This window comes from Ranitomeya variabilis, chromosome 8 (genome assembly GCF_051348905.1).
Source record: "Ranitomeya variabilis isolate aRanVar5 chromosome 8, aRanVar5.hap1, whole genome shotgun sequence".
NCBI lineage: Eukaryota > Metazoa > Chordata > Amphibia > Anura > Dendrobatidae > Ranitomeya > Ranitomeya variabilis.
Window position 1 is genome coordinate 64,174,285 of NC_135239.1, and position 72,089 is coordinate 64,246,373.

The 72,089-nt window shown below is 45.4% G+C and overlaps 1 protein-coding gene across 1 annotated transcript; it reads left to right on the forward strand.

Annotated features, from left to right (window-relative positions):
* The first annotated feature begins 9,630 nt into the window (after positions 1-9,630).
* Positions 9,631-43,426, forward strand: TADA1 (transcriptional adaptor 1). The gene is made up of 8 exons (XM_077276934.1): positions 9,631-9,847; positions 13,063-13,154; positions 16,364-16,429; positions 16,512-16,594; positions 21,037-21,246; positions 24,752-24,903; positions 39,387-39,549; positions 43,107-43,426. The coding sequence occupies exons 1-8, from the start codon at positions 9,774-9,776 to the stop codon at positions 43,254-43,256; spliced, it is 990 nt and encodes a 329-aa protein (XP_077133049.1). The 5' UTR covers positions 9,631-9,773; the 3' UTR covers positions 43,257-43,426.
* The last annotated feature ends 28,663 nt before the right edge of the window (positions 43,427-72,089 follow it).

Genomic DNA, 72,089 nt, shown 5'->3' on the forward strand with positions numbered 1-72,089 from the left:
CCTCTGCGCTGCTCCATGAAACACTGGAGCCTTGGACAGGCCACAAACTGCAGGAGCCGGAGCCGAGCGTAGACTAAAACAGATGAAAACGCCAGAAGGTGAGTATCAGACAGAGGGCAGGGGACGTGGATTTTCAGCACCGCTCCAGCAATGAAATAAAAAATAATGCTGGAGTGGTGCTGTAAATGTGATGCAGCTCTTGGTTACTGTATGGGCGCTCCTTATACTAATACTCATAAAAGGCCCAGGTGGTACGTATCAAAAGCCCCCGACCCCCCCATCTCCAGCCTCCCCAGACAGCAAATATTATGTGATGGAGCACATATAATATCATAACTAAACATTATAATATTCAGCCCCCAGTGACCTGTCCCCTTTCCCCCACTTCAGTCCCAATACCCCCATCATCTCACATCCACCCCCTCAGTGCCCTGTCCCACCTCACCCACCTTCTGCCCCGACAATACCCCCATGGTCTCACATTCACCCATCAGTACCCTGTCCCCCATCACTCACTTTCAGCCCCCACAATACCCCAACGGTCTCAGTGACATACCTAAATTTAATAAACCTAAAATGTTCCATCCCCACTTACTGATAACGTTTGCACTGCAGGCAGGACCAGGAAGTGTGAGTGAAATGCAACGTGTGGGCACTAGGACCCAGCGTGCCTGAGCCAATCCCAGCGTGCACAGAGTGAAGAAAACTGCAGCCAGGAAAAGCTTCATGATCAGGTCAGACGGGAGAAACCATTCACTGCAGGGGGGAGACTCTGCAGGCAGCCACTGTGCTAGCAGCATGCAGAGTCTCCGTCAGACGGGAGCAGACATTATACTGCTCTGCTCCTATGCTGTGTTCTGCCCTGGCTCCCAGTGGGCCCCTTCATGTGACAGGGCCCGGGGCGATGGCCCCCTCTGCCCCCCCAGTAGCTACGCTAACAGCACCAATGGCAGGTTACATACAGATGGTGTTCCACCAGTTCATAGAGTAACAGCTCTCCATTTGCATCACAATTATTTATAATCTGAGTGCTCACCCCTCTCTTTAGTTTTTAATGGTTACATACAGGAGGGCCACTCGCTTGGACTTTGCCTGTGCGGCAGTGGGTCCCTTCTTCCTCAGCATGGTCACAGTATCCCAGTCACTCTCAGCCACGACTCTTCCTCCGCTCACAAAACTGACTTAGGTGATCAGCAGCCACGCGAGCCGCAGATGTACAAAACTCACGATCAGCTTTTCCGGATCTTCATTCATTGGCCTATATCCCTGCATATGACCTGCTTACGTGATCAGCAGCTGACCAAAGTACACGTGTCATGGATTGACACGGAGCTAGTTGGTCGGCTGCTGATCACGTAAGCAGGTCATATGCAGGGATATAGGCCAATGAATGAAGATCCGGAAAAGCTGATCGTGAGTTTTGTACATCTGCGGCCCGCACAAAAGTCTCAAACTTTGTGTTTAGAGACAAAGTTTGAGACTTTTGTGAGGGCCGCAGATATGCCTGTGAAGGGCCGCATGCGGCCCTCGGGATGCGTGTTTGACATGCCTGATGTAATGTGTCTGACTGACAGCCATGTAATGTGTCTGACTGACAGCCATGTAATGTGTATGGCAGACAGCCATGTAATGTGTGTGACTGACAACCATGTAATGTGTTATGACCCCAATGGCAGAGGGTCTCAGGAATAATGCTAAGTCAGTAAATACAGAAAACCAGCTCATAGGGCAGTGGTAACTGGGCTGACCATATAACTAATCCTAGCACCACAAATACCAGCAGCCGGGGAACGTTCCTACGTTGATCCTAGACGTCTCGCACCAGCCGGAGAGCTAACTACCCCTAGAAGGGAAAAGAAAGACCTTTCTTGCCTCCAGAGGAAATACCCCAAAAAGTTGGATAGAAGCCCCCCACAAATAATAACGGTAAGGTAAGAGGAAAAGACAAACATAAGAATGAGCTAGGAATTTAGCAAAGAGAGGCCCAATAGCTAATAGCAGAATATAGAAAGATAACTTATATGGTCAGCAAAAAATCCTATCAAAAATATCCACACTGGAAATTCAAGAACCCCCGAACCGTCTAACGGCCTGGGGGGAGAACACCAGCCCCCTAGAGCTTCCAGCAAGGTCAGGAATCACATTTAGTACAAGCTGGACAAAAATGATAGCAAACAAATAACCCAAAAAACAAAGAAGCAAGACTTAGCTTAATTTAGCACGAACCAGGACCAGCAAACAGGAGCAAACAGAATGTGTCTGATAACACCGATGCCAGGCACTAGACTAAGGTTCCAGGAGGTTTATATAGCAACACCCCTGAAGTAACGACCCAGCTGGGTGCAAACAGAGGGAAGGAAATCCCAGAGTCATATCACTAGTAACCACTAGAGGGAGCCAAAAAAGTCTAATTCACAACAGTACCCCCTCCTTAAGGAGGGGTCACCGAACCCTCACCAAGACCACCAGGGCGATCAGGATGAGCAGCGTGAAAGGCACGAACCAAATCGGCCGCATGCACATCAGAGGCAACCACCCAGGAATTATCCTCCTGACCATAACCCTTCCACTTGACCAAATACTGAAGCCTCCGCCTGGAGAGACGAGAATCCAAGATCTTCTCCACCACGTACTCCAACTCGCCCTCAACCAACACCGGAGCAGGAGGCTCAGCAGAAGGAACCACAGGCACAACGTAGCGTCGTAACAAAGACCTATGGAACACGTTGTGAATGGCAAACGAAACCGGAAGATCCAAGCGAAAGGACACAGGATTAAGGATTTCCAATATCTTGTAAGGACCGATGAAGCGAGGCTTAAATTTAGGAGAGGAGACCTTCATAGGAACAAATCGAGAAGACAGCCACACCAAATCCCCAACACGAAGTCGGGGACCCACACCGCGGCGGCGGTTGGCAAAACGCTGAGCCTTCTCCTGTGACAACTTCAAGTTGTCCACCACATGATTCCAGATCTGCTGCAACCTATCCACCACAGAATCTACTCCAGGACAGTCAGAAGGCTCCACATGTCCCAAGGAAAAACGAGGATGGAAACCAGAGTTGCAGAAAAATGGCGAAACCAAAGTAGCGGAACTAGCCCGATTATTTAGGGCAAACTCAGCCAACGGCAAGAAGGTCACCCAATCATCCTGATCTGCCGAAACAAAACACCTCAAGTAAGCTTCCAGAGTCTGATTAGTTCGCTCAGTTTGTCCATTAGTCTGAGGATGAAAGGCAGACGAGAACGATAAATCAATGCCCATCCTAGCACAAAAGGATCGCCAGAACCTGGAAACAAACTGGGATCCTCTGTCAGACACAATATTCTCAGGAATGCCGTGTAAACGAACCACATTCTGAAGGAACACAGGAACCAGATCGGAAGAGGAAGGCAGCTTAGGCAAAGGCACCAAATGGACCATTTTTGAAAAGCGATCACATACCACCCAGATGACAGACATACCCCGAGACACCGGGAGATCAGAAATGAAATCCATGGAAATATGTGTCCAAGGCCTCTTCGGGACAGGCAAGGGCAAGAGCAACCCGCTGGCACGGGAACAGCAAGGCTTAGCTCGAGCACAAGTCCCACAGGACTGCACAAATGACCGTACATCCCGTGACAAGGAAGGCCACCAAAATGACCTAGCCACCAGATCTCTGGTGCCAAAAATTCCCGGATGACCTGCCAACACCGAGGAATGAACCTCAGAAATGACTCTGCTGGTCCACTTATCAGGAACAAACAGTCTGTCAGGTGGACAAGAGTCAGGTCTACCAGCTTGAAATCTCTGCAACACACGTCGCAAATCAGGAGAAATGGCTGACAAAATAACTCCTTCTTTAAGAATACCAACAGGTTCTGTGACTCCAGGAGAGTCAGGCACAAAGCTCCTTGAAAGAGCATCAGCTTTCACATTCTTTGAACCTGGTAAATACGAGACCACAAAGTCAAAACGGGAGAAAAACAATGACCAGCGGGCCTGTCTAGGATTCAAGCGTTTAGCAGACTCGAGATACATCAAATTTTTGTGATCAGTCAAGACCACCACACGATGCTTAGCACCCTCGAGCCAATGACGCCACTCCTCAAATGCCCACTTCATGGCCAGTAATTCCCGATTGCCCACATCATAATTCCGCTCAGCAGGCGAAAACTTCCTAGAGAAGAAAGCACATGGTCTCATTACCGAGCAACCAGGGCCTCTCTGTGACAAAACGGCCCCTGCCCCAATCTCAGAAGCATCCACCTCGACCTGAAAGGGAAGTGAGACATCAGGCTGGCACAAAACAGGCGCCGAAGTAAACCGGCCCTTCAACTCCTGGAACGCCTCCACGGCTGCAGGAGCCCAGTTAGCAACATCAGAACCTTTCTTGGTCATATCCGTCAAAGGTTTAACAACGCTAGAAAAATTAGCGATAAAACGACGGTAGAAGTTAGCAAAACCCAAGAACTTCTGAAGACTCTTAACTGACGAGGGCTGAGTCCAATCAAGAATAGCTCGGACCTTGACTGGGTCCATCTCCACAGCAGAAGGGGAAAAAATAAACCCCAAAAAGGGAACTTTCTGTACTCCAAAGAGACACTTTGAGCCTTTAACAAACAAGGCATTCTCACGCAAAACCTGAAACACCATCCTGACCTGCTCCACATGTGAGTCCCAATCTTCAGAGAAAACCAGAATATCGTCCAGATAGACAATCATAAATTTATCCAGATACTTCCGGAAAATATCATGCATAAAGGACTGAAATACTGAGGGAGCATTAGAAAGCCCAAAAGGCATCACCAAGTACTCAAAATGACCTTCGGGCGTATTAAATGCAGTCTTCCATTCATCACCTTGCTTAATGCGCACAAGGTTGTATGCACCACGAAGATCTATCTTGGTGAACCACTTGGCACCCTTAATCCGGGCAAACAAGTCCGACAAGAGAGGCAAAGGATACTGAAATTTTACAGTGATTTTATTCAGTAGCCGATAGTCAATACAAGGTCTCAAAGATCCGTCCTTCTTAGCCACAAAAAAGAATCCCGCACCAAGAGGGGAAGAGGATGGACGGATATGCCCCTTCTCCAGAGACTCCTTGATATATGAACGCATTGCGGCATGCTCAGGTACTGACAGATTAAATAATCTTCCCTTAGGAAATTTACTACCTGGAATCAAATCTATGGCGCAGTCACAGTCCCTATGAGGAGACAGAGCACTGGATCTAGACTCACTGAATACATCCTGATAATCAGACAAATACTCAGGAACTTCCGAAGGAGTAGAGGAAGCAATAGACACCGGCGGGGAATCAGCATGAATTCCCTGACAGCCCCAACTTGACACAGACATTGCCTTCCAATCCAGGACTGGATTGTGGGTCTGTAACCATGGCAGACCCAAAACGACCAAATCATGCATTTTATGCAGAACAAGAAAACGAATCACCTCCCGATGTTCAGGAGTCATGCACATGGTCACCTGCGTCCAAAACTGCGGTTTATTTTCCGCCAATGGCGTAGCATCAATACCTCTAAGAGGGATAGGATTTACTAACGGTTCAAGAACAAAACCACAGCGCTTGGCAAATGACAGATCCATAAGACTCAGGGCGGCACCTGAATCCACAAACGCCATAACAGGGTAAGAAGACAAAGAGCAAATTAAAGTCACAGACAAAATAAATTTAGGTTGCAAATTACCAATGGCGACAGGACAAACAACCCTTGTTAGGCGTTTAGAGCATGCTAATATAACATGTGTAGAATCACCACAGTAAAAACACAACCCATTCTGACGTCTATGATTTTTCCGTTCATTTCTAGTCTGAATTCTATCACATTGCATTAAATCAGGTGTTTGTTCAGACAACACCACCAGAGGATTAGCGGTTTTGCGCTCCCGCAAACGCCGGTCAATTTGAATAGCAATCATTCAGACTTGTAGGAATGGGGAAACCCACCATCACATTCTTAATGGCTTCAGAAAGGCCATTTCTGAAATTTGCGGCCAGAGCACACTCATTCCACTGAGTAAGCACGGACCATTTCCGAAATTTTTGGCAATACACTTCAGCTTCATCCTGACCCTGAGAAATAGCCAGCAAGGCTTTTTCTGCCTGAATTTCAAGATTGGGTTCCTCGTAAAGCAATCCGAGCGCCAGAAAAAACGCATCAATATTCGCCAATGCCGGATCTCCTGGCGCTAGCGAGAAAGCCCAATCCTGAGGGTCGCCCCGCAAAAAAGAAATAACAACTTTAACTTGCTGAGCAGAATCTCCAGATGAACGGGGTCTCAGAGAAAGAAACAATTTACAATTATTCTTGAAATTCCTAAACCTAAATCGATCTCCAGAAAACAATTCCGGAATAGGTATTTTAGGTTCAGACATAGGACTACTGGTAACAAAATCTTGTATGCCCTGCACACGAGCTGCCAGCTGGTTTACACTTGTAATCAAGGTCTGCACATTCATGTCTGCAGCAAGCACACGCCACTCAAAGGTAAAGGGGAGGAAGAGAAGGAAGGAAAAAAAAAAACAAACTCAGAATTTCCTTTCTTATTATCCCACTTCTGCAATGCTTTAAACATTCAATATTGGCCTGGCATACTGTTATGACCCCAATGGCAGAGGGTCTCAGGAATAATGCTAACTCAGTAAATACAGAAAACCAGCTCATAGGGCAGTGGTAACTGGGCTGACCATATAACTAATCCTAGCACCACAAATACCAGCAGCCGGGGAACGTTCCTACGTTGATCCTAGACGTCTCGCGCCAGCCGGAGAACTAACTAACCCTAGAAGGGAAAAGAAAGACCTTTCTTGCCTCCAGAGGAAATACCCCAAAAAGTTGGATAGAAGCCCCCCACAAATAATAACGGTGAGGTAAGAGGAAAAGACAAACATAACAATGAGCTAGGAATTTAGCAAAGAGAGGCCCAATAGCTAATAGCAGAATATAGAAAGATAACTTATATGGTCAGCAAAAAATCCTATCAAAAATATCCACACTGGAAATTCAAGAACCCCCGAACCGTCTAACGGCCCGGGGGGAGAACACCAGCCCCCTAGAGCTTCCAGCAAGGTCAGGAATCACATTTAGTACAAGCTGGACAAAAATGATAGCAAACAAATAACCAAAAAAACAAAGAAGCAAGACTTAGCTTAATTTAGCACGAACCAGGACCAGCAAACAGGAGCAAACAGAATGTGTCTGATAACACCGATGCCAGGCACTAGACTAAGGTTCCAGGAGGTTTATATAGCAACACCCCTGAAGTAACGACCCAGCTGGGTGCAAACAGAGGGAAGGAAATCCCAGAGTCATATCACTAGTAACCACTAGAGGGAGCCAAAAAAGTCTAATTCACAACAGTAATGTGTCTGACAGCCATGTAATGTGTCTGACTGACAGCCATGTAATGTGTCTGACTGACAGCCATGTAATGTGTCTGACTGACAACCATGTAATGTGTATGGCAGACAGCCATGTAATGTGTCTCACTGACAGCCATGTAATGTGTTGTGAACTCTGTTTTTGGGCTCCCTCTTGTGGTCACAACTGGTACTGTGTGAGTGCTGTCTTTGGGCTCCCTCTGATGGTTCTTTGTGTCATTCTGCAGGTCTGAGGCAGGATCAGCTGTCTCGTTATCTCTTAGCTGGTTTCCTATTTAGTTCACCTAGACTCTCAGTTGTTGCCTGCTGTCAATGTCTTCAGTGCTGTTTTGGAGCTCTCCTGCAGTCCTTCGTTATCAGTCTCTTCAAGAGAAGCTAAGTTTTGCTTGGTTCATTTTTTTGACCATCACTGGTCACATGTTTCTTGGTTTATTTATGTCCAGCTTGCTAGTATGTGATTTCCTTGCTTGCTGGTAGCTCTAGGGGGCTGAGTTTCTCCCCTCACACCATTAGTTGGTGTGGGGGTTCTTGAATTCTCAGCGTGGATATTTTGTATAGGGTTTTTTACTGACCGCACAGTTCCCTGCCTGTCTTCTGCTATCTAGTATTAGCGGGCCTCATTTGCTTAATCTGTTTTCAGTTCTACGTTTGTGTTTTCCCCTTACCTCACCGTTATTATTTGTTGGGGGCTTCCTATGTCTTTGGGGTGATTTCTCTTGAGGCAAGTGAGGTCTTACTTTCCCTCCAGGAGTAGATAGTTTCTCAGGCTGCGTCGAGACGTCCAGGATTTTAGGCACGTTCACCGGCTTCCTTTAGTGTGTTGGTTAGGATCAGGTTTGCGGTCAGTCCAGTTGCCACCTCCCTAGAGCTCGTGTCTATGTTCATGAACTTAGCTAGTCCGTTTTGTGATCCTCAGCCACTAGGATCATAACAGTAATGCGTCTGACTGACAGCCATGTAATGTGTCTGACAGCCATGTAATGTGTATGACTGACAGCCATGTAATGTGTGTGGCCGACGGCCATGTAATGTGCATGACTGACAGCCATGTAATGTGTATGACTGACAGCCATGTAGTGTGTATGACTGACAGCCATGTAATGTGTATGACTGACAGCCATGTAATGTGTGTGGCCGACGGCCATGTAAAGTGTATGACTGACAGCTATGTAATGTGTCTCACTGACAGCCATGTAATGTGTCTGACTGACAGCCATGTAATGTGTCTGACTGACAGCCATGTAATGTGTATGGCAGACAGCCATGTAATGTGTCTGACTGACAGCCATGTAATGTGTGTGGCCGACGGCCATGTAATGTGTCTGACTGACAGCCATGTAATGTGCCTCACTGACAGCCATGTAATGTGTATGGCAGACAGCCATGTAATGTGTCTGACTGACAGCCATATAATGTGTCTGACTGACAGCCATGTAATGTGTATGGCCGACGGCCATGTAATGTGTCTGACTGACAGCCATGTAATGTGTCTGACTGACAGCCATGTAATGTGTCTGACTGACAGCCATGTAATGTGTGTGGCCGACGGCCATGTAATGTGTCTGACTGACAGCCATGTAATGTGTATGGCAGACAGCCATGTAATGTGTGTGCACTTCACCTGAAAAAGATGTTGGGTGCACAAAGTTTAAGGGTAAAAAAATTCAAAGGGTTTTCGCAATGTGCAACAAAATTGCTAATATTTTAAAATGAATGAGCCTAAAGTGGCTATGAAATAACGGCGGAGGACCGTGACCACACACAGACCTGCGAAGAGACAGACGTCCTCCAAACCAGAAAGTGCCGTCACAACGTGCGATTTTACTGACACAAAATAAGTTGTTAAAAACGTATTTGCACCTTATTTTCAACTTTATGTGTTTATTTACTTTTTGATGAAAAGCTGACTTGCAAGGTTCCGATGTTGTCCTGTCCCTGTGGCGGAGAGGGGACAGAAAATCACCTGACAATGAACCTGATAATGAACCAGTCATTATTTTTTTTCATTTATTTCTGTTTTAACATTACACAATTTTTCGAAACTCTCAAAACCCCTCGGGATCCCGTGATACCATGTGACTTGTACAGAACCTCTAGGGGAAAAAAAAAATCATTGTTGATTTTGTGTGATCCCGACATCACGATGTGTGACACGATTCCATGCACTCCAGTGACAGTTTTCATTGTTCATTTTAATAAAGCTTTTTCATAAAAAAAAAAAAAGTCATCTTCGTAACATGTGTATGTGGGGCGCCCTCTCGTGGCTGTTGTCGGTATAGGCGGGACTCTGAATGGCGGCTCCTGTAGTGGTGGTGAGCCCGCACAGATGATGTCCTGAGCCGCCGGCCGGCAGCCTGCTCCCTGCTCCATAGAGCCACCGCAATGGCGACGTTTGTCAGCGAACTGGAAGCGGCGAAGAAAAGCCTGAGCGAGGCGCTGGGAGAGAACGTGAAGCAGTGAGTGCAGTGTGTCACCCAACAGTCCGAGAACCGGAGGCCTGCACATCCCCGGGCTAAAGTTACCGGCCACCCCGGGGTAGTGAGGGCGAGCTGGGCAGCCACTGACTGTGCGATATGTGAAGTAATGGGGAGAAGTGGCGAGTTATCTCCTGCTGTATAGTGATCACATCCTGGACTGTGTGTGTGTATATATATCTAATATATGTACTGTATGTGTGTGGTCATATAACTATGCGAGTACTCGCTGCCTTCCGGTGCGGCCCCATGTGAGGGGGCAGCCACCTCCGCCTTCCCGTGCGGCCCCATGTGACGGGGCAGCCACCTCCGCCTTCCCGTGCGGCCCCATGTGAAAGGGCAGCCACCTCCGCCTTCCCGTGCGGCCCCATGTGACGGGGCAGCCACCTCCGCCTTCCCGTGCGGCCCCATGTGACGGGGCAGCCACCTCCGCCTTCCCGTGCGGCCCCATGTGAAAGGGCAGCCACCTCCGCCTTCCCGTGCGGCCCCATGTGACAGGGCAGCCACCTCCGCCTTCCCGTGCGGCCCCATGTGACGGGGCAGCCACCTCCGCCTTCCCGTGCGGCCCCATGTGAAAGGGCAGCCACCTCCGCCTTCCCGTGCGGCCCCATGTGACAGGGCAGCCACCTCCGCCTTCCCGTGCAGCCCCATGTGACGGGGCAGCCACCTCCGCCTTCCCGTGCGGCCCCATGTGACGGGGGCAGCCACCTCCGCCTTCCCGTGCGGCCCCATGTGACAGGGCAGCCACCTCCGCCTTCCCGTGCGGCCCCATGTGAAAGGGCAGTCACCTCCGCCTTCCCGTGCGGCCCCATGTGACAGGGCAGCCACCTCCGCCTTCCCGTGCGGCCCCATGTGACGGGGCAGTCACCTCCGCCTTCCCGTGCGGCCCCATGTGACGGGGCAGCCAACTCTGCCTTCCAGTGCGGCCCCATGTGACAGGGCAGCCACCTCCGCCTTCCAGTGCGGCCCCATGTGACAGGGCAGTCACCTCCGCCTTCCCGTGCGGCCCCATGTGACGGGGCAGTCACCTCCGCCTTCCCGTGCGGCCCCATGTGACAGGGCAGCCACCTCCGCCTTCCCGTGCGGCCCCATGTGACGGGGCAGTCACCTCCGCCTTCCCGTGCGGCCCCATGTGACAGGGCAGCCAACTCTGCCTTCCAGTGCGGCCCCATATGACAGGGCAGCTGCCTCCGCCTTCCCGTGCGGCCCCATATGACAGGGCAGCCGCCTTCCCGTGCGGCCCCATGTGACAGGGCAGCCAACTCTGCCTTCCCGTGCGGCCCCATATGACAGGGCAGCCGCCTCCGCCTTCCCGTGCGGCCCCATATGACAGGGCAGCCGCCTCCGCCTTCCCGTGCGGCCCCATATGACAGGGCAGCCGCCTCCGCCTTCCCGTGCGGCCCCATATGACAGGGCAGCCGCCTCCGCCTTCCCGTGCGGCCCCATATGACAGGGCAGCCGCCTCCGCCTTCCAGTGCGGCCCCATGTGACAGGGCAGTCACCTCCGCCTTCCCGTGCGGCCCCATATGACAGGGCAGCCGCCTCCGCCTTCCCGTGCGGCCCCATGTGACAGGGCAGCCGCTTCTGCGTACAGCAGTATGTGATGGGGAGGACTATTATCATCTCTGAGTCTTATTCTGGGTCACTTACTGGATTTCAGCTCCATAATCCTCACTATTCATGGGCTCAGGCTAGTTCTGCTACCCACTTATTACTTACGGCTTTCTGCCTATGCGCATGGGGCAGAACAAGACGAAGCCCATGAGTACTGAGGAGTACAGAACAAGAAGTGACGGAGCGTTAGTCAGAGGTTCTGTCTCTACTCTCTGCTGCTCTCAGGTTAAACAAAAAAACTGGTGACTGCGATTCCCTTCAATAAAAGTAGACCATGGTTAGACGTGGGGTGGATTTCCCCTGTAATATAAGACCACTACCCTATGAAGTCCTTTCTTAGCAGTCAGTCCAGCTTTAATTGAAGAATGATGCAATGAGGTCCTTCTGGGCTCTGAGTTAGTGAGGTTCTTTGTTACCTTGGGGTCCTGCAGCATCTGGCAGAGTCCTCTGTGTGATGGGCCCCGCGGCCTCTGGCAGCGTCCTCTGTGTGACGGGCCCCGCGGCCTCTGGCAGCGTCCTCTGTGTGACGGGCCCCCTCGGCCTCTGGCAGCGTCCTCTGTGTGACGGGCCCCCTCGGCCTCTGGCAGCGTCCTCTGTGTGACGGGCCCCCTCGGCCTCTGGCAGCGTCCTCTGTGTGACGGGCCCCCTCGGCCTCTGGCAGCGTCCTCTGTGTGACGGGCCCCCTCGGCCTCTGGCAGCGTCCTCTGTGTGACGGGCCCCCTCGGCCTCTGGCAGCGTCCTCTGTGTGACGGGCCCCCTCGGCCTCTGGCAGCGTCCTCTGTGTGACGGGCCCCCTCGGCCTCTGGCAGCGTCCTCTGTGTGACGGGCCCCCTCGGCCTCTGGCAGCGTCCTCTGTGTGACGGGCCCCCTCGGCCTCTGGCAGCGTCCTCTGTGTGACGGGCCCCCTCGGCCTCTGGCAGCGTCCTCTGTGTGACGGGCCCCCTCGGCCTCTGGCAGCGTCCTCTGTGTGACGGGCCCCCTCGGCCTCTGGCAGCGTCCTCTGTGTGACGGGCCCCCTCGGCCTCTGGCAGCGTCCTCTGTGTGACGGGCCCCCTCGGCCTCTGGCAGCGTCCTCTGTGTGACGGGCCCCCTCGGCCTCTGGCAGCGTCCTCTGTGTGACGGGCCCCCTCGGCCTCTGGCAGCGTCCTCTGTGTGACGGGTCCCCCGGCCTCTGGCAGCGTCCTCTGTGTGACGGGCCCCGCGGCCTCTGGCAGCGTCCTCTGTGTGATGGGCCCCGCGGCCTCTGGCAGCGTCCTCTGTGTGATGGACCCAGCTCTGTGCTGTGGTTTTCATTATAAACAGACCAAGTGGTCTCAATGCTGGAGAATCTGTTCACTGTCCTGTGTGGGTCTAGGTCAGCAACATATGGATATGTGTCCGAATTCACACATGATGGATTCAATGTGGCCCAAGTTACAAATCTACGACTTTTTAAATTTCTGCTTTCACATTAATGGGCATGTTGGGAGTTGTAGTTTCAAACTATTTATATTGGAAACAATTATAGCCTTCTATCTTGTGGTCATAGATCTTAATATGGAATTTTACAGAAAAAACTGTTCATTGATTTACTTGTGTTTCAGATATTGGGCAAATCTAAAACTGTGGTTCAAGCAGAAGATAAGCAAGGAAGAGTTTGACGTTGAAGCTCGGCGGCTTCTCTCACAGGAAAACGGTGAGACTGAGTCTGCTCATTTATTACCTGAAGCCATATTGGATTATGTGCGAGTGCTCACTCACCTTGTACCCGGGGAACAGAAGGTTCAGCCTTTACATCCACTCTGTTTACTTGCTTCATGTGATCGGAATATTGGATCAAATCCAGGCATGCAGCGATTTTTGACGTGTGCACAGCCCTATAGAATAATGTTGGTCCGAGTGCGATCCGGTGTTTTGTTGAATCTCACTCTGATCGAAAATACAGCCATGTGCACAAGCCCTGATTATAGGTAATAACATGCTCAGATAGGAATAACCCTTTTAAAGGAAGGTGAAATAGAGAGGCAGTCGTGAATGCACCCTGCTGCGTCCGGGCTCTATGGGAAGGAAACGGATGACTTCTGCTCCAGTTAAGGAGATTCCTTCATAAGATTTTACAATACACCTCTTAGCTGTGGCTTTGGGGTATGAAGGGATTTTGATGTCTTCATTTGTAGTTATTGGTGGGGGCTCTGTAATCAAATCCATACTGATCTAAGATCACTATCCAGTGGCTAGTATACGTCTTTAAGAGTGATGAGCGAATGTGCTGGGACAAGGCGTTATTAGAACATGCTCGGGTGCTAACCGAGTGTCTGCGGCGTGCTCTGATAATATGTGCGAGACCCCGCAGCTGCGTGTCTCCTTGGATATGCAAGGATTTCCTGATTGTTAGACAATCTCTGCATGTGTTGCTGCTGTTGTACAGCCTTGAGACATGCAGCCATGGGGACTCACACATATTATTAGAGCACGCTGCAGACAGTCTGTTAGCACCTGAGCATGGTCTGATATCGCCTTATCCCAGCACATTTGCTCATCACTAGTCTTTAACACTTAGATTTTAGACTTTACCATAAAGGAACAATAAACAGGTGTCTGAAGCAATGACGCACCTACCGGCTGGGGGTCTTCAGGCACTGCATTGATAGCATCCAGTCTTGGTCCTACTTGCTCAGGTCAAACCTCACGCTTGTGCAGACTTATACAAAGAAGGCTGTCAGTCATTGATAGGCCTGCTCACTGGACTGAAAAGCCCAGAACTAGCAGAGGATTAACCCCTTAATGACCACCAAAATGACTTACAACTGACCCGCGATATAAGAGAATGACATCCTCTGACGGGTGACAATCTAGCTGCTGTACGCTATAGCTGACAACTTGCTGCATCAGCCATGATCAGTGCTGGCACCGACCATGGCCGTTTAACTTCTTAAATACTGCTGTAAATAGTGACTGCAGAATCTAGATGGTTAATGGAGTGTGCGGGCTTTCTCTTTCACCCCATCAGCACCCTGAGGTCTTGTGGTTGTGATGTTTGCGATGGCATTTCATGACCAAATAACAACCTTAATGTCTTCCAGTTATAGTGACCTGTTCCGCAGTTAGTGACATTTAGGTGGTAAAAAAAAAAAGTTCCCCGGTGATTAAGAGGTTAAAGGGAATTTATCAGCAGGTTTTCACTATGAAATCCAAGAGCACTATAATACAGGGCAAGGAATTCTGATTCCAGGGATGTATCACTTACTGGTCTGCTTGGTGCAGTTTTCATAGAATCTGTTTTGTCTGCTGTAGATGTAGCAGTGGTCAGAAGCTGAGTTGTGTGTAACCCGGCCCAGACCCCTGACTGGCTGGTTTCTGTGCATTGTCAGCAAACTGCGACTCTGTGGTGGGGGCGGGGTTACACAGATGAGCTGGACTGCTGGTCACGTGAGCTGTAGTCGTGGCATTTTTAATCTGCTGATAAAACACTAATTGTATTGAAACGGCGACACACAACTTACTAAGTGGCACATCCTTGGAATCAGGGTCTCTTGCCCAATGTTATGCTGCTCTCAGATTAAATATCAAAGATTCACATTAAATGATGAAAACACTGGTTAAACTTCATCTCTCCCTGCTCTATAGCATGCTGCCGGCAGATTGTGCTGCATTTTCCTGGTGACAGGTTCCTTCTACTATATAATTGTCTAAGGGTCACTTCCGTCTGTCTGTCTGTCTTTCTGTCTGTCTGTCACAGATATTCATTGGTCGCGGCCCCTGTCTATCATGGAAATCCAAGTCGCTGATTGGTCGCGGCAAAACGGCCACGACCAATCAGCGACGGGCACAGTCCGGTGGCAAATAGCCGCTCCTTACTCCCCGCAGTCAGTGCCCGCTCCATAATCCTCTCCAGTGAACACTCACACAGGGTTAATTGCAGCGGTAATGGACCGCGTTATGCCGCGGGTAACGCACTCCGTTACCGCTGCTATTAACCCTGTGTGACCAACTTTTAACTATTGATGCTGCCTATGCGGCATCAATAGTTAAAAGATCTAATGTTAAAAATAATAATAAAAATAAAAAATCGTTAAATACTCACTGTCCGTCAGCCCCTCAGGAACAGGCCTTCCCCGCTCCTCGCGACGCTCCGGTGACCACTCCATGCATTGCGGTCTCGCGAGATGATGACGTAGCGGTCTCGCGAGACTGCTACGTCATCATCTCGCGAGACCGCAATACACTCGGGTCCGGAGCGCCCGAGGAGCGTCGGTAACCGCTTCGCTTGGATCCGAGGCCAACGGAAGGTGAGTATATAACTATTTTTTATTTTAATTCTTTTTTTTTAACAGGGATATGATGATGCCCACATTGCTATATACTACGTGGGCTGTGCAATGTACTACGTGGGCTGTGCAATGTACTACGTGGGCTGTGCAATGTACTACGTGGGCTGTGCAATGTACTACGTGGGCTGTGCAATGTACTACGTGGGCTGTGCAATGTACTACGTGGGCTGTGCAATGTACTACGTGGGCTGTGCAATGTACTACGTGGGCTGTGCAATGTACTACGTGGGCTGTGCAATGTACTACGTGGGCTGTGCAATGTACTACGTGGGCTGTGCAATGTACTACGTGCGTGGGCTGTTATATGCTATGTGGGCTGGTATACACTCCGTGGGCTGTGTTATATACTACGTGGCTGTGCAATATACTACGTGGCTGTGCTATTTACTACGTGGGCTGTTATATACTACATGGCCGGCCGCGAACAATCAGCGACAGGCGCAGTCCGAATCCTGTGTATTCAATGTATTATTCTAAAATCTTCATAAATAAACTACATACATATTCTAGAATACCAGATGCGTTAGAATCGGGCTACCATCTAGTTTAATATAAGTGTGTATTTTTGTTGCAGTTCACTCCCACAATGACTTCCTTCTGGCTATTCTTACTCGATGCCAAATTCTTATTTCTTCTCCTGGTAAGTAACTGGATGAAAAAGTTGAGTTGCTGATGTGGATCATGTGCAGTGTTGTAACCACACAATATTTTGCTTGATTTAGAGGGAGCTGGCGTATTACCCTGCACCACCAAAACTAAGCCCAAGGGAAAGAAGAAAATCACATCTGTTCGCCAGAAGTTTGATGTAAGCCCATGTGCACACTAGGAAACGATGTGTTCTCTAATGGTATTGTAAACCAAGGTCCGGCCATTGCTGCACATCCGTCTCGCCTTGGATTATACTGTACCCCTATTATTGTGAGCGATCAGTCAGGTAGTGATGCCAATGTAAGATGGCAGGTCCTGGACAGATTTCCCTCTAAGGCCGGCCTCACACTAGCGAGTTTTACGGACGTAAGAGCGCAGAAATTACGTCCGTAAAACTCGCAAAATAAACGGCACAATTATTCTCAATGGGGCTGCTCCTATTAGCCGTATATTACGGTTCAGTATTATACGGCTTTCTACGGCCGTACAAAATCGCAGCATGCTGCGTTTGTCAGCGTATTGCGCAAAAAATTCGCCAATGAAAGTCTATGGGGGCGAGAAAAATACGGATTCCACACGGACCAGCAGTGTGACTTGCGAGAAATACGCAGCGGTGTTAGTGAAAAGTCGGTAATTCAATTGCCGGCTTTTCATTTCTCCTGCACAAACCCGACAGGATATGAGACATGGTTTACATATAGTAAACCATCTCATATCCCCCTTTTGTTTGCATATTCCACACTACTAATTTTAGTAGTGTGTATGTGCAAAATTTCAGCGCTGTAGCTGCTAAAATAAAGGGTTAAATGGCGGAAAAAATTGGCGTGGGCTCCCGCGCAATTTTCTCCGCCAGAATGGGAAAAAGCCAGTGACTGACGGCAGATATTAATAGCCAGGAGAGGGTCCATGGTTATTGGCCCCCCCGTGGCTAAAAACATCTGCCCCCAGCCACCCCAGAAAAGGCACATCTGGAAGATGCGCCTATTCTGGCACTTGGCCACTCTCTTCCCACTCCCTGTAGCGGTGGGATATGGGGTAATGAAGGGTTAATGCCACCTTGCTATTGTAAGGTGACATTAAGCCAGATTAATAATGGAGAGGCGTCAATTATGACACCTATCCATTATTAATCCAATTGTATGAAAGGGTTAAAAAACACACACACACATGATTTAAAAGTATTTTAATGAAATAAACACACAGGTTGTTTTAATAATTTATTGCTCTCTCAATCCATTTCCAGGCCCTCACTTGGCAAAATAATAAACACACAAGATACATACCCTCAGCTGAACCGTCACGTCCCACGATGTAATCCATCTGAAGGGGTTAAAATAATTTACAAGCCGGAGCCCTGCTAATGCAGCGGTGTGCTCCTGCTTGTAATTCCCCGGCGAATGAATGAAATGTAGGTCATTAACCTACATTTCCTTCAGTCGCGGTGATGCGCCCCCTGGTGGATGTCCTCATATGACCTGGAGCGTGGGAAAAAGTTCCCAGGCTGCAGTTCATGAGAACATCCAGCAGGGGCGCATCACCGCGACTCAATGTAAGTACAGATCCAGCTTTCCTTTCAGCACCCGGGGGATTACAGGCATGAGCGAGTGGTTTATCGCAGCTCGTGCCTGTAATATTAGTTAACCCCTTCAGATGGATTACATCGTGGGACGTGATCGGACATCAGAAGGTATGTATCTTGTGCGTTTATTATTTTGCCAAGCGAGGGCCTGGAAATGGATTGAGAGAGCAATAAATTATTAAAACAACCGCTGTGTTTATTTCATTAAAATACTTTTAAATCATGTGTGTGTGTGTGTTTTTAACCCTTTCATACAATTGGATTAATAATGGATAGGTGTCATAATTGACGCCTCTCCATTATTAATCTGGCTTAATGTCACCTTACAATAGCAAGGTGACATTAACCCTTCATTACCCCATATCCCACCGCTACAGGGAGTGGGAAGAGAGTGGCCAAGTGCCAGAATAGGGGCATCTTCCAGATGTGCCTTTTCTGGGGTGGCTGGGGGCAGATGTTTGTAGCCACGGGGGGGCCAATAACCATGGACCCTCTCCTGGCTATTAATATCTGCCGTCAGTCACTGTCTTTACCATTCTGGCGGAGAAAATTGCGCGGGAGCCCACGCCAATTTTTTCCGCCATTTAACCCTTTATTTTAGCAGCTACAGCGCTGAAATTTTGCACATACACACTACTAACATTAGTAGTGTGGAATATGCAAAAAAAAGGAGGATATGAGATGGTTTACTGTATGTAAACCATGTCTCATATCCTGTCGGGTTTGTGCAGGAGAAATGAAAAGCCGGCAATTGAATTACCGGCTTTTCACAGATATCACGCTGAATGAAATCTAAATACAGAATATATATATATATATATATATATGTTTTCCCGAACATTTGAGCACATAAATCCATTAGATGTCGGTTTTGCAAGCCTGCGCGAAAATCTCGCAGTACGGATGCCATACGGATTACATACGGAGGATGCCATGCGCAAAATACGCTGACACACCCTGACTACGGATCAATATTTTGGGGACATTTCTCCGTATTACAGCCGTAGTACGGACGTATAATACGTGGCGTATTGTCTTACGCCCAGTGTGAGGCCGGCCTAATGGCGTTCCTGACCTTGACTCATGTCCCCAGAAACACTAATTATTAGCATCAATACAGTCTAAGTGCAAAGCCGTTTTTCCAGTTTGCTTATGGTTGGCCACTTGAGAAAGAAACAACGATTTGCTTATCTTTCTACTTGTTTTCATTAAAGGGAGTCTGTTAACAGGTTTTTGCTACTCCATCTGAGAGCAGCATGATGTAGGTAAAGGGTGCAGCCGTGCTGACACAATCAGAGCTTTTAGATTTAGAATGAAGCAGAGCTGAGAAAGCTAACCCCGCCCACACCACAGCTAACTCCGCCCCCACCAGGCTCTCACTGTACAAAGCCCATAGACAGTGAGGTGCTTATCACAGGAAGGGGGTTAACAAGTGACACATCCCTGGATTCTGTTTCAGCCTCTATCTCCTGCTGTCTTCAAAGGATTTCGGTCACCGGGTCTTTGCTACACCATCTGAGAGCAGCAGGATTACACCTCTTTCCTCTGCAGCTTATTTTCATTTTTGCATATTTTTTTTTGTTTTCTTTCCTCCCCTTTTCTTACTTTTTTCCAAAACCTATCAAGTATAGTGAAATTGGAGAAAAAAAATGCATTTCCACCATTTGTTTTTTGTTGTGCTTTGTTCTTACGGCGCACATTCTTTCGTAAAAGTTATGATTCTCCAGGTCACTACATTTACGCGACACCAAACTTGTATACATTTTATTTTTTTTAGTGTAGAAAAATCAGGAATTTAACAAAGCAAACGAACCTTTTTTTCATTTCCGTCACCATATTCCGAGACCCGTACTATTTTTGTTTTCCCATCGGGTGAGCTGGGTGAGGACTTGCTTTTTGCGTGATGATTGATGCCATTGTTTTACTATACAACATTATTGATGTATTTTTTTTTTTTTTTGCATTTCTTTAGGGTGTACTAGAAACCACAAAAACCTCGTTATGGTGTTCACCAATCAGGCTAATTAATTTTTAATCAGACTTTTATGAACATGGCGATACCAAATATGTTTTTATTTGTTTATATTTTTTTCCTTTGAATGTTGGAAAAAGTGATCTTAATTTTTTTTTTTTTTTCAGATTTTTTTTTTAATTTATTTTTCACTTTGTCAGTCTAGAAACTGTGATCATCTGATCGCTTATACTATATACTGCAATTTCACAGACTATAGAGTAAGCCTCGGTCTTCTTTGAAGTGAATTTCAGAGAAGCAACAATATGGCGTCAGCGGGGGTCTTCAGCAGGCTCCTGGCTGGCATAGTAACCCGATGCTAATTATTTAACATAGCGAGTATCTGCCACATGGTGAGAGCTCAGTTCCTGAGCGCTCTCAACACACGATTGCCCGTGCAATCACATAAAAGTATGTGACTTTGGGCTAAGGCCAGAGACCTTGAATACAGATCTATCAGTTCTCTGAATTCTGAGCAGTGTATAACCCAACCCCCACCTCTGGCTGCTTTTTGTGTTCACTGTGCAAAGGCAGAAAGCTGCTAATCGGTGGTGTGGGCTGGTTATACAGAGCTCCTGAATTTGGAGGACTACCTGGCAAGCAGGGTTACTAGTCCTCTAGTGATCTCCTACTGATAAAACAGTGATTTATCAAAACTATAGCAAGCAGCCCTGTAAATCATACATCACTGGAATCTGGGTTTGTGTCTCAACATTGTATTGCTCTAATTAGGTGACAGAAGCCTGGTAATCGTTTCTCTTTAATGGGGCTGAGTCTGGAATAGCCTCCTGTTTTAAGACTTTCCAGATTTTGACTTGCTCCTTTCAGTTCTCCTAAGCCCTGCTACCTCCTGTCATAGGTGATCTACGGTGAGTAGCAGTGCTTTGTGGTGAGCATTGATCCCACCTTATTCCCACGGTTCTTACCCCCAGCGTATTCGCCTTCACTACTTCTTTATAGGGAGTCGCCCCTGAACGCTGTAAGACACTTTATTACCTTTCTTTTCCAGCATCGTTTCCAGCCTCAGAATCCTCTTGCAGGAGCTCAGCAGTTTGTGAGCCGGGACCCTCAGGAGGACGATGAGCTCAAGCTGTGCTCGCACACTATGACATTGCCCAGCAGGGGGCAGCTGGAGGCGCGGATGATTGTTACGGCTTTTGAACATGGCTTGGACAATGTAACAGAGGACGCAGTGACCATTGTTATCCATGCACTAGAGGTAGGGTGGTCTTGTATGGGTTTATCTAAAAGTTACAAAAGTAGCTCAGGCATGATAAATCACATTGCGCACTGCTTCCGTGCTGTCAGCAGGCTATAGGGCAGGGGTTTCAAACTCTGCTAGGTATATGGGCCGCACATAGAAAAAAAAATGCATTTTGGGGGCCGCATTCTTTGCAGGATGAAGTGCCATTTTTAGTGGAAGCGTTTTTTTTTTCTATACACCACTTGATAATTTTTTTTGGAACATTTTTGGCATATTTAATTTTATTTAAATGACATTAATCGTTTGGATTATGGTACAGTTTTATAGCTTGGGTCATTGTGGATGTGGTGATAACAAACCTGCACTTTTTTGTTTACTTTAGTTTATATATAAAACCGCATTTAGTGGCAAAATATTTTTTCATGCTTTTATTTTGTTTCCCCCAATTGGCCACATACAGTAATGTTGTCTTATAATTAGCCTCATATAGTAATTCTGGCAAACATCTTGTACTAATGTGCCCCATCTAGTTCCCCATATTGTAGTAATGTCCCATATCCCTCGTCTTGTAGTAATGCCCCATCCCAGCCCTTGTCTTGTAGTGATGTCCCATCCTAGCCCTCGTCTTGTAGTGATGCCCCATACCGGTCCTCGTCTTGTAGTAATGTCACATCCCGGCCCTCGTCTTGTAGTAATGCCCCATCCCGGCCCTCGTCTTGTAGTGATGCCCCATCCCGGCCCTCGTCTTGTAGTGATATCCCATCCCGGCCCTCGTCTTGTAGTAATGTCACATCCCGGCCCTCGTCTTGTAGTAATGCCCCATCCCGGCCCTCGTCTTGTAGTAATGTCACATCCCGGCCCTCGTCTTGTAGTAATGCCCCATCCCGGCCCTCGTCTTGTAGTGATGCCCCATCCCGGCCCTCGTCTTGTAGTGATGCCCCATCCCGGCCCTCGTCTTGTAGTGATGTCCCATCCCGGCCCTCGTCTTGTAGTAATGCCCCATCCCGGCCCTCGTGTTGTAGTAATGCCCCATCCCGGCCCTCGTCTTGTAGTAATGCCCCATCCCGGCCCTCGTCTTGTAGTAATGCCCCATCCCGGCCCTCGTTTTGTAGTGATGTCCCATCCCGGCCCTCGTCTTGTAGTAATGCCCCATCCCGGCCCTCGTCTTGTAGTAATGCCCCATCCCGGCCCTCGTTTTGTAGTGATGTCCCATCCCGGCCCTCGTCTTGTAGTAATGTCACATCCCGGCCCTCGTCTTGTAGTAATGCCCCATCCCGGCCCTCGTCTTGTAGTAATGTCACATCCCGGCCCTCGTCTTGTAGTAATGCCCCATCCCGGCCCTCGTCTTGTATTAATGCCCCATCCCGGCCCTCGTCTTGTAGTAATGCCCCATCCCGGCCCTCGTTTTGTAGTGATGTCCCATCCCGGCCCTCGTCTTGTAGTAATGTCACATCCCGGCCCTCGTCTTGTAGTAATGCCCCATCCCAGCCCTTGTCTTGTAGTAATGCCCCATCCCAGCCCTCGTCTTGTAGTGATGTCCCATCCCGGCCCTCGTCTTGTAGTAATGCCCCATCCCGGTCCTCGTCTTGTAGTAATGCCCCATCCCGGCCCTCGTCTTGTAGTAATGTCCCATCCCGGCCCTCGTCTTGTAGTAATGTCCCATCCCGGCCCTCGTCTTGTAGTAATGGCCCATCCCGGCCCTCGTCTTGTAGTAATGGCCCATCCTGGTCCTCGTCTTGTAGCAGTGTCCCCGTGCCCGGTCCTAGTCTTGTATGCCAGCTGTAGGTATGCGCATGTATTCCCCTCCCTTGCCTTTGTACTTGTTCTATTTTTATATTTGAATAATAAAGATTTTCATAGTCATTTATTTAGTTGGACTTCACGACTGTGTTTCCTTTGGTCCTGGTATTAGTATATGCAGTTGGTTCAGATACAGTCCTAATATATATTATGGATGGTGTATGACATTTTGTTAGGTTCATCATTATGTGTAACTAGTTTCACCCTTGTATATACCATGCTTGCCACCATTTTCTTTTACCATTGCTCGTCTTGTAGCTGTGGCCCCGTGCCCTGTCCTTATCTTGTAGTAATGCGCTGTCCCGGTCCTTATCTTGTAGCAGTGGCTCCGTGCCCGGTCAGGCAGACTATAGCATTTCATATATTTCATTTATTTCAATAGTCTCTTGACAAATGCTTAGGGCAGATGTGGGGAATTTACTATTTTCACAGCCTGTTCTGCATATTTTTTTTCTCCTGCTGATAACTGAAATAATTTTAATAGGCAATGGAGTAGGCTATAGATAAGTGATAAGTGGGGGCACAGTCGCAGGACCTCTGCCATCAAAATGGAGTTCTTGGCCCTCACCTCATGCCACTCCTTTCCATAATACAACCCAAATAGAGAAGCATCTGCCACTCTGCATCTTCCTTGGCAATAAACAAATACTAATGATCTGGAGGCAGCGTGACATAACTAGCCACGCTCCTCAGTTTGCAGCCATAATATGGAAAAGAACAGCCTGTGTTCAAGAAGATAGGCCTCGTAACCAGGTAGCTGAGGCGTCTGATGGAAAGAAAACTGCACAGGAGCGCTTATAAAGATATATTACTCAGTGTATTTAATTCTAATTGATTGAGATTTTCCTTCATTGGCCATTCCCTTCTTAAGACCTATTATTTAATGGAAAAACTATCACTTTGTTCCAAAGTTGCCCACTTCACTCATAAAAAAAAAAGCAGATGACTAGGGCTGGGTTCACATTAATGTGTATACATTTTGGTTTTCCCTTCTTTTTCAGACGCTGCATGCGTAGTCTGCATAGAATGGGGCCACCCTTACCTGTGGGTAGTTGGTGTAGCACATGTCCTGTGCCTCTAACAAGGCCCTAATGCCCTCTGCGATGTGATGCTGATTAAGGCTATGTTCACACAATGAGCTTTTTTTAGTGGGGTTTTTGACGCTGCAGAATTTTTGCACCATTTCTCCACTCATTAAATAAAATGGATTACGTGCATTTTTTTTCTAAAATATGCAGCGTAATAAACTCACCTTGTGACATAGCCTAAGAAGCAGCTTACCAATGAGAGATACACACCAATTAGCTGCAGGTCAGCACGGTCTGGGGCTTGTATAATGAAAATACATGAGGCCAATTATGGGGCGACTACGTGAGAACAAGAAAAATATCTTTGTACTGTGTTAGCCAGTAGATTTAAAAAAAAAAAAAAATAAAATAAAATTTGAGAATCCTCAGTGACTGATACCTTTTTAGTGCCTAACTGAAAAGATGATAATAAATAGCTTTCGAGGCTACTTCAGTCTCCATCAGGCATAGTAATAGTACTATTTAAGAACAAAGCATTTTTATATATGTATATTACCCCCCCAAAAAAGCCAGGGGGTTTAGGCAAGACTGTCGGTAGCAGAAATGTTGCATCACGGCAAATAAAATCAATCTGACGTTTGATCAGCAGTCCTTCCTTACTTCATAAAAAACTGTAATTTTGTGTTTTATAGAAACATTTAAAGAATCTGTTGACCTCCGTTGTGTCGCGGAGACAAGCATATCGCCTTAAAGATGGACACTTCAGATACGCCTTCGGCTGCAATATCAATCCCCAGCCATACCTAAGAAACAGCGTGGCAACCTACAATCAACTTCTTGACTGGTAAGTGCTGCCGTTCTGGTCTGCCGAATTGTTCTGTAAGTTTTAGGCCACCATCGTGTGCGTGCGTGTGCGCGGTTAAATGCCATAAGTTCAAGTTGTTTTTTTTCTTCTTTTCACTTTTTTTTTCTTTAAAGGGTATCTTGTCACCTCATTTTTCATCTATAAGCTGCGGCCACCGCCATTAGGGGCTTATCTACAGCACTCTGTAATGCTTTAGATAAGCCCCCGATGTATCCTGAAAGATGAGAAAAAGAGGTTAGATTATACTCACCCAGGGGCAGTCCCGGTGCGGTCCGGGTCCGATGGGCGTCGCAGGTCCAGGTCCGGCGCCTCCCATCTTCATGCGATGACGTCCTCCTCCATGCTTCTGTCGTGGCTCCTGTGCAGGTGTACTGATTTGCCCTGTAGCAGAGTAAAGTACTGCAGTGCGCAGGCATCGGGCCTCTGACCTTCTCCGGCACCTGCAGTACTTTGCTCTGCCCTCAACAGGGCAAATCAGTATGCCTGCGCAGGAGCCACGAGAGAAGCAAGGAAGAGGACGTCATCGTATGAAGATGGGAAGCGCCGGACCCGGACCGCCCCTGGGTGAGTATAATCTAATTTGTTTCTCTTTCAGGATACATCGGGGGCTTATCTACAGCATTACAGAATACTGTAGTTAAGCCCCTAATGGCGTTGGCTGCAGCTTATATCCGAAAAATGAGGTGACAGATTCCCTTTAAATCTGTAAGTTGTAATCTCCCCACCTCTACCCAAGTCATAAAAAAAAAAAAAAAACATTTTAGAAAAATGGTAGGAAAGAAGCTGATAAAATATAATGAAAAATAAACACTCCACTTTTCCATCAATCCTTCATCAGTCCTAAACAAAAACCAGTTTTGCAAAAACCATTGAAGCTCACACTGATGAATTTGGTGAGTCATTCAGGTTGGCCATGGGCCAAATTCAGAAATCTGCGGCAGTCTGAGTTTGTTTTGTGATTTACATATTCATTGCACAAATTCTAGTGAATTTGTCTGGCAGCTCCTCGCTAAGAATCTGCGGCTGGAGTAAAAATGCCAAAGTTGTAAAACTTTTCCATAACTAAGCTTTGCAACTTTTATAATCTAGTTTTCTTGTGTGAACTATTTGATGAATTATTCCCCCACTGTGTGTGAAACCATTCTTCTAGTTTCTGTCACAAGCTACATATACCAGAGGTCTTAACCATCATGGAGTATTTGTTTTCTACATTTACAATGAAAATGACTAAAATACCGCATCAGTAAGGACTTTTGTCCTTGTTCGCTGCACAGCATATGTTGGGGAAGTACATTGAAAGCCAGTGGAAAATACACTGATAAAAAGGAACTATCGCTGCCTGATAAAAAGACTTTACTCTTATTACAGGGGAACTCCACTCCAGATGTCTAACCATGGTCTGCTTTTATTAAAGGGAATCTGTCACCAGTGTTTTGCTGCCTGATCTGAGGGCAGCATGAAGTTGAGGCGTAGACCCCGAGTCTAAGGACTCGCTCGCACCACCGTATTATCTGTCCGAGTGCGATCCTACAAAGCTTCGGCTCACATACTGACCAATGATAGTCCATGGACTGCACACATGTCCGTTTTTCTCCTACGTCTCATTGGGGGACACAGGACCATGGGATCTTAATTTGGTCCTCGGAGTTTTACAAGAGGTCCCTTTCGAACCGCTGCAGGATGAATCACTAACTTTCCTGTCCTGGAAAGTAGCTTTCCTAGTTGCGGTCACGTCAATCTGGCAGGTCTCGGAGTTGGCGGTCCTGTCCTGCCGATCTCCGTTCCTGAATTTCCATCAAGACAAGGTGGTTCTGAGAACGTCCCCGTCTTTTCTGCCGAAAGTTGTCTCTTCTTTCCATCTGAAGGAGGATATTGTTTTGCCCTCACTCTGTCCGGCACCAGTACATCGTATCGAGAAGGCTCTTCACACTCTGGATCTGGTGAGAGCCCTGAAGAGGTATGTCTCGTGGACGGCGTCTTTTCACGGGTCAGATGCCCTATTCGTGCTTCCGGAGGGGCATAGGAAGGGCCTAGCTTCAAAGGCCACAATAGCCAAGTGGATTCGCTCGGCTATTCAGGAGTCTTACCGTGTCAGGGGCGAACCTGTCCCAGCATGGATTAAGGCACACTCCACTCGGTCCATTGGGCACCTCTTGGGCCATTCGGCACCAGGCGTCAGCAGAACAAGTCTGCAGAGCTACGACCTGGTCCAGCTTGCATACTTTCACAAAACACTACAGTATTCATTCTCAGGCCTCTGCAGATGCGGCCCTCGGCAGACGGATTCTGCAGGCGGCAGTACCACACATCTGTAACTCATTGGTACATGGGGTAATAACAGTTGTGTTCCCCGCCCAGGGACTGCTTTAGTACGTCCCATGGTCCTGTGTCCCCCAATGAGGTGTAGGAGAAATAGGGATTTTTGTGTACTCACCGTAAAATCCTTTTCTCCGAGCCACTCATTGGGGACACAGCACCCACCCTGTTAGTCTAATGACTTGTGTTTGTTTCTTGATTTTGACATGGTTTATTCTTGTTAATATTTACAAGCTCCTACTTCTTTGTTACTGAAGTGGTTCAATTAGAGCCAGCAGGAGGGTGTATACTGCAGAGGAGGAGTTAATCTTTCTATGTTCACTTAGTGTCCTCCTAGTGGCAGCAGCGTAGCACCCATGGTCCTGTGTCCCCAATGGTACTGTGTTGGCTCGGAGAAAAGGATTTTATGGTGAGTGCACAAAAATCCCTTTTTTTTTATTTTTTGTTTGTTTTTGTTTCACCTCTCGGCCGAGACAGTCTGGGGAAACAAAAAGTCACAGCATGTCTGAGTTTGATTCGAATCGCACTCGGCCATGCAAGTCAATGAGCACGTGGAAAACATCTGACTTCACTGGTTGACGTCCGAGTGCAATCAGATTTCCGCTCACCAACGCAATAGAGAACATGGAGATATTTTGTTCTCCATGTTCTCACACTGTGCTCCGATTCTCTCATCCGAGAGACTTGTACCACACTATGATGACACTGATCAAAGTTTGATCAGAGTGCAATTAGCATAGTCAACCCTATTCTCTTGAGTTAGAGAACGTACGGTCGTGTGACCCTCCCCTTACAATGGTCACTTACTGGCTTCTTGCTGTGCAATCCTTTGTATTCATGGGATTGGTCTTGTTCTACCCCCCCTGTGCATAGGCAGAAAGCTGTAAGAATCAGGACAGAACGAACCAGTGCTGATGTATACAGAGGATTACACAGCAAGAATCTGGTAAGTGCCGCAGCATTAGGATCATGTTCTCTGTCCCTATGTTCTGCTGCCCACAGAGTATTATACTTGGTTACAGATTCCCAAGTGTTTCCATCATGGTCTTATGGCAAGTCCTCAGCAGCTCCTGAAAGCACCGAGCTATTGCATGCAGATATTGATAGCAGGTAGGAAACAGGACGGAATTCCCTAGAGGCTGTTGTAGCCTGTGTCCAGGATATGACAGCCCTGTCCAGGAGCCTGACGCTGGGTCAGCTGTGCCTGCTGTGCAAACTACCCTGTGCCTGGGTAAAATCTGAACAGAGGTCCTTTGTTACGTAGGGAAAAATACAGGTTTATCAAATCCATCTTGCGATCCGCTTATGATGTGGTAACCAACTGACTGCAAATATAGAAATCAGAAAAAAATCCCTTTATAGTAAACCTGGGCAAAGGGCGGCCCACATGCCACGTCTGGCCCTCTGGTTGTTCAGTCCAGCCTGCAGACCAAGACAGCCGAATGGCTGAAAACAGTGGCCTATGGGTTACACCATGCCCTCGCACACAGGATGTAGACAGCAGTGAATGCATTGGGGAGAATGTGCGACTGCAGACGTGATGGCGTCATTACACTGCATCTGCTGTGCAGACAGTCAGTGCATCCGAGACCTGAGCAGGGGGATGGGGAACGAGGCGTCCTTGTGTTTTGGTATGCGTACTATCTTACTGAGTGAGTCAGACCTACAAACTGATGCCATAGAGTCGGGCGAGCCTAACTGAACCCTGCAAACAAGATGCTGCTTTTTCTAGTCCTGAAAGAAAGACTGTCCAGCTGAGACCTTCCTTTTGGGTGAATCCTACTGGTGACCCCGCAATGCAGAGGTTATTCTGAACACCTTTTATAGAGTGAATCAGACCTACCAGGTGAGGCCTTACAGCTTGGCAAATCCCACAGAGAACCCTGCAAACCCAGAGGTTATTCAGACCACCTTTCTGAGAGAGTCAAACTCTCAAGATGAGACCTCACAGCTATGCAGATTCCACAGGTGAACAACTCTTGGATTAGGTGGACCACCTTCCACAGCAGGTAAGGGGGTCGTGTCGCAAAGGTGATTTAGATAGCACGCTACATCTTTCCTTGGTGTGTCAATCTCGCTGGAGGTTCTCTGTAAAACGCACCTCATATTTAGAAATCTACAGGTGCTCTAACCTTCTTCCTCAGTGGCTCTCAACCTCCAGCAGAGACTTCATGAAAGAAAAAGGTGGTGCAGACGACCCAGACGGTGCGAGTGGTAGTTTAGGCTACTTTCACACATCAGGTTTTCAGTGTCAGGCTAAATCCGGCGAATGTTGGAAAAACAGGATCCGGCGCAGATTTTGAAAAACTGATGCGACGGATCCGTTTTTTTGACAGATCCGGCTAGCCTATCTAGATTATTGGATAAAATAAAATTTGGAGCATGCTTAGTTTAAAAAGCCGGATCAGGCCGCCGGAGCCACCTTTTTTTTTTACGGATCCGGCAACTTCCGGCTCCCATAGGCTTTCATTGTAGCAAACAGCCGGAAGCGCCGGATCCGGCGCTTCAGGCTTTTCGCCGGAGACAAAAAACGTTGCAATGGACATTTTTTCAAGAAACCGGAAGCGGCAGATTTGCCGGATCCGGCGAAAACCGGACGAAACACAATGTCATCCGGTGCAATCCGGCACGAATGCAAGTCTCTGGGAAAAAAACGGATCCGGTGGCAACATTCGCCTGATCTGGTTTTTTGAAAATTAGCCGGAATTGACACTGAAAACCTGATGTGTGAAAGTAGCCTTATTACTGTGCTCTAACAAGTTTCCATGGTTCGTCAGACCTACAACCAGCTTGTGCCCAGAGGGGTGTACTGTTCAGGTGAGTCAGCGTATCCTGTCTAGGCCTCCAGGTGGAGGGCAGCTGTGCTGTATGCTCCCTTTGGAGCAATTTCGGGTACCATGCCAGATGATGATCTGAATACGTCACTAGTGTTGGACTGTTAGTTCCACTTTGGCCCTGTCAGATCACTCTGAGTACTTTATCTGCGTTCTCCCAGACGGTCGAATTATCAGGCAGAGCTCTGCAAGCGAACCTGACTGCACTCAGGGTGAGTCTGACCATTAACCAGTGTCTTCTCCCACTTGTAGGTCTTAACGCAGGGTAAATGCCTCGTCACAGAGGAGTCAATCAAACTAACTGAGACTGTCAGTTTGGCGTTTTGCACAGGCAGATTGGTGTGTCGCACAGGCATTATCCTGACCATTTTTTCCTCTCAGCAGGCCATCACCTCAAGCGAGGCCTGTGGCTGATTATGTAGGTAATCCAGTTGGCACACGGACCACTACCCAGTCTCCACCTCATCCTAGTCCATTTCACCTACAGTCCTTGAGGTCTGGGTTGCATAGTCTAGTGGTGCTTCCATCCTTTCACCTCCTATGGGAGCATTGGCCAAGTCCTTCTTATTTGAGGGTTAAAGCAGATCGTTCAAATGATCGATTTCTGATATTTCCTGGACCTCCAGGATATGTGGAGATCTTGGGTCTCTAAGGGTCTTTCAAGTAGCCTGCTACCTGCAATAGATCTTCCCCTGGTAGGTGATGGGTCAGTGATGGATTAGGTCAGACATCTAGTCTCTTCCACAACCCAGAGATATCTTGTCCTTTCCTTAATAGGGCAGGATTCTCCTTTTCCAGCTTGGACGGAGTATTTTGAATACCGGTTTGCTTAGGATTCTCTAGTTTGAGTCCAGATGTCCCGTTCTTTGTGGTAGATGTCAGACAGCTCCTATATTATCCAGACAAACCTTTCCCAGAATTGTCCTCTTCTACCCAATTTCTTTTTGGTCAGGGCTGTCCGTTCCACAATTTGAAAGGTTCCTCTCTTTTCTTATTAGGGTTGCCTGACTAGGTTTAAGGAGCAAGGACCATTTAACTTGGCATCTGTTTCATAGGTGAGAACCTATGGGCAGCGTTCATAGGGAAATATCCTTCTTTTTACTCCTTGCAGGTCTAGATTGAACTAGGCAGACTCCCAAAAGCTAAGTTCCTGCGTTGACTGTCCTGGTCCAGCAGAATGTATCTTTTAGGCTAGAGGTCAGAACTGCCTTCCCGGGCAGAGAGAACTCGCGGCCACCATATTATTCCCTAGGAGCTGGGGGACCTCTGCGCTGATCAGAGAGATCTCTCCACTTTTTTGTGTGATTTTTCTCTCTCCTCCAGGACAGAGTATGCGTGTGTTCGGCTCCCTCTTTTCACCTTAGCAGAACTCCCTGCTCTTTCACTTTAATGAGGAGATTACTTTCCCTTCTTTAGGTACTTCGTCTCCCTGAGAGGTTCTTATTCCTGTGGGTGCATTAGGGTCATCCCGGTATGCTCTGGCAGAGGTCCGACCGCCTCTAGTGTGATCTTTGCTGATTAGATCAGATATTAGTGAGGCTTTTAGGGCAGGTGCCAGTGCTTCCCCCTTTCATGGTTAGACTGCACTCGGCGTGGACTGCAAGAGCTTTCTGCTCAGTTCCTCACCAGGGATCGACATTGTAGCTCTTAAAGCAGATACTTGCGCACCAATGTTTTTCCTTTTCCAAGTTTTACAGGGTCCATCCACACTTTTGCTTCGGCAGGTGCAAATCTGGGGAGAAAGATCCTGCAGTCAGCAATTGCTCAGGCAAATACTTTAGGAATGGTGGAAGACGTTCTCTTGTAACTGTATAATGTTTACGTTTTTCCCACCCCTAGGACAGCTTTGGGACGTCAAACGGTTACTGTGTCCCCCAATAAGACAAATGAGAAATAAGGATTTTTTGTTACTCGCTGTAAAATCCCTTTCTCATGGTCTACATTGGGGGACAAAGCTCACACCCTTATTTGCCCGGTTGGGCATGCACTTTGCCTATAGAGCAGGGTTAGGCCGCAGTCTCTGAGCCTGCCACCAGATGGCAGTATTTGTCTATTGAGTAGAGCAGCTGTCTGGAGACCTTTTACAATAACATATTAAAGGATTATTACCATCTTCATAGATGAGTATTGTCAGTGCCTCTAAAAATAAGCGCTTTAACTATTTTACTGGTTAATACAATTCCCTTTCCTACTTCAGATGAGGACAATTTTCTTTTGTTTACAAATTGTTGCCTAAGGGAATGACCACCGCTGCTGTCTAGCTTGTAAGCACTGCACTGAAGCTGGCCAGGACTAGAAGGTAACAGGCACGATCCTGGCCAGCTTCAAAATAGTGCTGAACAGCAGAGCGTGTTTGATCTCTGCACCTGTTCTGTTGTGTAGAAGCAGTGGTCGGTCTCCTAGGCAACGAGCTGCATAAAAAACAAACCAAAATGTTAATATCTAAAGAAAACCTGAAACTGTAAAACAGAAAAGTTCAAAATTTCTCATTTTTACAGGCAGTATCCGACAATACCAATGTATGATGATGGGAGTAATCCTTTATCAAGACTGTCATAATATACCATAGCTTCCAAGCATTTTAACTTCATCTTGTAGTTTTTATTGTGTTTTTTTTGTCAACTCATTTTGGATGGAAGTAATTTGAGTACATAGATGTGTATATGATTTTTGTCATACACATACTAACGTGACCAACACATCCGACAGATTTTGGTCTGTTTTCATATGAAGGAGGCAGAAGATGATTTCTGGACCAGTCTGAGATAGCATGTCCCCTGTAACATGGCGTACTATCCAATATACAAAAGAAGTTGCACTTTATCATTCTAAAGCATGTACACATGGAATATATGAAATATGAATAGCAATACTGCTCTCGATGATGATGATGATAATAATAATAATAATAATAATAATAATAATAATAATAAAAAAAAAAAGATGCTTACACATATGGCCAATTCATGCATTCCCAGCAAGCAACGACAAGGTGGTCTCACGCTGCTGGGACCCTACGTGTCTAGTGTGAATACCTCATAGGCTGAAGTCTGAATTGAATTCCTGGGTAAACTCACACTAGATGCGTAGGGTCCCAGCAGCGTGAGACCACCTTGTCGTTGCTTGCTGGGCATGCATGAATTGGCCATTTTTTTTTCTTATTATCCAGAGCAGTATTGCTATGCATAGTTCATATATTCCATGTTTACATGCTTTAGCACTCATTGTGTACTAGAAATGGGCCCGATGCAGTGAAATTAACATCTGTGTGCTTAGTGGTGCTGACAGGAGCAGCGGACATGTCTCACACCATTTGCGCTTTCCAACATATCTGTTCTATATCATCCCCTTTTTGTATTGTATGTGTGGGATCATTTGACCTCTTTCACCCCCTGTGCACGGTTTCTTCGTTAGCATGTGCGGGTATACCGCTCAGTTATGGCTGTTACTGGGAATAGCGGTGACGTATATCTGTCACTTGCGCAGGCACAGTTTGTGGCCGTAAGGCTGTTACTGTGGCTGCACAAGTAAAACAGACGTCACCGCTATTCCCCACGCAGGCGCAGTAACAGCCGCGTCGTTGCCATGCATGAGCGGGTAGAGTGGGTAGAACCACTTGAGGCTTCGAACTGCGCCTGCGCAGGTGACACTGCCGCGGTGCCTTATGAGATTCGGGGACAGCGTCCGGAAGTCCCAACTGGTGATTAGATAGATATAGCTATATAGTTAGATATAGATAGATATATTACAGCTAGGTGTACGCGTTTTGAATAATTTGTGCGCTTGCTAAGTTTAATTGTTCTTTGAATTATTAATGCGTCTTGCGTTATTCCCCATGCAGGCGCAGTAACAGCCGCGTCGTTACCGCACATGCGCGGGTAGAGCGTGCAGTTGTGGCTGTTACTGCGGATGTGCGGGAATAGCAGTGACGTGAATGTCACTTGCGCAGGCGCAGTTAGTGGCCTTGCGCCCACGAACTGTGCCTGCGCAAGTGACACTGCCACGGTGCCTTATGGGATTCGGGGACAGAGTCCGGAAGTCTCAACTGGCGATTAGATATTGTATACGGAGGTGGCAGCTCCTGGTATGCACCTGTGCACATTTGCTTGGAAGTGCCAGTCCGTTTTTGTTATTTGAATGGCATACTATCCAGCTAACCATTAGCTAATTGGAAGATTTTTTCTAGAGGGATCCATATCAGCAGGAACAACACTCAGGCCGGGCTCAGATACTTCATTGTTGCTCCACATGTTAAGACATTTATCTGTGTGTGCTAAGAATACGTCTCCCGTAATATTACATCATGGACACCAGATAGGGTGGATCCACAAACTTGTGGTTTATGACAGTCTGACATTTCTATTGTCTGGCTACAGAAAATATGACAATGATCTCTCAGATGAGATGTATTTAGATGTAATTTTGAAGAAATTCTTTTTTTATAACTAGCTGACCAGTCTTAATAAGTCTGTTCCTAGTCAAGCCTTCATTTCTAGCCGTGTAGTTGTTAGGGTGCTTTTGACATTGCGTTTTGGGCCCTCGTTCAGTGGCCCCATCAGGGCGTACGTCTAAACCTCCTTCCCCTGCAAAACGAGATTCGGACATATTCTCCGACGGGGCCATAGACTGTAGTGGTGCTGACAGATCGAACATGTGCTCTGCTGTGCATCATATTTGGACGTGTGTGTACTAGCGGTGGACACTCCATTGCAGTCTACAACGTCTGGGTGACTGCCTCCAGTAAGCGTACATGCCTGCAAATGACGCACGTTTCCTCTGTCAGCACCATTATAGTCTACTAACTATTGAACCTGTTCTAAGCACTGGTGGCAAACCTTTTTATTGGTAGATTTAGACAGCGTCTTCAATAAAATGGCGCTGGAGATGGCGGTATGCGCACACGCTGACTACAGCGCCATTTTATTGAAGTAGTGTAGCAGTGCACACAGGCTAGCCATAGGGATAATGGCGATGGTCGGCGCGGGTGCACTGCTATGCTGACATTGTAGTAATAAATAACACGTATCTCCTCCTCCTCCTATTTTTTTAACATTTTCTAATGTTCTAACAAAATATAGAACAGTAATAGTTCTATGTTTCTTTTTGCTTTTTTTTTTTTAATGGAATGTGCAAAATTTTATTTTTGAGTTACCTATTTAGCTTTGAAGTAATTTTGTGGGTCCTATATATTGGAAAGCCCCCAAAAGTGATACCATTACAAAATCTCCTCCCTCAACATATTCTCAACTGTTGTCAGGTAGTTTATTAACCCTTGAGCTGCTTCACAGGAATTAATGCAACGTGTTGTGACAGAGAAGAAAAATGTTGTTTTTACCACCAAAATGTTCATAGCTTCTGAACAGGCCACTGTAGCCGGCAGACTGGCCGTTATTTGGCCAAGAATTACCACGGTAACTATCAGGACCACATGTTCAAGATCTCAGGGTGCCGGTGGGGTTTTAGAGGGAGCCCCCTCATGCTCTTTTAACCATCTATAGTCACTATTGGCAGCATCTGACGGGTTAAAGGGCCAAGGTTGATGCTAAAGGGGCAGACGGACGTCCATATTTGTCGTGCCTGACCTGAGCGTGTCTGCTGCATAGAAACACATCACGGTGTGAAGCCCTGGTCAGGAGAGATGCCGGGCCAGTCCATGCACTGCAATGCGATCCCCGCATGAGAAGTGTGGCCGCCTGTCTGCACCCTAACAGTGTTCGTGGCCGATGCAGCAGGGTGTCAGCTATAGTGTGCAGCCAATAGCTGATGCCATTCTGTTATCAGGTTAGTTAAAAGATGTATTGCTGGTCACTAAGGGGTTAATGCTATTTTACTTGTCACTGCCTAGGTTTCTGACCACCTCTGTAGTCTTTCAGAAGAGGCCAAGCTCCTAGGCAAGAAGCAGTGTTTGCAAGCTCTTTCCTCAAAATCTTGCATGCGCTGGTCAAATCGCTGGACCCGTCTGGCATCCAATTCTACGCGCCCCCCAATGCTGCAGAGGTAAAGCTGCTGCCTACACTATCAGCATTGGAGAGCATGCAGTTCAGGACAGCGGCTCAGCCATGCCACTGGCCCCAGCTGTCTTCAGGAGCGAACCACTGCCAGACAACAGAAAGCCAGGTGTCAGCAGTGTACTGTGCTCCCAAAGATTAAATTTGAAACCATTTCATTATTATCCATTTATCCTCCCACCCCTGCCACCTGTAGGCCACGTTCACACATTCAGGATTTGAACAGTATTTTACATCACCATTTGTAAACTTCAACCAGGAGTGGAACAGTCAGAGGAAAAGTATATTAGAAACACATCACCTCTTCTGTATTTATCACCCACTCCTGGTTTTGGCTCACAAATACTGATGTTAAATACTGACTAAATACTGAACATGTGAACATGGCCTTAATTGGGTATTCTCACATTATTAAATTGCCTTAGTTAGACAGCATGAAAATCAGCATGTTTGCAATAGGCTTGTGTTTTTTATCTGCTGTCATTCTCCTACTATGAGAGCTTTTATCTTCTATAGTGTACAGCTGGTTTCCATGGAACTCTGCCACCAGAGCCATATAGTTACATGTCAGAGGAGGGGCTAACTTCCAATATTCCAGCCACCCATTTTCTGCCGTTGATTTCCATACAGTAGTTATTGGCTTTCCTCCCTCACCCTCCCTATCAGCTCCTGACAAACTGCTGTCATAAATTTTGTAAAATCACCTGCCCCCACCATTGGCAGCTTTTACAGCAGGTTTGCTAATCACAGCTCTCACTTTCATTGGTCATGCCTTGTTAAAATGCCCTGTTAACTACTATTCTTACATACAGAGCTATTGGTGTAGACCCCAAAATAAAACACTGCTAGCTGAACTGTAAGCTGTGTTACAGCAGAACTTGTGCTGAGCCTTATAGCTCTATTAATTCTACAGCTCTGCTTCTCACCAGAGCTGTCAATCTAGGAAGTAAGCCCGCCCTGCTAGAAACCAGGAAGTAAGGAGACTTAGGGTCGTGAGCTGCTCAAGAGACAACTTGAGAATACCCCTTTACTTGTACTTATGCAAAGATTGAAAAACTAATTAAGAAATGATAAGACTTAAAAAAAAATCTAAGATTAATTATCCAATGAATCCTGGCTTTTCAGCATCAATACCCAATTGGTCTTGCTGATCTTTGTATTTTCCCGGAGGAGTAACATGTGGACGTCCGCATGACTGCTGCAGCCAATCACTGGCCTCAGAGGTTCCATGGTGTGATTAGCTATAGTGATTACGTGGCTGTGCTGCATGACATCGCATCATGAAATAAATGGGGCATGATGGGGACGATGGGAGCTTCTGCAGTGGAGCAGCACTCTCAGATTCTGTTGGGTGTATGCAGGAAAGCATGGCTGGATCTGATCTTATTTTTCACTCTAAATATTTGTTTTCCATATAAAACTATATTACAGCAGGATGAATGTAGTCCTACGCAGCCATACACAATAATACACAGACACTAGTCATCGGAGAATGTTCCTGTAGTGGACATTTACAGTAAGAGCTGACCAAGTAAATTTTTCCGACCTTTACATACACTTGATAGAGTAATCGCATCTGCAGTAACAGTCATATGTTACTTTTAGCCAAGTCCAGGCCTGGCCATCCCCTTACTGAGCGGTGATAATAGAGCAGGGACTGTCCACTTGTTCTTGTTTCACCTGTTTTTTTGTTGTTCGGTGGGGAAAGGATTACTCATGTGTGCTGATTTCGCTGTTACACTAAAAGATGTTATCGCTCTGTGGTAATGATGATGCTGCTTACAAAGAGGAAGTCTTACCAATCTGCAATGAGTGTACTTACTAGGTGCTTTACCTAGATACATTTTTTTCCCTTATAGGTTTTCCATGAGCTTTCTATTAACCAACTAATATGACTTAGATCAGAGAAAGTGAAAATTCTTTTTTACATTATTTTTTGGGATTTTGAGACGATCAGAAAGCACAATACTTCTCATAGCCAACCAATATTCAGCATTATTTCCCTACCGAAAAAATAAACTTAAAGAAAATCTGTCCGTAGGATCTACCATCCTGAGCCGTTTATAGGGACACGCAGGTCATAGGAAGTTTAATAAAATGATGCTTTGATATCTGCGATCCGATGTCTTATACCATAGAAATCCATGTTTTTCTTAATATGTAAATGAGCTGTTAAGATCTATGGGCCGGACATAGATCTCCCCAAGAATCTGCCTCCAGCGCTTATTGTAAATGAAAGGGGGTGTTATCAATGTGAGATATGTAATGACTGACAGAATGCCCTTCTGATCTCACTGCAAAGCATTGTGATTATGGCTAACGTAGTTTATCAGAGCTGAACTGTCTCATTACCAAGGCATCTGCAGTTGTAGCTCTCTTCTTGTGCTGACAGCTCAGCTGTACTCCACCCGCACTAGCTGACTGTGAGATGGAAGCTAAAGAAGTATTCGATGTTAGTGATGAACGATCGTGCTGGGATAAGGTGTTATTCGAGTATGCCCGGGTGCTAACGAAGTGACTTAGACGCGCTCGAATAATGTGTTCAAATCGCCGCGCCTGCATGTCTCATGACTGTTTGACAGCCGCAACACAGTCAGGGATTATTGCCTAACAAACTAACATATTTTTCGAGCACGCCAAAGACACTGTTAGAACACCAGCATGCTCGGATAACACTTTATCTGAGCACGATTACTCATCACTATTAGTTGTCATCAGTTACAGCTCAGCAGCAGAGCTGACTGCACTATGAGAGGGGAGCTGCAGCTGCACAGGTGCTTGTAGTGAGCCATAGTTCAGCTCTGCTGTACTGAATTAGTCTTTTCTCCTGATCTCGCTGCAGATCTCTCATTACAACTGTCAGTTATTACATGTCTCACAATGTTAACACCCCCTTTCATTTCTAATAATCTGCGGAGACAGATTCTCAAGGAGATCTATGTACGGCTCATAGATCTTAACAGCTTATTTACATGTTAAGAAAAACCTGGATTTCTCTGGAATAAGACATCAGATTGCAGATGTCAAAGGTATCATGTTATTCCGCTTCCTATGACCTGCATGTCCATACAGATGGCTTGGGAGGGTTGATTCTTCTAACAGATTCCCTTTAAGACACAGTATCACAGTCATACAAAACAACAATACATAATTTGTTAGTTTTTGGGGTTTTTTTTTTTAGAGGGAATGCTTCTGAATTAATTGTTGGCCATATTTTCAGCAGTTTTTCTTTCAACATCACATACCTTACTGGAAATTTGAATTTGTTCCCTTTTTGATAAAATTGTGTCTTCTGTGTTTTCAGTCCACCCATGATCCCTGCTCACAATGGAAACCAGAATCCTGGAACAAGTCTACATCCGGATGACGCCGAACAACAAGCTGCCCTCTTATTAGCCTGTTCTGGGGACAACCTTCCGCCCAGCCTGCCTCCCGTTAACATGTATGATCTTTTAGAAACCTTGAAGGTAATGCCAGTGCATAATTTCACGGCCTTTTAAAATATCTGTGCCATATCCTGAAAACATTATCGTCTCAGAAAATAGATTATAGAGTCATGGATCCAAGCTCACCGTACCGGCTTAATGCGGCCTACGCTCTTCTGTCTGGAGTCTGATAGACGATTCTGGGTTTGGTGAATGCCAGGAGAACATTACTTGCCTGGAAAGTTTTGTGGCGAATGGGTAATTCTTCAGGAATATCTTTCAGGGGGTCTCTACCTCTGCCCTCTTGTTCCATTGAAGGGAAATTTTTAATTTTAATGCTTCAGTACATTTAAGACGACCGTTTACCAATTTTTTTTGCGTTGAACTGGACCCACCATGTAATAATGGCTGTAGAGCAGAATAAACTTATATTTTTTTTGTTTGTTTTATAGTTTCATTTTCCATTGTGGAGATATTAGCAAATTATTTGACTCCTATGAGTTAACTGTAGCTATGTCCGAGTGGGTGATTTCACTGGTGGTGTGGACTTCTCCCTGTATGAGTTGCTATCTGATAACACCCACTTGGACTTAAAAGATCAGACCACCCATGAGGCCTATTCCCACCAAAGTGGTTATGACAGTCACCAATTATTTTTCTGGGATGACGTAATTGATAAAAGGCTAAAACTGACACGCGCTCAGCAGATCACCCACTTGGGTTTTCCTGCAGTTGAATCACTTCCAGTTGCGAATAGGTGACAGAACATTATGGTAGGAGAGCGCTGGTAGACTGCTGGTCAGTGGGTGTGAGTGCAGCTCCAGCTCACTGTTAGTAGGTACTTTTAGCTCTTCCTCGCTGGGCCATATTCAGTTTTGTTTTTGTTTTTTTCTCCCATTATAAAGCAAACCATAATAAAAGAAAAAAAAAAAAAAAAAATATATATATATATATATATATATATATATATATATATATATATATATATATATATATATTTTAGTTTTCTGTCGACATAGTTATTCTAGGGCTTATTTTATTGTGGGACGAGTTCTAGTTTTGAACGACACCGTTTTTTTTTAATATAGTGTACAGGAAAATACAGTTGGTCTGCTTCTAATCACACGATGTAATAGACCTAGAGGCAAAGAGAAGAAAACCGTATTTTCTTTTTACACACTCCCCACCCCCTCCCACCGCCATTTTCCTGAAACCCACCAACGGGAGATCAATGGCTCCTGCCTTGCACTGCCGAGACTCCTCCTCCACCCAGCCCAGAGACCGCAGCTTTCCCCCCTCCCTGGGAAGCTAAATTCGGACTATAGGGGTATGTTTCCATGTTCAGGAAACGCTGCGTTTTTGACGCAGCGTTGAGCCGCAGTGTCCAGATGTTACAGCATAATGGAGGGAATTTAATGAAATCCCGTCTCCACTATGCAGTAAAAGACGCATGCGGCACACCCGCGAAAACGCACATGCGGCGCGTCTTTTAAGAATGCAGTATGTCCTTACATTGCAGAAAAAACGCAAGGACAACGCAGGTGACCTGCCAGTGACCTCAGGTGCAGATTTGGTCAGGATTTTACCTGCATAAAATCCTGACCAAATCCTGATGCAATCCTGAACGTGGACACATACCCTTAGACGAACACAACGTTTTCAAATTTAATTTTTTTTTTTTACTATTTGCCTACTTTAAATTTGGGGTGCATCTTAAAATAAGAGTAGAAACTGGACACTCTTATCCTCGTGAACCGTTCTCTTGACTTTCCTGACATATGACGTACTAATATGTCATATGTCTGATCCCTGTGTTTGGTGGCTGAACCTGCATCATACCTGACACAGCTCCTCTCACTGCTGGTTATGTAACTGCTCAAGTCTGCAAGGTGTAAGCTGCAGGATCAGCTCCTGAACCCGCATTATACACAGGTATCAGACATAGCAAGTGCTAGTCCTTCCAGTGTTGGGAAGTGGTTAAAGGGGCTATCCATAATGGTACATACTTTTTCAGAAATCCTCACCATGTTGTAAAATAAAAGATAAACCAAACTCTCCTTCATGTCTTCTGCCACATTACATTGAACGCTGCCTGGATCCTCCATCATTCTTTGTACTTCCCCCTACTTGATGGGCATTTGATGGGGTGAGAAAATAAAAAGTACAGGAACTGTTGGAAGGGAAGCATCCGGGAATATGAAGGGTGCATATACTTAATTCGTTTTTTTATATATATTTTTTCTTTATTTTACAACATGTCGGAAAGTTTCTGAAAAACATTTTATTAGGTGTGAACAGCCTTTCTAAGGCTGGTTTCACACTTGCGTTTTGATCTGCAGCGTTTTAACGCTAAAAAACGCATGCGTTTTTTTTCTATACTTAACATTAAAAAACGCATGCGTTTTTTAGCATGCGTTTTGACGCGTGCGTTTAGTTGCAGAAATGCAACCTGTAGTAATTTCTAGTGGCGTTTTTTTGCCGCAAAAAAAGGCATGCGTTTTTTCGTGGCAAAAAAATGTATTGCTGTCTATGTAAACGCATGCGTTTTTATAGAAAAACACAAGAAAAAACAAGAAAACCCTAACCCTAAACACAAGAAAACCCTAACCCTAGGGTTACTAGGGATCCTAACCCTAACCCTAAGGTTAGGATCCCTAGTAACCCTAGGGATCCTAACCCTAACCCTTAGGGTTAGGATCCTAACCCTTAAGGTTAGGGTTAGGATCCCTAGGGTTAGGGCTAGGGTTAGGGTTAGGATCCCTAGGGTTTCTAGGGATCCTAACCCTAACCCTAGCTATTTCTGTTTATAGTGGGTTTTCTAGTTGATTTTGATGATTGGCAGCTGTCACACACTTCTCAGCATGCGTTTAAAAAACGCAAACGCAGGGAAAAACGCCGCGGTTTTTTTTCTGCATGCAAAAACGCGGCGTTTTGCCGCGTTTACATGCGTTTTTTCACCACATGCGTTTTTTTTTTTTAATACGCTGCAGATCAAAACGCAAGTGTGGAACCAGCCTAATAATGTCTAGATTAGTGAATTGAATAGGGCAAGCCCCCATATAAATCCACATTCACTACTTGCATGCAAACCCTATACATAACTGTGAGGGTTAATAATGCCTTTCACGTGTGGATGTCTGGTACTTCTGAACACAACTTAGGGTGCTTTCACACTAGCGTCGTACGACGCACGTCGCAATGCGTTGTTTTGGAGAAAAAACGCATCCTGCAAAGTTGCTTGCAGGATGCATTTTTTCCCCATAGGGTTGCATTAGCGACGCATTGCCACACGTCGCATCCGTCGTGCGACGGATGCGTCATGTTTTGGCGGACCGTCGGCACAAAAAAAGTTCCATGTAACTTTTTTGTGCGTCGTGTCCGCCATTTCCGACTGCGCATGCGCGGCCGGAATTCCGCCCCCTCCTCCTGGACATCACAATGGGGCAGCGGATGCGTTGTAAAACTACATCCACTGCCCCCGTTGTGCTTTTTTTTCACAGCATGCGTTGGTACGTCGTACGACGCTAGTGTGAAGGTAGCCTTACTGAGTTTAAATGTGGAAGTGAAGACCCTGACCTCAGTTTTTACCTCTTTTTCAGATTCACAGAGAAGTCATCCCTTCTCACACTGTTTATGCACTGAACATGGAGCGAATCATAATGAGACTTTGGCACCCGAGCCAAGAGGAGCTTCAGCAAGACCAAATTCATCGACAGAGGTTAACGGCCAAGGAAGGACTATTCAGTTAAACACCGAAGCCTTTTTATGGAGAAACCTCCCCATACACCATACTTTTTTCTGAACTGCTGTGCCCTACAACTAATGGGCTGAAAACATTTTTTAAGACCAATCTACAACTTTTTTCAACTCAGGCTTATATCAACTTCATCATTTTTGTTAAATAAACAGAAAAGCATCATTTTGTACATCAGTCTTAATTCAAAAATCTAAAATCAGAACAAAACATTGGCAAAACAGAAAACGCAGTCCTGCTACTGCTAAGAATGTACAGGATGTACCGGTAACCGCTGTTATTGTCCCTAAAACATCCAGAATTGTGAATGCTGCATTTTTTTTGTTCCATGTCGAAAAACTCTGAAGTGCACTAGCACATTGGATATAATCGGCCGTTAGTGGACCGAAAACATCGTCTGGATGAGTAAATATGGCTGGGTAGTTGATTGAGTGAATTCAATTAATTTGTCTTTTAATGTCATCCTCAATTGTGGGTTGGCCAAAAATTGTGAATTTGATTGCAGCTAATTCCCAATTCAGGAGGGTCGGGGGTTAATTTCATTGCGTGGCTTCCTCACCGCAGTTACCGCAGTGTGCGTGGCTTCCTCGTTGCGGTATGTGTGGCTTCCTCACCATGAGCTGCAGCCTTAGTTTGGTAGGTATTAGTTTTGTGAATTAAAATGACCTGAACACTCGCAGAATCCATCCTAACCCATCCAGTGTGGGCTGCATTGTCAGGGTCAGTGTTCCAGCATGGAACATGGTCATCTGGGTTAGATAAGTAGAAACTGATAATTTGCAGCTGGTCATTTAATTCACATTTCCCTAGAGACTTCTTCACCCATGTGGCAGCTTAAATCCGAGCATCTGAAAACTGCCTCCTCGGCGTGAGAGCAATGTAGTGTTTTCTGGTAAGTGGCACTACAGTGAAGGAAATAAATATTTGATCCCTTGCTGATTTTGTAAGTTTGCCCACTGACAAAAAGACATGAACAGTCTATAATTTTACGGGTAGTTTAATGTAAACATAGACCGACAGAATATCAAAAAAATAAAATCTAGAAAATCACATTGTAGAAATTATATAAATTTATTTGCATTTTGCAGTGAGAAATAAGTATTTGATCCCCTACCAACCATTGAGTTCTGGCTCCTACAGATCAGGTAGACACTCCTAATCAACTCGTTACCTGCATTATAGACAGCTGTCTTGACTGTTACTGTTAATCGACATTGATCTCGGGCACCATGCAAAATCTCACCTCGTGGGATATCCTTGATCATGAAGAAGGTGAGAGATCAGCCTAAAATTACACAGGGGGAACTTGTTAATAATCTCAAGGCAGCTGGGACCACAGTCACCAAGAAAACCATTGCTAGCACATTACACCGTAAAGGTTTAAAATCCTGCAGTGTCCACAAGGACCCCCTGCGCAAGAAGGCACATGTGCAGGCCCGTCTGAAGTTTGCCAATGAACACCTGGATGATTCTGAGCGATTGGGAGAAGGTGCTGTGGTCAGATGAGACAAAAATTGAGGCCTTTGGCATTAGCTCAACTCGCTGTGTTTCGAGGAAGAGAAATGCCTATGAGCCAAAGAACACCGTCCCCACTGTCAAGCATGGGGGTGGAAGCATTAAGTTTTGTGGGTGTTTCTCTGCTAAGGGCACAAGACTACTTCACCGCATCAATGGGAGACTGGATGGAGCCATATACCGTAAATTCTTAAGTGCAACCTCCTTCCCCCGCCAGGATATTAAAAATGGGTCGTTGCTGGGTCTTCCAGCAAGACAATGACCCAAAACATACAGCCAAGGCAACAAAGGAGTGGTTGAAAAAGAAGCACATTAAGGTCATGGAGTGGCCTAGCCAGTTTCCAGACTTTAATCCCATAGAAATCTTATGGAGGGAGTTGACGCTCCAAGTTGCCAAGCGACAGCCTGAAAATCTTAAAGATTTAGAGATGATCTGCAAAGAGGAGTGGAACAAAATTCCTCCGGACGTGCACAAACCTCATCTTCAACTACAAAAAACTTCTGACTGCTGTGCTTGCCAACAAGGGTTTTACCACCAAGTATTAAGTCTTGTTTGCCAGAGGGATCAAATACTTATTTCTCACTGCAATATGCAAATACATATATATATAATTTATACAATGTGATTTTCTGGATTTTATTTTTGATATTCTATCTCTCAATGTTAAAATTACCCTACCCTTAAAATAATAGACTGTTCATGTCTTTGTCAGTGGGGAAACTTACAAAACCAGCAAGGGATAAAATAATTATTTCCTTCACTGTGTATGCTGCATGGCTAGCTTTCCAAATATCCCTGCTGCCTGTACTAGGAGCTGCCTATATAATTGTACTGTGGATATTGTGTCTTCATAGCACAAATATAAGCTATTCAGTGTCCTTCACAGCGAGTAAATGGCAGAGACTGAATGCAGAGGAAAGACCGGAATCTGATTCCCTTAAAGGGACTCTGTCACCTGAATTTGGAGGGAACAATTTTCAGTCATATGGGCGGGGTTTTCGGGTGTTTGATTCACCCTTTCCTTACCCGCTGGCTGCAATATTGGATTGAAGTTCATTCTCTGTCCTCCGTAGTACAGGCCTGCACAAGGCAATCTTGCCTTACTCAGGAGTGTACTATGGAGGACAGAGAATGAACTTCAATCCAATATTGCAGCCAGCGGGTAAGGAAAGGGTGAATCAAACACCCGAAAACCCCGCCCATATGACTGAAAATTGTTCCCTCCAAATTCAGGTGACAGAGTCCCTTTAATGAACAGAGGGAGGATCAGAGAAAGTCCAGTTTAATACAAGGATAATATGTTCTCAGTTTTACCCTGTAATTGGCTGCAGGTCTAATGGTCTGATCTGACAGCATTATAGGAAGCTGTGATACTGTAAATCAGATTATTATCTATGCGGCTTTACTTATTGCCATAATAGAGTGCAAAGATGCCCAGATTACACTCTTGTAAAAATGACCAAATTCAACATTGGCTCATATGACTTGGGTTGAATTCACACGAACTTGTGAAATCTCAAGATTATGGTGTCTGCAAATTTTTATTTATTTTTTTCATTTTTTGGTCTGTGTGAGAAATTAGCATTGACCATTTGACTTGAATTAATCTGTGTGCTATCCATGTGTGATATTAGTGTCCACACAGACCAAAATTACAGTTGTCAGGAGCTTGCCCTTGTGTTGCAGAAAACCTGTAAGCCACACTTGTCCTCCATAAGGGTTCATTCAGATGTGGCTGGTTTGCCCTGCAAAATCAGTAGAATACTTGCAGATGAGGTTTCGGAAATCTTGGCTAAATGTGACACATGGTGCGTCATCGGAGGCACGTTCATTGATGCTCAGTCCCACTCCCCTGACCTCTGCATCTAACTGCGGGCTCTGGCAATCAGATCCACAGGTAAGTGTGTGAAAAGAGTCAAGGAAGGTCTGAAGCTCATGGTTACCAAGTAGAAAATAAATGATGAAGAGGTCAGGTGGTTATTTGTAATTAACCTTATTATACTACAATTGAGGTATGTGTGATGGCGTCCCAAGCCTCCGACTCCCATATTTTATTTTTAGGCTTTTCATTTTAGGCAAACATTAAAAATTAGTAATTCAAATTCATTATATACTTCAGCTGAGACCGAGAGCAATGCAACCCCAATCCTATTACCCCGCTTGTTACAGCAGAAGAGCAGGTGGGAAGAGTGAGGCTAAGGGTACTGTCTCACAGTGGCACTTTTGTCGCTATGACGGTACGATCCGTGACGTTCCAGCGATATCCATACGATATCGCTGTGTCTGACACGCAGCAGCGATCAGGGACCCTGCTGAGAATCGTACGTCGTAACAGATCGTTTGGAACTTTCTTTCGTCGCTGGATCTCCCGCTGTCATCGTTGGATCGGTGTGTGTGACACCAATCCAACGATGCGTTCACTTGTAACCAGGGTAAACATCGGGTTACTAAGCGCAGGGCCGCGCTTAGTAACCCGATGTTTACCCTGGTTACCATCGTAAAGTAAAAAAAAACAAACAGTACATACTCACATTCCGGTGTCCGTCAGGTCCCTCGCAGTCTGCTTCCCACTCTGACTGCCGGCCGTAAAGTAAGAGCAGAGCACAGCGGTGACGTCACCGCTGTGCTGTGCTTTCACTTTACGGCGGCACTCAGAGCGGGAAGCAGACTGCGAGGGACCTGACGGACACCGGAATGTGAGTATGTACTGTTTGGGTTTTTTTTACTTTTACGATGGTAACCAAGGTAAACATCGGGTTACTAAGCGCGGCCCTGCGCTTAGTAACCCGATGTTTACCCTGGTTACCCGGGGCCTTCGGCATCGTTGGTCGCTGGAGAGCTGTCTGTGTGACAGCTCTCCAGCGACCACACAACGACTTACCAACGTTCACGGCCAGGTCGTATCCCTGGTCGTGATCGTTGGAAAGTTGCAGAGTGTGACAGTACCCTAAGTCCTCATATCCATTTGTGAGAAAAAAAATGGTCCTATTTCCGGACCAAAAAAACGGAGGTAAAACATGCGATTGTCATTCGATGTCAATCAGTTTTTTTTTTTTTATTGCAACGTCCGTATGCAATCCGTGTGCAATGTGATTTTTAACATGAGCTTTTACATACAGCAGTTCTCGGACATTAAGGGTATGTGCACACGTAGAATGGTCCACTGCGGATTTTTCCCGCAGCGGATTTGATAAATCCGCAGGGCAAAAACACTGCGTTAATCCTGCGGATTTACTGCGGTTTTGAGCGGATTCCACTGCGGTTTTACACCTGCGGTTTTCTATTATGGAGCAGGTGTAAAACCGCTGCGGATTCCGCACAAAGAATTTACATGCTGCGGAATGTAAACCGCTGCGTTTCCGCGCCTTTTTTTCCGCAGCATGTGCACTGTGGATTGCGTTTCCCATAGGTTTACATTGTACTGTAAACGCATGGGAAACCGCTGCGGAAACGCAGCAAAATCCACATTTTGTGAACATAGCCAAAGGCTGTGTTCACACGTTCAGGATTTTTCACGTTTTTTCGCTATAAAAATGCTTAAAGTGTGCATACATATGCATCCCATCATTTATAATGCATTCTGCAATTTTTGTTCATGTGTTGCGTTTTTTTCCACGTAAAAAAGGCAGCATGTTCATTAATTTTGCTTATTTCCCACTATATTATTGCATCCCAGAACTTCTGGAAAAAAAACGCTAGGAAAACGCAAAAAAAAACACAAGAAAATCGCATGCGGATTTCTTGCAGAAAATGTCCGGTTTTGTTCAGGAAATTTCTGCAAGAAATCCTGACGTGTGCACATAGCCTTACAAGGAAATATTCTTCAAAACACACTAGATAGATAAAAAAAGAACACAGCAGCACATGTACATGAATCTAGGCCATGTGAAAACACAGACAAATATTCAATATGAATTATACTTCTCAAAAATATTTTTTCACAAACCTATACAGTGCCTAAAAGTAGTATTCAACCCCCTGCAGATTTAGCAGGTTTAATAAGATGCAAATAAGTTAGAGCCTTCAAGCTTCAAACAAGAGCAGGATTTATTAACAGATGCATAAATCTTACAAACCAAAAAGTTTTGTTGCTCAGTTAAATTTTTATAAATTTTAAACATAAAAGTGTGGGTCAATTATTATTCAACCCCTAGGTTTAATATTTTGTGGAATAACCTTTGTTTGCAATTACAGCTAATAATCGTCTTTTATAAGACCTGATCAGGCCGGCACAGGTCTCTGGAGTTATCTTGGCCCACTCCTCCATGCAGATCTTCTCCAAGTTATCTAGGTTCTTTGGGTGTCTCATGTGGACTTTAATCTTGAGCTCCTTCCACAAGTTTTCAATTGTGTTAAGGTCAGGAGACTGACTAGGCCACTGCAACACCTTGATTTTTTGCCTCTTGAACCAGGCCTTGGTTTTCTTGGCTGTGTGCTTTGGGTCGTTGTCTTGTTGGAAGATGAAATGACGACCCATCTTAAGATCCTTGATGGAGGAGCGGAGGTTCTTGGCCAAAATATCCAGGTAGGCCGTGCTATCCATCTTCCCATGGATGCGGACCAGATGGCCAGGCCCCTTGGCTGAGAAACAGCCCCACAGCATGATGCTGCCACCACCATGCTTGACTGTAGGTATGGTATTCTTGGGGTCGTATGCAGTGCCATCCAGTCTCCAAACGTCACGTGTGTGGTTGGCACCAAAGATCTCGATCTTGGTCTCATCAGACCAGAGAACCTTGAACCAGTCAGTCTCAGAGTCCTCCAAGTGATCATGAGCAAACTGTAGACGAGCCTTGACATGACGCTTTGAAAGTAAAGGTACCTTACGGGCTCGTCTGGAACGGAGACCATTGCGGTGGAGTACGTTACTTATGGTATTGACTGAAACCAATGTCCCCACTGCCATGAGATCTTCCCGGAGCTCCTTCCTTGTTGTCCTTGGTTAGCCTTGACTCTTCGGACAAGCCTGGCCTCGGCACGGGAGGAAACTTTCAAAGGCTGTCCAGGCAGTCGAAGGCTAACAGTAGTTCCATAAGCCTTCCACTTCCGGATGATGCTCCCAACAGTGGAGACAGGTAGGCCCAACTCCTTGGAAAGGGTTTTGTACCCCTTGCCAGCCTTGTGACCCTCCACGATCTTGTCTCTGATGGCCTTGGAATGCTCCTTTGTCTTTCCCATGTTGACCATGTTTGAGTGCTGTTCACAAGTTTGGGGAGGGTCTTAAATAGTCAGAAAAGGCTGGAAAAAGAGATAATTAATCCAAACATGTGAAGCTCATTGTTCTTTGTGCCTGAACTACTTCTTAATACTTTAGGGGAACCAAACAGAATTCTGGTGGGTTGAGGGGTTGAATAATAAATGACCCTCTGAAAAGACTTTTCACAATTTTTAAAAAAAATAAACAAAGAAATAACATTCTTTTTTGCTGCAGTGCATTTCACACTTCCAGGTTGATCTACAGTCCAAATGTCACAATGCCAAGTTAATTCCAAATGTGTAAACCTGCTAAATCTGCAGGGGGTTGAATACTTGTAGGCACTGTATATATATATATATATATATATATATATATATATATATATATATATATATATATATATATATATATATATATATATATATATATATATATATATATATATATATATATATATACACTGCTCAAAAAAATAAAGGGAACACCTAACACTAGAAGTCCCAGAGAGGGGTCATATTTAAAGCTGGAGTTACACTAAACCACTTACCAATGATCACGACCAGCGATACGACCTGTAAGTCGTGTGGTCGCTGGGCAGCTGTCAGACAGCTCTCTCCAGCGACCAACGATCAGGGGAACGACTTCGGTATCGTTGAAACTGTCTTCAACGATGCCGAAGTCCCCCTGCAGCACCCGGGTAACCAGGGTAAACATCGGGTCTCTAAGTTCAGGGCCGCGCTTAGTAACCCGATATTTACCCTGGTTACCATAGTAAAAGTAAAAAAAAAAAAAACTACATACTCACATTCTGATGTCTGTCACGTTCCCCGCCGGCGTCCACAGGGTTAAAACTGCTTTAGGCAAGAGCGCTGCTATGCACGCGCTGCTGCCTAGAGCTTCCCTGCACTGAATGTGTCAGCGCCGGCAGTAACAGCGGTGACGTCACCGCTGTGCTCTGCTTTACAGCCGGCGCTGACACAGTCAGTGCAGGGAAGCTCTCGGCAGCAGCGCGTGCATAGCAGCGCTCTTGCTGAAAGCAGTTTTAACCCTGTGGACGCCGGGGGACGTGACAGACATCAGAATGTGAGTATGTACTGTTTTTTTTTTTTTACTTTTACAATGGTAACCAGGGTAAATATCGGGTTACTAAGCGCGGCCCTGCGCTTAGTAACCCAATATTTACCCTGGTTACAAGTGAACACATCGCTGGATTGGCGTCAAACACGCCGATCCAGCGATGACAGCGGGTGATCAGCGACCAAAAAATGGTCCTGATCATTCCCCAACGATCTCCCAGCAGGGGCCTGATCGTTGGTCGCTGTCACACATAACGAGATCGTTAGCGGGATCGTTGCTGCATCACCAAAAGCGTGACGTTGCAACGATATCGTTAACGATATCGTTGTGTGACTCAGCCCTTAGTTCTATTCAGTTTATTGTATTTGATAATATAAAGACTATACTTATTGTATTTAGTTTAGATTTATTTGAGCAAAAAAGCACTGAAACAATGAATCATTTTTTATATATTTTAAATAGAGAATTAGAAATTTTAGAGAAAGGTACAGCTGTGAGTAATGACCAGAAGCATTTGTCTCTAAGGCCTCAAGCACACTAGCGAAAAAAAATTTGCGCGAAAATCGCACAAGAGGACTGAAATTTCAGTGTGAAAAATATACAAAAGAACAACTGTTTTGTTTCCATGCTTTTTATTTTTGTTATAAAAATAAAAAAAAATACAAGGAATAAAACAATTCCACATATATTTACAATAGGCTGCAGTGGGGGGCTGCGTCTGTGTGTGTGAGTGGCATGTCCTTCTTGTGTGACTAGCGTTTCAGCACTCACTCAGCAGTCTGTCTGCACTGTCGGAACATACCTGGCTCTGCCTGGGTATGTCCCTGGTACATTTGCCACATGTGTATTTGTAGCAGTCAACACATCTCTCAGTTGCACAATTGTTCGTGCATTGATGGTTGACCTGACACTTCGCCCTTTTGCCAGGGCTGGGTGTGGAAGGTTGTTGCAGAAGGAGTTTCTCCTTGCGTGCCTTCTTTTCAGTCACATGAGAGCCACCTAACTCTTTTGCAAGCTCAGCCAGAAAGTCCACCCATCTCTCCTGCACCCCAGTGCATGCCTGATAAAGAACATGAGCATTCAGTGCTGCCATGTCAATCATGTTGTAGAACACGGCGACTGGCCATCTCCGTGTTCCTGCACGCACGCTGTGCTCCCGCACCATTTGGTCCATTACATCCACACCGCACTTTGTGTGGTTGTATTGTGTGATCGTGTTTGGCTTCCTTTTGTTGGTATCCTCAGTCTCAACCACGCTGTGCATGCTGCTGAGAATGTAGACGGCCTTCTTTCGTTTGGGTGCATACACTGTCAGTGTGGCACCAGTGGTTGAAAACACCTGAGTGGTGAATTCAGTGCGGTCCATCTGTCTAGCGGATTGAGGAATTGTCCGGCGACTCTTGTTGACTGTGCCGAGGATTGTGGTTTTCCGGCTAAGCAGTCGTTGTGCAAGTGACAATGATGTAAAGAAATTGTCCGTGGTTACAGTTCAGCACTTGTCCATGAATGGTTCCATCAGCCTCATCACTACAGTTTCGGACAGTCTCTCCCCGCTGGGACGACTGGGGTCCTTGCCAAGATATGGGAGGACATTACAGATGTACTTTGATTTCAAGTCGCAAGCCACCCAAAACTTGATGCCAAACTTGTCTGGTTTTGTTGCAATGTATTGCAGAAAACAGCAGCGAATCTTTGACGTGAAAAGCTGTTCATCAATAGTGATGTGTCGACCAGGGTTGTAGGATGCGATGCAGTTGGTGACAAACGATCTCCACACACCGGAGATTGCAGCAAACTTATCGGTCTCCACTCGCTCACTGCGTGTGAACATGTCATCAAAGCATAGGTGTTGCATGATGTCTTGGAAGCGGTTTCGGGTCATAGTTGCAATGATCCTTGGGTTTGCCAGGTTTGCTAACCAGCTGTCACGTAGTGATGGAACCTTGGTCACCCCCCACAAGATAATGACTGAAATAAATGCCATTAGTTCCGGGAGACCCATGAACCAATCCACCTGCTCTGTGTGACGTGCATGTTGAGTAGTCCATTCTTGAATGCTATGAAGCATGTCAAGAGTGATAAAACAGGAAGCTCTGAAGGTGACTCTGGACACTTCGTCTGGCCTTAGCACTTGGCTCTCCATCCGTAGGGTACGGTTCTATTGGGGTGAAATGGAGACGTTTCCCCACTTGTACTTCACGCCACACTGTGCCATCTTTTGCGGTCTCTGTCGGCTCACTCGCCAGCCAAGCTCTCTTTTTTGGTAGAGGAGGAGTCTCCTCATCTGCAAGATAAATACTTTCAAATTAACATTTTGTTTTGGTTCTAAAGGCTAGGTTCACATTTGAGAGAATTTCAGTTCCCTGCGAATCCAGCAGGGAACTTAAAAATTTTCTCAGCCTCCGCATGTTCCCTGCATGCGGGAGAGCGGGGAACGCAGTCCCTAGCAACCCGCTGTGTTTACTGGATACCAGCTACACAGCGGGCGGCAAAAAACAAACAAGCTTGGCTGAGCAAAGGATAAATCAATCTGAAATATAACAAATCTATGGTGTATGGGGGTCTCCAGAATGTGAGTCCCTCTCTATTGTACCTGCTGCATGATCCTGCCAAAATCAGCCAACTTTTAGCACATATGAATAGCGAACAAAACAAACAGATCCATATACAAAGCAGAAGTTGAGCGCTTACGAGTAACCATTATTTTAATTTTTATTAAAGAAATCTGATTCTCTTTACTCCTGGACTAATCTTTCACTCTGGCTAAAATCTGTATTCAGTAAAGAAAAAAAAGTTCCCATTTCTAAAATAAGAGATGACAATTGGTGCTTAGAACATTCTAGGGGAAGGAGGCGGGAGGAGTTACAGTTTTCCATAGAACTTTATGAGCACCAACTGTCTTCCATGTCAATAAGGGGAAAGGCTGTATTCACTGTAGATCATTTTTACCCATAAATTGAGAATGAAAGATCAATCGAGAAGGAGAAAGAAGAGGATTTCTCACATAGAATATATTACAAAGTTCCATGTATTCACCATATTTGCTATTGATTTATGGAGAAACAAAGCGAAAAAAAAAAAAAAAATACAGGTACACTTTTGGCTTTAGTAGAAATTCAATCTTCCGACAGTGCTCTTAGATTATCAGACTGGTGTCCACTATTAATAGTTGTCAATGCTTTCTTTTTTTTACCTGTACAGATAAGATTTGTGACTGATGGTTTACCTGTATCTTACACTCGGCTTCTACCAGCTGAAGTTTAGTCTGAGCCAATTCTAGCTCCATTTCCCGTAACTGGTTTTTAAGAGTCTCCTTCTCTTCATCAGTGTCCTCCTCCTCGGAGTTCTCCTTCTTGGTGCCGACCAATTTCAATTTTCCTTCTGTGTTGAAGAACTCTCAGCAGCGTTCAGAACCTTCAACCTTTTGCTAAGTGGTCAAAAGCAGAAAATAATTATTATGGGAATCCGATAAATAAATGTTGCTTCTCAAAACCAATGCATGTAAACAGTTATATGAGAAAAGAACAACACCTGAAAAGATGCTGAACAAACGGCTGTTTCCATAACTGTCCATAGACGTTACTGTAGAGCGCCATGCTTCCCCAACCTTTCCTATCCACCGCCGGACTGAAAGGGACAACACTGGACACTTCCATCATTCCCTCGACGTGAGGTTTTCAGCTATCCATATTTTACAAATATGATGTAAATCTCTATGGTTTTAATAGCATTTAAGTCAATATTTGTTTCACACCGCTGGCGCTTTTATATATTTTTTGCTTTGCAAAAGTAAACATTTCTACATATTCCGATATTAAATAAATATTAGTAATTTTAAAGGTCAAATTCCGCTATTAACCTGCATATACAAGGTTAATCTGCAGGTGGTTAATAGCATTATGAAGGTGGCTGACCACCGAACTGAAAGTGCGGCACCCAGGAGAAAGTTAACTTTATTCTTCCCAGGAGCCGCCGACTTTCAGTCATATTATGATGCTCTGGGCACTCCTCTATGACTGAAAGCTGGCGGCTGTAAGCACACTCCTGCACTTTTGACTGACAGCTCAGGATGCAGTGTATCAGTGCTGAGCAGGCTGTCAGTCAAAATGTCAAGGCTTGCAGGATTGGTGCTTGATCGCCGGGGGATTAAACAGATGAGTGTTGCCTATTTTAATTTTTCCTGTTTTTGAAAAAGCCAGGCAATCCAGTTTGGTAAAAAAAAAATTCTAGAAGGCTAGAAAATAACGACTTGCTGACTGTGGGAACTACTGATTCTCAAAACAGGGCTCTAAAATCCCCCCATTAGTTGATGAATCGAGCAATGGAGGCTAATGCGCGGCCACCGCTCTATTCCGATGGGTTATTTTAAAGCCCTGGCTTTGAGTTGGGACAACTGATTTCACTGCCAACTAGAAAGGTATTAAAAGGTGTTCTCCAAACACAAGGTTGATGACCAAGAATGGAGACTCTAGACAACTGCCCATACAGCCCACACAGAGACTATTGAAGGCTTTTTATTGAGGTCTCAAGTTCAAGTGGCATAGGTACCGAGTTCTATAAAAAAAAAAAGCTTTGTAACAAGCGGCAGTGCATTTTATTACAGGCAAAACAATTATACTAATGAAAATATATTCGAGAAATGCACACAATGAAATGCTCCAATATCTGACAGCCATTACCCAAGCTATTCCTGGATTTTCTCAATATCGGCTTTGTTTGCCGACTGCTGCTTCTCTAGTCGATCACTCAGCTGGGAACATATCTGCAAATGAACAAGAGAGTGGAATTGCTTAAACGACAGGGATTTTCATTTATTATCCCTAGTACCAAACAACTAAAACTATTGTCCAGGATTATGATAACGATGACTGATATTTACAATCAGTGATGAATATCCGATTGTTGCTGGGGGTCCGACACCCAACCAGACAGCAGTTTTCATCTCCGAATGTAAGAAGTGGACTCAGCCGAGACAGCACAGCGTTACTTACAAGAACTGATGCTCAAATAAATATAAAATACACAAACAATAACAATCTGATCCCCTCCTGTCCTTCAATCTTACTATGCCTAAATGCAAAAATTGAAATCAAAAGGTTGAAATATTTATGGCAATTTTCTAGATGTCTCGAGCTCAATCTTTCCCACTCGCAAACCTGTGACTGTAAAAAAAAAAATTAACTGCAGAAGGAGCCTCTCCCCACTGCGCTGTCTGCGATCGGACACATATAGTTAAACTTCCACCCTCCGAACATTTAAGGCTGTGTTCCCACGATGAGTATTTGGTGCAGAAAATATGCAACATCAAAAGCTTACCAATTAAGTAAGAAAATACAGAGTCAAAAACTCATCTGTCCAACAGCGACAACTTGTACCCAATCAGTATCCTGTCTCCAGTACTAAAACTTTCTTTTGTGTCGCCCAACCTCTCTGGTTTTATATTATTGTGTATAGTAAATGTCATAAATGTCTAAAAGATGCGAATCTATACTCTGTATTCAGAGCTATAAAAAAATAAATGGCAACATTTGTGCATTTACAAACATCTCTATATTCTTAACAGTGCGACAAGGGTCAGACTTTCATCTATTTGACATCTAGCTGACATGCAGACACATGGAATGTCAATGCACTGCACCCACAACCTATTAATTCCAATGAAAAGCTGTATAAAGCCGGGGTCACTCTCGCGCATCAATACCCGGCAGAGCCGCCGGCACTTGGGACTGGAGTGTGCGGCTCCATGTATTTCTATGCAGCTGAACGCTCCCGTCCCGAGTGCCGGTGGCAGTGCCGGGTATTGATGTGCAAGTTTCTCGCATTGCACTCACAAATGTGACCCCGCATTAATGCTTAATTACCCTTACGGTGGTGCTACACCGGAATTGAACATTTGCTTCTAAATTTCCATGCTGACAGATCATTGGCGTCCAAGTTGCAGGATACCCTTTTACTGTATTGATACACTTAGCAATAAATTATTTTGTGGAGATCCATTTGGTTTTCTATGATCAAAGTGAGGTAATCAGCGGATTGGTAGTTTACTTATAATACTAATACATGCTGCCTAAACAATGTTTAAGGCTACACACTTGGACCCTGATTCATCATTTTCATTTTGTTTTAGGGCTTGTGACACAGACTTGTGAATCACCAAATCACGCACATAGAGTGCGCTTCTCAGGATTCTCTGGTGCCGGCACCAGGAGCGGGCGGTCATGTGACCACAAGTATGTGATCCGTATACTCACGGTCACATTCCAACTAGACATGCGTGGCCTCCTTCAATGAAAATAAATTGGGTTCTATAAAGTGACTGCAGGCTTCCATGTCAAACCTGGGCAACCCTTTAACCCCTTAACGAACACAGGTATTTCCGTTTTTGCATTTCCGTATTTTGCTCCCCTTCTTCCCAGAGCCGTAACTTTTTTATATTTTAGAAAAAAACAAAGACAGAAACATTAATGATTAAATACCCTGCAGTAAATAAATAAATTGCATAGTGCATGAAAATAATACACAATATTTAGGTAAAATGTTTTTTGATGTAAAAATAGCGAAAGCCATCCCGCCTCTTCATGGTGACCGTAATTGGGACAGTCCTAACTCTAATATTAAAAACCTTACGGTTTGTCAAGTGACATGTGAGTCGCCCGCCAGGGCCGTGGGGTACTCGGTACCGGGTGTGGTAGTTCACAGAGGGATGTCACGGTGGTGACCCGGTCCGTGGCCCAGGGCGCCCATGTAAAAGGGAAAGGTCTGTAAAGGGAATAAAGTTTGTGATGCCACCTGTGGTATTCGGTCAGGGTGACCGACGCTGCTTTAAGGGGTCCTCTGGGGTGATGTTATGGCAGCTAGATGGTATACCTTCCCACAGGTGAAGTTTATCCCCAGGGCTTCCGGTGTTTAGATGGTAGAATGGTGAGAGGTGCAGTAAGAAACGAGGACACAAGGTTGCATGTTGTGAACTCTGTTTTTGGGCTCCCTCTTGTGGTCACAACTGGTACTGTGTGAGTGCTGTCTTTGGGCTCCCTCTGGTGGTTCTTTGTGTCATTCTGCAGGTCTGAGGCAGGATCAGCTGTCTCGTTATCTCTTAGCTGGTTTCCTATTTAGTTCACCTGGACTCTCAGTTGTTGCCTGCTGTCAATGACTTCAGTGCTATTTTGGAGCTCTCCTGCAGTCCTTCGTTATCAGTCTCTTCAAGAGAAGCTAAGTTTTGCTTGGTTCATTTTTTGACCATCAGTGGTCATATGTTTCTTGGTTTATTTTTGTTTTCTTGTCCAGCTTGCTAATATGTGATTTCCTTGCTTGCTGGTAGCTCTAGGGGGCTGAGTTTCTCCCCTCACACCGTTAGTTGGTGTGGGGGTTCTTGTATTCTCAGCGTGGATATTTTGCATAGGGTTTTTTACTGACCGCACAGTTCCCTATCTGTCTTCTGCTATCTAGTATTAGCGGGCCTCATTTGCTTAATCTGTTTTCATTTCTATGTTTGTGTTTTCCCCTTACCTCACCGTTATTATTTGTTGGGGGCTTCCTATATCTTTGGGGTGATTTCTCTTGAGGCAAGTGAGGTCTTACTTTCCCTCCAGGAGTAGATAGTTTCTCAGGCTGCGTCGAGACGTCCAGGATTTTAGGCACGTTCACCGGCTTCCTTTAGTGTGTTGGTTAGGATCAGGTTTGCGGTCAGTCCAGTTACCACCTCCCTAGAGCTCGTGTCTATGTTCATAAACTTAGCTAGTCCGTTTTGTGATCCTCAGCCACTAGGATCATAACAGTTGCAGCCTCTTTACCTCGTTTACTGAAGACTTCAGCATCCACAGTCCAGGGCACTGGATCACAGGGCAGGTAGGGTCCGGCCGGTTTGGAGGCAAGTACAGAGTCTCCTTATCCAGATGGAAAGTAAAAGCCTTCCTTTGCGCTGTAGTGGTGTAGTCCCTTACTGCTAGAAGCTTCACATAAGGTCCTCACAGATGTTATCTCTCTGTCCCCCGGTTAGGATAGGACAAAACCCGTATGGCTGATGACTTGAGCCTGTTTATAGGGTCTCTTAGATGACCCGGCTCTGTGGGGTGTCACCATGCCTCCTGGGTGTGGGTGCGGACAGGTAACGTGAAATTAGCTGTCCTGCCGGTCTCTGATGTAAGGCGTGGAGGTGCTTACAACCTTGGTATTCCGGCTACCAGTTATTTATATATCGGGAGTCACCTAGTAAATAGGATCAAAAGCTCCCCCTGGTGGCCTGGAGTGTGAATGTGTTGCATATTTGTGGTACCTGGTTACAGTTATCCTTTCTTGCCTCCAAACGTAGCATCACTCTCCCCATGAGGAAAGTGACATTACTGTGATGACCAGGACCCTGGGGCGCCACACATGCATGTGGATAAGGGCTGAGAAGGACAAGGCCCAACCAGTGGACACACAGCCATGGGAGACCATATCAATATAATGCCCAGCTTAAAAGAAAGGCAGGTCACACCTTTATATGCACATGGTGCAAACAGACTGAAAAAAACCCCAAAAGGCATGAACTGGGATATAAACAGACAGATATGCACATAATAGGTTGTTAAGGAGTTAAGTGACTTTTCTTTTTTGTCTTAAGGAATTCATTGCCAATTTTTGAGCCAAATTCATCCTCTACAGCAGCTTTAAGTATTTTAAAGTTCATTTCTTCCAGACATATCACTGGAAAATTTCTATATACAGTGGGGAAAATAAGTATTTGATACACTGCCAATTTTGCAAGTTTTCCCACCTACAAAGAATGAAGACGTCTATATTTTTTTATCGTAGATACACTTCAACTGTGAGAGACAGAAACTAAAAATAAAAACAGAAAATCACATTGTATGATTTTTAAATAATTAAATTGCATTTTATTGCATGAAATAAGTATTTTGTCACCTACCAACCAGCAAGAATTCCGGCTCTCACAGACCTGTTAGTTTTTGTTTAAGAAACCCTCCTACTCTGCACTCATTATCTATATTAATTGCACCTGTTTGAACTCATTACCTGTATAAAAGACACCTGTCCACACACTCAATCAACCCCACTCCAACCTCTCCACCATGGCCAAGACCAAAGAGCTATATAAAGACAACAGGGACAAAATTGTAGACCTACACAAGGCTGGGATGGGCTACAGGGCAATAGGCAAGCAGCTCGGTGAGAAGGCAAATGGAAGAAACACAAGATGACTGTCAATATTCTTCGGTCTGGGGCTCCATACAAGATCTCGTTTTGTCTGGTAGGGATGTGTAAGGAGGTAAAACACAAGAAGAGTCTGGGGGCGGTTACCTTCTCGGCTCTGTGCCTGGAACCATTGAACTGTGCTGCAGGTTCCCCAAGGGGCAGACTTAGAGACTGGGACAGGAAGGAAGCGGGCAGAGAGCGGGAAAGGCACGCACGCAGGGGACAGAGCAGCGTGCAGAGCAGGGTGCAGCTGCGCTCCGGGAGAAAGAGAGCTCCCGGTCTGAGGACAAATAGAGGGAGACTGCCCAGAAAGACTGCATCTTGTGAGTACATGAAAGCAGACTCTGCTGTGACTGGAGAGGGGCACTTTGAGACCTGTGTAGAGACATTGGCCCATGCAGAGACTTTGACCCCCTGGTCCCCGCGGTATCAGTACAGAGACTGCGATTCCTGGTACAGAGACTTAACAGTGCAGAGCCCCTGATTCCTGGTACAGAGACTTAACAGTGCGGAGCCCCTGATTCCTGGCTGTGCTGTAAAAGCTAAAGACTCAGAGCAGGTGCATACCACATTAACTCCCGAAACCCCAGGCAGCAGGCTCCTAGAGACTACTCAGCCCACGGACAACAGAGGGATGACATGTGCTGCTGTTTCTCGGCGCCTATGTTGGAGAAGACGAGCCTTCAAGCAAGTCCTCATCAGACTGATAAGTGTTCTTTTCTCAAGAAATCTTGCTTACTTCGGTTACATTGTTTCATTCCCATATTTTTGCACTGTTTTATTGCTAGTTGTTTTCCATTGCTTCCTCCCTGCGAGGAGAACCTGATTCCTGTTATTAAACCCCTCAACTGTTGGTCTGTCTGTTCCATGGTGACATACTCAGTACCTGCATACTATTACAGATGATTCTGAGAAAGGTCAGGAATCAGCCCGGAACTACACTGGAGGACCTGGTCAATGACCTGAAGAGAGCTGGGACAACGGTCTCAAACATTACCTTTAGTAACACACTGCACTTTCAGTATTTCAAATCCTGCAGGGCACGCAAGGTCCCCCTGCTCACATTAGCACATGTACAGGCTCGTTTGAAGTTCACCAATGACTATCTGGATGATCCAGAGGAGGCATGGGAGAAGGTCATGTGGTCAGATGAGACCAAAATAGAACTTTTTTAATGGAAGAGTGGGACAAAACCCATGCTGAAGTGTGTGCAAACATGGTCATGAACTACAGAAAACTTAGGTTTTTGTATGTTTAATCTGGTTTTTATTGAAAAGAACTTCAAAACAAACAAGGAACAAAGGATTCAACAACATAAAAAGTATTGAGTACAAAAAGAAATCTCATATACAACTGTATATCAAGACCTGTAACCAACAAGTCCCGAAATAGTATAACTTTCAGGTCAAAATCATTTTCAATCAAGTCCAACAAGATCTGAAAAGAAAAAAAAAATCCATGGCGGATGTAGGTATCCCCTATCCAGGGAGACTGTAGGACCTTTGGTGATACATATGAGGTATCTTCTGAAAGAGAGCGACCCAAACAAGAGGAGCTAGGTCACTCCAAGTAATAATGGTATAAACACGAACGGAAAGAAAGACTAAGAAGAGGAATATGGGGGAGGAGAGAGGATGAAAAAAAAGGGGGGAGGGGGAGGAACCATGGAGTCTGATATAGAAGGGGGCAACTTGCACCCCTATAATGACGTCCATCTAACCCGTATTGATCAATCTATCTTCCTTATGGCTTAGAAAAGAGGGATTGAAAGTCCTGAGAGTCCATAAACAAAATCCAAGGACTCCAGACCTGCAGATATTTCTCCATTGAACCGTTAACCTCAGCGGACAATTCCTCCATACTTTGAAGGCTGGTCATCTCCTTGACCCATTCAGACACATTAGGAGATTGGGAGGATTTCCAATGTCTCGGGATCACAGTGCGCGCAGCAGTTAAGCAGAACTATTATTATTATTATTTATTTATATAGCACCATTAATTCCATGGTGCTGTACATGAGAAGGGGTTACATACAGGGTTATAGATATCATTTACAGTAAACAGGTATACAGTGACACACTGGTACAGAGGGGAGAGAGGAACAAAAAAACAAAATGTTGTTTTCATGCAGAATCTTAGGAGCCCCTTTTTCTGGAAGCGAAACGAGCCCGGGAGGATAGATAATAAAGCCACCTGGAGGGAGTTGGTCAACAAATGACCGCTAATGGCTTGATAAGCGGAAAAGACAGAGTCCCGAAATGGCTTAATAAGCTTACATCCCCACCAAATGTGTAGCATGGTACCTCTCTCTACTCCACAGCGCCAGCACCTATCAGAGAGAAACATAGGTTTTTGTACCAAATATTAAGTTCTGATTGTCTACTGTATCAAATTCTTATTTCATGCAATTAAATGCAAATTAATTACATAAAAATCATACCATGTGATTTTCTTTTTTTTTTTCCACATCTCAATGGACATTAGAGAGGATATTGAAACAATCAAAACAATATCCAACTAGAAAAGGGCCAAATGGTAACATTCGTGTATCATAGACCTGGGTAAAGTCAGGCCCTTGGCTGTTCTGATGTGGCTCATGGGCTGGGACAGTCAAACCCCACGCCGTCAGCTCCCTCTTCCATCATTGAGCAGCCAACTGTGCCTCAGTACTCATCACTGACTGGAGCTGCGATGTGGGGTTGGGGGATTAGGTGAATGGTTTTAGATGAGTAGTGTTATTCTGAGTTGGTGGCTGAGTGGGGACATAATACTGTGTTAGAATATAATACAATGCAAGAGAGCTTTGTGGAGACATCATTATGAGTAGGGGGCTGTGTGGGGACAAAATGTTGTGTAAGGAGGCTGTTTAGGAACATAATTCTGAATGGGGGGCTGTATGGGAACATAATACTGTGTAGAGACATCATTCTGAATGGGGGGCTGTATGGGGACATATTATTGTGCAAGGGGGCTGTTTGGAAACATCATTCTGAATAGGGGGCTGTGTGGGCAATAAAGCAATAATAGTAAGCAGAATCAAGTTCAGCTTGTTGGTTCAGCCATCTACAGCAGTAACAGTATCTCATGTGCCCCTTTGTGAAAAGTAATTGCCCACCCCTGCTGTATCATGAAAAGTAGCAGGTTACTTTGTATCATTGGCTTCCAGGCAGGGGCTCTGGACCTCCCCATAGGCAATGTGCCCAGGGTACAAAACAGCCTCCACCTATCATTTCCTAATCCCTGTAACTCTACCAGTTTCATGGCATAATACCAGTTGGTCAAGTGTTAATTTTATGATTCCCTATTTTTACACTGTTAATATGTCTCACCATTTTCTTAATTTGAATTTGACTCATGACCATCAAAGTAAATGTGGTTCGCATTGTGACATTTTGTATCTGAGCAGATGTTTAGTCATTCGCAGTGGGTTGTGTGTGTTCTTTTTTTTCTTCTTAACTTGTGTTGTAACGGGATGACATTTTATACTTAATTTCTCATGTAAATGTCTTATCTATTACAAATGGTTCAGGCTTTTATTTGTCTGTCTATGGTCCCTTTGCCAAAAAACACAGCAAGTACAGATGTAAATTTGAGTAGTAGATCACAAAAGCTAAGGTGGTCTTCAACTAGAGCTTCCACCATTCCAGAAAACTCTGTCCCAGACAGTCATTTCCAGAAATTACAGTCAACAGCAAGTGATAGAAAGTCTGCTGTACATGTACAATGTCATCGCTAATGAGATTCTGTTTTTTTACCAAGACAGCCAGCTGTAGAAATGTTTTCTCACTCTCATGGTTTCTCCAGATGCATAAGAATTCACAATTCCTTCATTATTCTCTCCATATGGTACAGAAAAATGGAACTATTACGCCATTGTAATCTCTTCGAAACAGATAGGTGCTGGGGGTGTAATTCACATAAAGTTGTCATGTCGGACGCTGTTCAGACCAGGTCGTTCGACAGACAGCGGTAATTCCGCTTTTGACCACTATGCGCTCATTGGCATCGGCTAGATTTTGTCTAGCTGTTCCGCGGTTAATTTACCTTGTCCTCGGATTGGAAGCTGGGCTATGCCCATTGCCTTTAAATAGTTCTCCTGATCATTGGGCGTTGCCGATTATAGCTTCTGTCTGCTACGTTGTTATCTCGGTCTGGAGTGGAGAGCTGGTTGTTGGAGATTCGTTGCTGGTGGTGTATTTTCCTTTGTCTTATTTACTCCTTCCTATAATTGTATTTAGTTTGCCCTGCACATTTATAGTGTACTCCTGAGTGACTGCGGCGTGGTGTATATTTTCCTTTATCCTTGTCTGTGCTAACTGTGGGTATTGGTGTATTACCTCTTCACTGGGTGGTGGGCGGTTGGTTTTCAGCCTAGGGAGTTAACAGGAAGCAAGGTGAGGATCGAGGCCTGGACATGCACACCATCAGTGTAAACTCCAGGTAGAGGGACAGTCAGGATTTCCCTAGTCTGAGGGAAATTGCAGGGGCCCGGGTTATTTGCTCTTGCTCACCTAGTCTCCCCATGACAAAAGTCTCATATTTGGTGAGAACGCGCTTTGAGAGGAGATTCAACTGTTAGGTATACTAGAGTACTAAACATCTGCGGGAATTATATATAATTCTTTGTGTTCCCTCATCAACTTATAAATCCTCCAAGCCAAACCCCTTAGCATAGTTATCAGCATTAGCAAAACTTTTCATTCCTCTTTATTGGTTGCAGTCCAAATCACCAATGATTATAGGAGTTGTCCAGCCTTAGAGTAAAAGGCTGCAGTCATCCCATGTGATTGCAGACTTGTGAATGCTCAGAGTGCGCGCAGTACGCGCTGTTAGGCTTCTTCGGTGCCGGCATCGGGAGCAGTGGGAGAATGACTGTAAGTGTCTGATTTGCATGTGACCCGGCCATGTGTTGCTGTGGCTCAGTCTGGTTAAATGTAAAAAAAAGAGAAATCGCATGTTTCTAATATGTTTAATTTTACAATGCTTGTGAGTATGCAATATTTTTTTGTTGTTCCATTGTCTGTGTAGATATAGAGATTCTCTGGTTTGCTGACGCTAGAACAATAATATAATTGTCCATGTGAGAAGCAATCCATGTCTAGATCTAAACTGCAGAATTCTAAAGATTGGCCCTGAGCTTTGTTGATGGTGATTGCAAACGCAAAATCGAATTGGGAATTGTAGTCTCTTAAATTGAAATGACATATCGGTTGGAATCATAGGAATGCGAGGAATAAGGACTAGTGATAAACGAGTGTGCTTGTTACTCGAGTTCTCTGAGCATGCTCGGGCGTTCTCCGAATATCTTGGGCATGTTCGTAGATTATGTTTGTGTCCTCACAGCTGCATGATTTGTGTCTGTTAGACAACCTGAATACATGTAGGGATTCCCTGCACGCCCAAGATACTAGGAGAACACCCGAGCATGCTCGGAAAACTCGAGTAACGAACACACTCGCTCATCACTAATAAGGACATCTTCATCTTTGAAAGGTTGTGTCAAGATTGTTGCTTCTACGACATTGCTCATTCATTTTTTTACTGCAAGCCGTGTGCCGTTGCAAAGCTTTGGCTGGTTGATATTTCGCAACATGATAATTGGCACAACGATTTTCAATTCCATTATGTGCGGTGGCATCCCTGGCAGATTAAGTGAATTCTAAAATTCTGTTGGATAATTAACCACTTCATCTGCTTCCAACAACAGTGTCGACGGACTAGTATGTGACTGCATCGCTTTGAATGTTAGACTGAATAACATTGTTAAGTTCGTAGACGCCTTTGTTCTTGGCCGCAAGAATAGCTCATTCACTCAGCCAATCGTGATTCTTATAATTGGTTTGAATATTGGGAAATACTTTTTCAATCTATTCTTCTTTTGACGCCACTAAATTGCAGAAGTTATGAGGCAATGAAATTCGTCTTGAGGTCAGATCAACCGGCACCTTTCTGTTCCCAATTTCCAGCAATTGATGTGAGAGTATCTCACCTGATCGATCGTTTTGCAGTCGGACATGCATATTTGTAGTTAGTTTTAACGTCTTTATGTGTCACCCCAAAGTAGAATATTTCAGGCAAGCATTTCTTTTGTCCCCGGGTGTCGATCGAGGAATTACAGGTATTGTTTGTCTGAAATCTCCCGCAAGCAATATTAATGCATTCCCAAATAGTCTGATCTCTCCACGCAAATCTTCCAGTGATTGATCAAGAGCCTTGAGTAATTTTTTTGTGCGCCATTGTGCATTCATCCCAAGCAATAAGTTTGCATTTCTGCAATACTATTCCCATGCCGGATGCTTTGGAAATGTTGCACGGGGGAGTTTCAATGCGCTGTTCAAAGCATGTTTTACCTGTCACAGGTTTGCAATCTATATCATAGGTATATAAAAACACGCTCGTATTCGAATGCAACGTTGTATCAAAATTTCAAAGCAATCAGTGAAGAACTTTCGAAGATTTAAGATTTTGAACAAATGGACATTTACATTTTTATTTATATAGAAATAAAGCAATATATGAAATGTCCAAAATAAAGGACAGAAATAATAATTGAGACTGCTGAATTTAATTATTCACTAAATAAAATATAGGAATAAAGTGCACAAAGCAAGAAAAAAAGAAATATCTGTGATACAAGTAGCAATGTGTCTCATATACTATATAAAGGATGTGAATAAACACAAGGCAGGTATATGGCTTAAATATTAGATCATCAGAACTGTAAATCTATAATAGAAATTAATACTAATCACCAAAAAAGTGCATAGTGCAACAAAAGCCCTGCAGCTTGTATGATCAGCAGTACACCATGATGAAAAAGAAATAGTCAAAAGAAATCCATTGTGAAAGCTCAATACCAACCAAAATGACACACCACTGCCCCCACACACCACCCAAACACGCGTTTCGCTTTCGGTCCGTCAGGGAAGGAGATGGACAGGGTGCGGAGATGTTTATATGGGGTCTGTTATGGTTCTCAATGGCAAGAGAACATAGCCCAGCAAACATAAGTACTAGCTCTTGGAAGGATGGAAACTAAACTGACCATGAACTAAACCTGCCGCACAACTAACAGTAGCCGGGTAGCGTTGCCTACGTTTTTATCCCTAGACGCCCAGCGCCCGCCGGAGGACTAACTAATCCTGGCAGAGGAAAATATAGTCCTGGCTCACCTCTAGAGAAATTTCCCCGATAGGCAGACAGAGGCCCCCACATATATTGGCGGTGATTTTAGATGAAATGACAAACGTAGTATGAAAATAGGTTTAGCAAAATTGAGGTCCGCTTACTAGATAGCAGGAAGACAGAAAGGGCACTTTCATGGTCAGCTGAAAACCCTATCAAAATACCATCCTGAAATTACTTTAAGACTCTAGTATTAACTCATAACATCAGAGTGGCAATTTCAGATCACAAGAGCTTTCCAGACACAGAAACGAAACTACAGCTGTGAACTGGAACAAAATGCAAAAACAAACGAGGACAAAGTCCAACTTAGCTGGGAGTTGTCTAGCAGCAGGAACATGCACAGAAAGGCTTCTGATTACAATGTTGACCGGCATGGAAGTGACAGAGGAGCAAGGTTAAATAGCGACTCCCACATCCTGATGGAAACAGGTGAACAGAGGGGATGATGCACACCAGTTCAATTCCACCAGTGGCCACCGGGGGAGCCCAAAATCCAATTTCACAACAGTACCCCCCCCCTCAAGGAGGGGGCACCGAACCCTCACCAGAACCACCAGGGCGATCAGGATGAGCCCTATGAAAGGCACGGACCAGATCGGAGGCATGAACATCAGAGGCAGTCACCCAAGAATTATCCTCCTGACCGTATCCCTTCCATTTGACCAGATACTGGAGTTTCCGTCTGGAAACACGGGAGTCCAAGATTTTTTCCACAACGTACTCCAACTCGCCCTCAACCAACACCGGAGCAGGAGGCTCAACGGAAGGCACAACCGGTACCTCATACCTGCGCAACAATGACCGATGAAAAACATTATGAATAGAAAAAGATGCAGGGAGGTCCAAACGGAAGGACACAGGGTTAAGAATCTCCAATATCTTGTACGGGCCGATGAACCGAGGCTTAAACTTAGGAGAAGAAACCCTCATAGGGACAAAACGAGAAGACAACCACACCAAGTCCCCAACACAAAGCCGAGGACCAACCCGACGCTGGCGGTTGGCAAAAAGCTGAGTCTTCTCCTGGGACAACTTCAAATTGTCCACTACCTGCCCCCAAATCTGATGCAACCTCTCCACCACAGCATCCACTCCAGGACAATCCGAAGATTCCACCTGACCAGAAGAAAATCGAGGATGAAACCCCGAATTACAGAAAAAAGGAGACACCAAGGTGGCAGAGCTGGCCCGATTATTGAGGGCAAACTCCGCTAAAGGCAAAAAAGCAACCCAATCATCCTGATCTGCAGACACAAAACACCTCAAATATGTCTCCAAGGTCTGATTCGTCCGCTCGGTCTGGCCATTTGTCTGAGGATGGAAAGCAGACGAGAAAGACAAATCTATGCCCATCCTAGCACAGAATGCTCGCCAAAATCTAGACACGAATTGGGTTCCTCTGTCAGAAACGATATTCTCCGGAATACCATGCAAACGGACCACATTTTGAAAAAACAGAGGAACCAACTCGGAAGAAGAAGGCAACTTAGGCAGGGGAACCAAATGGACCATCTTAGAGAAACGGTCACACACCACCCAGATGACAGACATCTTCTGAGAAACAGGAAGATCCGAAATAAAATCCATCGAGATGTGCGTCCAGGGCCTCTTCGGGATAGGCAAGGGCAACAACAATCCACTAGCCCGAGAACAACAAGGCTTGGCCCGAGCACAAACGTCACAAGACTGCACAAAGCCTCGCACATCTCGAGACAGGGAAGGCCACCAGAAGGACCTTGCCACCAAATCCCTGGTACCAAAGATTCCAGGATGACCTGTCAACGCAGAAGAATGAACCTCAGAAATTACTTTACTGGTCCAATCATCAGGAACAAACAGTCTACCAGGTGGGCAACAATCAGGTCTATCCACCTGAAACTCCTGCAAGGCCCGCCGCAGGTCTGGAGAAATGGCAGACAATATCACTCCATCCTTAAGGATACCTGTAGGTTCAGAGTTACCAGGGGAGTCAGGCTCAAAACTCCTAGAAAGGGCATCCGCCTTAACATTCTTAGAACCCGGCAGGTAGGACACCACAAAATTAAACCGATAGAAAAACAACGACCAGCGCGCCTGTCTAGGATTCAGGCGTCTGGCGGACTCAAGATAAATTAGATTTTTGTGGTCAGTCAATACCACCACCTGATGTCTAGCCCCCTCAAGCCAATGACGCCACTCCTCAAAAGCCCACTTCATGGCCAAAAGCTCCCGATTCCCAACATCATAATTCCGCTTGGCGGGCGAAAATTTACGCGAGAAAAAGGCACAAGGTCTCATCACGGAACAATCGGAACTTCTCTGTGACAAAACTGCCCCAGCTCCGATTTCAGAAGCGTCGACCTCAACCTGAAAAGGAAGAGCAACATCAGGCTGACGCAACACAGGGGCGGAAGAAAAGCGGCGCTTAAGCTCCCGAAAGGCCTCCACAGCAGCAGGGGACCAATCAGCAACATCAGCACCCTTCTTAGTCAAATCAGTCAATGGTTTAACAACATCAGAAAAACCAGCAATAAATCGACGATAAAAGTTAGCAAAGCCCAAAAATTTCTGAAGACTCTTAAGAGAAGAGGGTTGCGTCCAATCACAAATAGCCTGAACCTTGACAGGATCCATCTCGATGGAAGAGGGGGAAAAAATATATCCCAAAAAGGAAATCTTTTGAACCCCAAAAATGCACTTAGAACCCTTCACACACAAGGAATTAGACCGCAAAACCTGAAAAACCCTCCTGACCTGCTGGACATGAGAGTCCCAGTCATCCGAAAAAATCAAAATATCATCCAGATACACAATCATAAATTTATCCAAATAATCACGGAAAATGTCATGCATAAAGGACTGAAAGACTGAAGGGGCATTTGAAAGACCAAAAGGCATCACCAAATACTCAAAGTGGCCCTCGGGCGTATTAAATGCGGTCTTCCACTCATCCCCCTGCTTAATTCGCACCAAATTATACGCCCCACGGAGATCTATCTTAGAGAACCACTTGGCCCCCTTTATGCGAGCAAACAAATCAGTCAGCAGTGGCAACGGATATTGATATTTAACCGTGATTTTATTCAAAAGCCGATAATCAATACACGGTCTCAAAGAGCCATCTTTCTTAGCCACAAAGAAAAAACCGGCTCCTAAGGGAGATGACGAAGGACGAATATGTCCCTTTTCCAAGGACTCCTTTATATATTCTCGCATAGCAGCATGTTCAGGCACAGACAGATTAAATAAACGACCCTTAGGGTATTTACTACCCGGAATCAAATCTATGGCACAATCGCACTCCCGGTGCGGAGGTAATGAACCAAGCTTAGGTTCTTCAAAAACGTCACGATATTCAGTCAAGAATTCAGGAATCTCAGAGGGAATAGATGATGAAATGGAAACCACAGGTACGTCCCCATGCGTCCCCTTACATCCCCAGCTTAACACAGACATAGCTTTCCAGTCAAGGACTGGGTTATGAGATTGCAGCCATGGCAATCCAAGCACCAACACATCATGTAGGTTATACAGCACAAGAAAGCAAATAATCTCCTGATGATCCGGATTAATCCGCATAGTTACTTGTGTCCAGTATTGTGGTTTATTACTAGCCAATGGGGTGGAGTCAATCCCCTTCAGGGGTATAGGAGTTTCAAGAGGCTCCAAATCATACCCACAGCGTTTGGCAAAGGACCAATCCATAAGACTCAAAGCGGCGCCAGAGTCGACATAGGCATCCGCGGTAATAGATGATAAAGAACAAATCAGGGTCACAGATAGAATAAACTTAGACTGTAAAGTGCCAATTGAAACAGACTTATCAAGCTTCTTAGTACGCTTAGAGCATGCTGATATAACATGAGTTGAATCACCGCAATAGAAGCACAACCCATTTTTTCGTCTTAAATTCTGCCGTTCACTTCTGGACAGAATTCTATCACATTGCATATTCTCTGGCGTCTTCTCAGTAGACACCGCCAAATGGTGCACAGGTTTGCGCTCCCGCAGACGCCTATCGATCTGGATAGCCATTGTCATGGACTCATTCAGACCCGCAGGCACAGGGAACCCCACCATAACATCCTTAATGGCATCAGAGAGACCCTCTCTGAAATTCGCCGCCAGGGCGCACTCATTCCACTGAGTAAGCACAGCCCATTTACGGAATTTCTGGCAGTATATTTCAGATTCGTCTTGCCCCTGAGATAGGGACATCAAGGCCTTTTCCGCCTGAAGCTCTAACTGAGGTTCCTCATAAAGCAACCCCAAGGCCAGAAAAAACGCATCCACATTGAGCAACGCAGGATCCCCTGGAGCCAATGCAAAAGCCCAATCCTGAGGGTCGCCCCGGAGCAAGGAAATCACAATCCTGACCTGCTGAGCAGGATCTCCAGCAGAGCGAGATTTCAGGGACAAAAACAACTTGCAATTATTTTTGAAATTTTGAAAGCAAGATCTATTCCCCGAGAAAAATTCAGGCAAAGGAATTCTAGGTTCAGATATAGGAACATGAACAACAAAATCTTGTAAATTTTGAACTTTCGTGGTGAGATTATTCAAACCTGCAGCTAAACTCTGAATATCCATTTTAAACAGGTGAACACAGAGCCATTCCAGGATTAGAAGGAGAGAGAGAGAGAGAAAGGCTGCAATATAGGCAGACTTGCAAGAGA

Bases quoted from the DNA above. Each gene is read 5' to 3' on its own strand.
- TADA1 (XM_077276934.1), top strand. From the start codon at position 9,774: ATGGCGACGTTTGTCAGCGAACTGGAAGCGGCGAAGAAAAGCCTGAGC. The intron at 13,155-16,363 runs GTGAGACTGAGT...TTTTTGTTGCAG, and splicing joins GCTTCTCTCACAGGAAAACG to TTCACTCCCACAATGACTTC. The intron at 16,430-16,511 runs GTAAGTAACTGG...TGCTTGATTTAG, and splicing joins AATTCTTATTTCTTCTCCTG to AGGGAGCTGGCGTATTACCC.